Below are 72,089 nucleotides of genomic sequence, written 5' to 3'. Positions count from 1 at the left end.
GTGGTTTTATCTATTGCCTGTGTTTTCGAGTGTGTATCTGACTTCCTTATGTTGGAATTTTCCTTCTAGTGCTTTCTGTAGGGCTGGGTTTGTGGATAGGTATTGTTTAAATCTGGCTTTGTCTTCGAATGTCTTGTTCCTTCCGTCTATGATGATTGAAAGTTTTACTGGGTATATTAGTCTGGGCTGACATCCATGGTCTCTTAGTGTCTGCATTACATCTGTCCAGGTCCTTCTGGCTTTCAAAGTCTCCATTGAGAAATCGGGTGTTATTCTGATGGGTTTACCTTTATAGGTCACTTGGCCTTTTTCCTTGACTGCTCTTAATATTCTTTCTTTATTCTGTACATTTAGTTGTTTAATTATTATGTGTCGAGGGGACTTTTTTGGGGGGTCTAGTCTGTTTGGTGTTCTATAGGCTTCTTGTATCTTCATAGACATTTCTTTCTTTAAGTTGGGAAAGTTTTCTTCTATAATTTTGTTGAATATATTTTCTGTGCCTTTGAGTTGGTATTCTTCACCTTCTTCTATCCCTATAATTCATAGGTTTGGCCTTTCATGGTGTCCCAAATTTCTTGGACATTTTGGTTCATGACTTTGTTGGCTTTAATGTTTCCTTCGACTGATGAAACTATTTCTTCTACTGTATCTTCAATGCCAGAAATCCTCTCTTCCATCTCTTGCATTTTGTTGGTTATACTTGCATCTGAAGTTCCCGATCTTTTACTCAGGTTTTCTACTTCCAGCATTCCCTCTGTTTGTGTCTTCTTCATTTTTTCAATTTCCCTTTTCAGTTCTTGGACTGTTTTCTTTGTTTGTTTCATTGCTTTTTCATGATTCTCTTTCAGTGCTTTATTGTTTTCTTCCAGTACTTGATTGTTTCCTTGCAGGGCTTTATTGTTTTCTTCTAATTTGTTTTTCCTTTCCTCTAGTTGTTACAGCGTTCTTCCAATTTTCTTGTCTTTTCCTCTATACAAGCCTCTACCTTCTTCATGATGTTACTCATAAGGCTACTTTCTTCTGCTTCTTCCAATTTTTGATGTTCAGGTCTAGATGTTGGAGGTGGGCTATGTTCTGGTGATGCTGTATTGCTCTTCATTTTGTTGTATGTACTTCTGCCTTGACATCTGCCCATCTCCTTGTGGTTCCTTCTTGGTCTTATCAGTGTACTTGTTTCAGAAAGAGCTGACAGATTCAGGAAGTCTCTCTCTCTTGTCCAAAAGGGAATTCTCTTGTCCAACTCTGGTCCAGAAGGGAAGTTGGGGGCAGGATGGGAGCTGGTGGCAGGTCTCTAAATCTCAGGAAGTGGCTGGGGTCTCGGGCAGATGGGCGTGGGGGCAGGGCCCGGAGATTGCAGTGGCTGCCGGGGGGCTTGGAAAAGGGGATCCCTCCCGGTGGGGCTAGAAGGGGACCCGCCCGGTGGCCAGAACCTGTGGCCAAGTTGGGCAGGTCTTCCCGGAGTGGCTGATGCCCAGGGATGGAGTCCGAGTTGGATCCGGATACTCACCTCTGGTCCAGAAGGGAAGTCGGGGGCAGGAAGGGAGCTGGGGGCCGGTCTCTAAGTCTCAGGAAGTGGCTGGGGTCTCGGGCAGATGGGCGTGGGGGCAGGGCGCAGAGATTGCAGGGGCTGCGGGGGGGGGCTTGGAAAAGGGGATCCCTCCCGGTGGGGCTAGAAGGGGACCCGCCTGGTGGCCAGAACCTGTGGCCAAGTTGGGCAGGTCTTCCCGGAGTGGCTGTTGCCCAGGGATGGGATCCGGTTTGGACCTGGATACTCACCTCTGGTCCAGAAGGGAAGTCAGGGGCAGGATGGGAGCTGGGGGCCGGTCTCTAAGTCTCAGGAAGTGGCTGGGGTCTCGGGCAGATCGCCGTGGGGACAGTGCGTGGAGATTGCAGGGGCTGCCGGGGGGCTTGGAAAAGGGGATCCCTCCCGGTGGAGCTAGAAGGGGACCCGCCCGGTGGCTAGAACCTGTGGCCAAGTTGGGCAGGTCTTCCCGGAGTGGCTGGTGCCCAGGGATGGGGTCCGGGTTGGACCCGGATACTCACCTCTGGTCCAGAAGGGAAGTCGGGGGCTACCCCATGGTTTTTATCATTTGTTTCTGAGATATGTAATTTTAATGATATATAGTATATTATATATATATATATATATAATATATATAATATATATATATATGTTACTGATAATTAAAGATACCCAATAAGTCACTAAATTGCACTTTGATTTAATGCTGTTCAAACTGATAGTTGCTCATCTCTTCTCTTCTCTTCTCTTCTCTTCTCTTCTCTTCTCTTCTCTCTCTCTCTCTCTCTCTCTCTCTCTCTCTCTCTCTCTCTCTCTCCTATTCTCTTCACTCCCTCCCTTTCTCTCTCTCCCTCTCAGGCATGAGGCTGATTATTATAAAGCAAGTGAATCAACAGTCATTTACTGAGTTCACACTATTAATCACTCATGTAAATTCCATAGTATATGCAAAATAGAAATTTACTTTCCAATGTAATTAGATAAGAAAAAGTTCACCAATGAAACAATAAAAATGTTGACTACTGATGTACTCATGAGTCACTGAGAAAAGATGATTCATAAAAAAACCTCAGAATTTAAAAACACACAATTATATAGAATTGATATGCCACTTACAGAATATTTGAATGAAGAAGCAAATTTTTACATCTCTTTTAATTTCCCTCCATAACGTATTTTTAATGTGAATTTTTCAGATGTGATTAATTTTTGAGTAATGTCACTGTAAAGGCTGGCTTAATTTCCAGGTCAGTTAACTGTAATAAGAATAAAGACTAGAATAATGAGGACTTGGAATTCACTAGCCAGTATGAAGCTCTGTAAGTTAGATTTGCCTAAAATGTTCTACAACCCTTTTTAGAATGAAGACATTGGTTGATTAGGAAATCTCAATGCAAATTCTAGTAGGGAATAGGACATGGGGAACTACATCAAAAGCATATAAATAGAGAACCATGTGTTGACAGGTTGTCTAAGGTGAAAGTTCATTGAGAGACTTTGGGGTAACCACAGCAAAAATGTTAAATCAATGGATGTGAAGTCATTGTGTTTCACAGAAACAATAAACAAATTTTGACAGAGAAATGCCCATTCTGGCTTGACATGGGTTGAATGAGCAAAAAATAGTCTTACCTAGTTGAAGGTTGTTAGACTAGAAACGATTAATTCATTAATTTTGAAGAAAATCCTTTTACAAAAACATCACAAATTTTGCAAACAATCCCAGAACCATTTTTTTTGCAATTTATCATAAATACCTCAAGAGTCCACACTTCATTTTATTTTTAATTATAACATCATCAGCATGTTTTATTCTCTATTGACAGTAACAGATTGGTTTCAAAAGCAAGAGATTAATAGCAAGGAAAGAAAATACATGCATCTCCCTTGCCACTGAAATCAATAAACTGACCAATTTAAAAACTGAGTTGTTTTATTATGCAGTAATGAAGTTTGTTTAGATGTTTTGACAACCACATTAAAGCTCGGGGGTTTACCACTCATTCTAAGAAAAAAAAAAGACATTTACATAGATCTTTAATCTAACTACTCTTCAGATTGGAATATTCACTTTTTAGTCATTGCATATTTAGTCTTTGATATTTTAAGTCTGTTCATTTGTCTCAGTGTTGCTGAATAAATTAGCCCCTTTGTTTTAGTGTGCAATAGCAGAAAAACATAATGTTGTTCCATTTTAGTGTTATTTGCTTTTGGGGGAGAATTATTGTGTGATTCAACCTCTGAATTCAAGTTTATAAAATCAGCTCAAACAAACTTCAATTAATAGCAGCACAAAACATACTGATGCCAAGACCTAAATATCTAGGAAATGATGTTTTTATAATTTAAGACAAAAATCAAAAGTCCAAGTTTTTTTTATATTGCAAGAATTTGATATATTTGATATGGTTTGATATAATAATTGTATCATGTGTTTAGACTATATGAGTACACAGATTTTAAAATTATCTTTTAAAATATTTAATCAGATGAGCCAGACAATTAAGTAGGAATATTCTCCTTGTAGCTGCTGCACAGATCTTGGATTTCCTTTTAGCTCTGCTTCTAGAGAGACTTAAACTTTTCCAAACCCCAAAAGAAACATTGGTTTCCAGCGTCATTGTCTTGTTTAAATCTTCTACAGTACAGTGATGTTTCTGTCATGGTTTCAACTTTTCTCAGCTTTCCAGTCTGCTGAAATACTTGGTAACTTGACATGTTTTTGTGTCTTCCATTTAGGGAAGTCCAGGGTCTGTAATCAAACTTGCTTTCTGGTTTACCAACAGTCAGGAACTCTACTATGATTTCCTCTCATCCCTGACCACCCTGATTTCTAATGATGATGCCTAGCTATTTCCTGTGAAGTGATACTCTCCATACCAGAAAGATAGGGAGATGAAGGAGGAATATAAGACAAAAGTTCATGAAGCTTTATCTCTCTCTTTTATATACATGTATTTGTGTCTGTGTGTGTGTGTATATATATATATATATATATATACACACACACACACATCAATATATAGAGATATATACATGTGTGCATACATACATAAATACATATGTTTATATGTACACACACATAGGTTTGACCAACATTTTATTTTGTTTAGTCCAATGGTTCTCAATCTATAGATTGCAACCTGTTTCGAAAACCTCTGTCTTCAAAAATATTTATGTTATGATTCAAAAGAGTAGTAAAATTCTATTGATGAAGTAGCAACAGAAATAATTTTATTATTGGAGGTCACCACAACATGAAGGACTATATTAAACAGTTGCAGCATTAGGAAGGTTGAGAAACACTGTTATAGTCTATCCATATATATATAGTCTTGCTATTCCCTAAGAAATGATAAACTCCATCCTGGAGAGATGGAAAGAGGAAGGAAGATCATAAGACAGGAAGTTCATGGAACTTTTCTCTCTCTCTTTCTCTCTTTCTCTCTACACACACACACACACACACACACACACACACAAACACATATTATGTGTGTGTCCTGTTTTTAGCAAAAGTGGTGCTTTGAAAATCTTGAATTAATACCTTTGTGTCATTTCTGTGCTTTAATTTATCTGCATCTTCTGTCTTTTTTTTCCTTTGTGAAACTGCTATCTTATGTTATTAGGCTGTGTGTCTGACAGTACAATTCTATGTATAGAGTTTTATGGAATATTTTATTATTTTTAAATGCCATCTATAGGACATAAAAGAATGCAGTGACACTATTATACCTACCTGCCTATGATTCTTTAATGTTGTTCTCTACATTTTTGACACGTATAAAAATTGAACTGGCATCATTTCTTTTAGTTTGCTGAATAACTTTCAGCATTGCTTACAATAGAGCTCTTCTAGAACTAAATTAGCTTGAATTTTGTTTACACATGGTATCAATTTTCAACTTTATATTGTCCATGCACTTATTCATGGTGTGGTTGTATAATACATAGACTTTGTTTTCACATTAATATATATAACTCATCCTGCCAGTGTGCAGTGGACATTGTTTCTGTTAAATAGTTTGCAGAGCTTCCTGGTCGATGTAGCTACTTTCACAAGAAGTTTAACGATCTCTACGCAACTTTAGTATGAACAGTCTATCATTTCCCTAGTTGTTATCCATTTCTATATATGAATGTTTTGTGTGTTTTCTTCTGACACTGTTCGCACATATTGGTGATTTTCTTCAAATTTTAGTATTTTCAGTCACAATTCGTTTGACTATTTTTCTCCTTTCTGTTTTTCTTCTTCAATTAAAGTTTTTTTTTCATTTTGTATATTATTGCTTAGTTAATGCATCCAAATTTTACTTATGATTCTGTCTTTTCCTTTTCATTTTCTTCTAGTCTGGGTAGACTTCTCTATTCATTTGGGATCGCCATATTCTGGTATCATTTTCTGATCATTAACTTTCACTGAGTTATCTTCATCAGTTCATGTCTCATATCAATTGTTGTATTCACTAACTCTGGAAGTCATATATATATATATATATTGATTTTGAGACAAGGCCTTTCTAAGTAGTACAGATAGTAGGCATTGGCCATCAAGCTTTAATGGTTTGTATTGGTATTTTCTGCAATATCACATCTTTTATTTTTGTACCATTGAAGTTGTTCATTAATAAATTTAACTTGAACATATTCATAACAGCTACCATGCAGTTTTCCTCTCTGTTAAAGACACATCTGGAATCCCCCAAATGTGGTTTGTGGTTCATGATTGCTTTTGTTCCCATGAATAATTTTTGTTCCTCTGCATCTTGCAAGATTTATTTTCCATTGAAAAGCATATAGAACTTTAGAACTTTGGATTCTTACCATGTCTGGTATGAGTTTGTTGATTCATGTTCATTTGATTAATCTAAAGATCAGTCTCTCTTCTTCTTCTTCTTCTTCTTCTTCTTCTTCTTCTTCTTCTTCTTCTTCTTCTTCTCTCTCTCTCTCTCTCTCTCTCTCTCTCTCTCTCTCTCTTTCTGTCCATCCCACTTCTCTTTCCCATTGTCTACTAACTTCTCCTCATTCCCTTTCTTTCTTCTCCCTAATGGTGCTATAATAAACTATTACACTTTCAGCAATTTAAAATTAGTTACGGTATAAATTTACACTTCTAAGTTAGACAATATGTCTCTGGTACTAAAGTCAATGTAATAACAATCTGGATTCTTCATAGCACCTAAAGAAGTAAGCCTCCATTCTTCTCTCTCCCATTTCTGGAGAATTTCAATATTCCTTGGCTCATAGCCTTCACCATGTGCAAAGACAAGACTCTAAAACTCTGTGAGTCTGTAAATTTCCCTAGCTGTGAATTACACTGGCTCAATCAGGCTGTCCTGTGAATTGTGTCCTTTTAGCATTCTTAACTTAATCCCAATTTAGGAGTTCCTATTGCTGCAAAGAACAGGAGCCACTCAGTTTCTTGGTATTGAGGTGCAGATACTCATGGTCTCTGCTGAGCCTGCTATACAATTTAGATATTTGAACTCACTAAGATGTCTAAAATAAAAAGAATAGAGCATATTTTATCAAAATGTCTAAATCAGGGATTATTAATTTGTATTTTGATAATTAATTAAATGTTCTAGGTTTATTAGAAATGGAAAAGTTGGAAGTTAATGTTATGTTGTCTATTGAATTTTATGCAATGGAATTTTATCATATACTCCAAATATAAATTCTAAAATATATGAACAAATATATCTATATATATAGTATATTTAATGTATTTGTAAATATAAATTTTCTTATTACTTCACACTGGGGAAACTATTATCATATTTTATAAACTGTGCAGAGTTGTGATGTCTGTCAACTTGATAATGTGGTTGTCTTTAATATCAGGTAACATTTTCATTTTCTTTTTACTTTGCTAATAATGAATATACCTAAAACTTTAAGCCCAAACACTAAAGGATCATAAACTTAAATGTTATTCCATCATAGAAAACACATGATACATGATGTGAAAAATAAATATTCAGCAGAAACTCTAAAAGCAATAAAAAATCTTTACTGAATTCTGTTGCATTTTGCGTATTCTTTTTGCAAATGAACATTGTGAATTTGCCATTTGAATCACATAGGCAATCATAGTTTTAAAAAATTAAGTAATTGTATTTGAAAAATTTTAGTTTATGTGCCCTAAAATTGTGAAAAGAATCCTGATTTAAATCTGAGTCCTTTAGTATCAACAACTATTTTTTCTTTATGGATTTTTGATGTCAGTCACTGACGTATGGAAATATCCATGTTTTAATAAAACTAAATAAGTAACTAAAATGTATAATTAATGCTTAGTTATTTGGAAAACCACCAATTATTGATACTATTGAAGAGAGATGTGGTACATAGATTTAACTAAATTTACTATATTTTTGTCCTTAGGGTACACATTTAAGTATTGTTTACAAATTCTAAGTGGCATATCTAATTATTCAATTTCTCTAACAGTGTTTTGATTAATATTTTAATTTTCAAACACTCATAAAACCCAATCAATTTGCATATATTTTCTTGTAACTTTTATACTCTCAGTCCCCAAACTTACTTTGCTATTTTGATTCTGAGAATGTTGATCTGTAGATGTCTGACTTATTCCTCTGGATAGAGACAAATAGCAATTTAAATGGCACAAGAGTAGAATTTTTCAACAAAGCTCACAGCTTTATAAGTATTTGGAGAATTTGACAGCAACCTGTGTAAGAGATGGTGGTGTTTGCAAAATTCATGCAGCTGTGAATGACTAAAATTGAAATAATTGCTTATGAGCTGCTGGAGAAACATTTGGTAGTTTCACACACTTCAAATACAGGTATGAATTGTCTGGTCACAGGCAATATTATCTAGTTTAACAGAGAGGTCCTTTTTCCAGTTGTTTGTATTTTCATCTGGCTAACATGGACCACTAATTTTAAAATGAAATTTACATTGCATGTTTAATTTGTTAATTCAACCAGCAAATTTTCGGTTATATGCAACCTCTAAATATCTTTCTATTATGACGGATTGGGAAGATACTGTTTTTCTTTGCATCTTCAATGTTCGGTAAAGCACCTGAATCCCGCTCTAAAACTGGCAGCATGCATTATCACTTATCTCTTCAAATCTTCTGTGCAGCATGCCTGCACATGCAGAACGTATTTTCTAGGGGGCCCTTTGATGCATGAGGCATGCAGGAAAGTACTTATTTAGACATTAGAAATTTTTATGTTTTCTCTAAAGAAAGCAACTTACAGCATTTCAATTTTAAATGTTTGGTGCCTATATAATATGCCTTCCTTATTAAAATAAAAGACCTATTAGAAATAAGGTTTACCTTTAAAAAGAAAACAAAATACCACTTATATTACCAGAATTTGAGTCACGCTCTTATTCCTTAGATATAAATTTGCTTATTTTGCAGGGCTGATGCAATGTCTGATATGCTGATTCTTAATGATCACAGTTCAAAGATTCTGGATACTTTTGGTATTATCATATTTTCTACCTACTGGCTAAAATTAATTATTTAGAAATCAACCTGAAATAAATGTGTCTGGAAACCTTTGAATGACTTCAAAATTCAGTTTATAAAAAAAAAAGCAAAGAAATTAAAAATAGTGAAAGTGACAGACTATGCATTCAGTCTGATATGGAAGAGCTCTTATTTCATGAAATCTTATTTTAAATTCATGAATAATTTTAGAGGAATAAGGACACAGCAAGCAACATGAACAGTAGTAAGATCTGCAGCCAATTTCATGTGATCTATATGGCAGTAAATATTTTAACAGCTATTACCTAAATATCTGAATAATCATTTTCACCTAAGCTGAGTACTGTAAGTGCTGATTCTACTCTATCTTAAGCCTCTATGATAATTAGACTGGAAAAGAGACTACATCATTGAAGAAGCAAGAAGAGGGTCTATGTATCTATCAACATTTTTTTTTGCATTGTCTAGATGGTTTTATTTATTCTCATTTCAGAAGAAAGGAGTCCAAGTCAAAATGTGAGTTTGCACTGGGTGGGAAATGAAGAGAAGTGAGTTGCTGCTGACTATGTTATCCGCTATTGGAAGTATCTCATTAATGAGGAAAGAGAAGTCACTCACAGTGCTTCTCAACTATCTTAGTGCTGTGGCACTTTAGTAAATTCCCTCAAGTTGTGGTGACCCCAAACATAAAATTATTTTAATTGCTACTTTATAACTGTAATTTTGCTACTCTTATGAACCATAATGTAAATATTTTTGAAGATAGAGTTTTGCCAAAAAAGTCAATATCCACCAGTTGAGAACTCCTGCTAGAGTTTTCTGTTTGGGTTGTTTAAATTCTTAAATGGCCTTATAATAAAAAACCTGGAGTCTGATACTGGGGTAAAAGCTGAAAGATCAGAGAAGCCGAGTAATTCACATCCACCATGTATTACCGCACCAACTTCAGGAATCCTTTGAAATCCTTTGAGTCTTCACCTGAAACTGTCTCAGCTGAACTGTTTTAGTTTCTGTTTCCTCATGCCTTATATACCTTTCTCCACTCTGCCCTCACTTCTGGGATTAAGGGCCTGTATGCTTCCCAGTACTGGGATTAATGTTGTGTGCCACAACTGCCTGGCTAATCTATCCTCTGATCCTCAGGCCAGCATGCCTGTGCTGCAGAGGCCCGGAGTCTCTATCCCACGTGGGCTGGAGTCCCTAATCCACTGGCTAAATTTCTGTTGCAGCCTCTTTGCAACAAACTCCCCAGGCTCAAGCTCCAAACACCCCAGAATTAGCTGCTTTCTCATGTTCCTTGGTGCAGAAAGTGGGCATTTTGGTTTTTTACTCTCTTGGTGGATTCTGGCTTTCCTTGGGCTCCCTCCTCAGGTTTGTCATTGTCAGCAGATTTGGTGAGTCAATTAAGATTTATGAAAGGAAGGAATTATTTAAAAGAAAGTTTTTTTTCCCAAATTAAAAAATGGGAAACATTTTTACAATGGAGGGAATTTGGCCTCTGATAATACGATGACATTCTGAAAATGAAACAATTAGATGAGAGGATAACTAATGTTGATGGGATAGATACAATGTCAATTATAAATATTATTTGTTTGATCATTTTTGTTTTATCATTAAAAAAGTTGGTTAATATGAGTGCCAAGACAAAGTTTTAGAAAAACTTGTTTAAACAGACCATAGAAATATTCAGACAAAGACAGAAGAATTTAAAAGTGAACCAATCTTAGCCTAAGGCTTTCAAACAGCCAAACTTAATCTATCCAGTAACCTTACAGGAACTGCTAAATGCTCAAGGCTGTGTAAGAGCTGACTGGACTTCTGTGCAAATGTTTGAGGAGATTCAAAGAATCTATAGCCTCGTATGGTAGGCATTCCCTGTTTGTGAAGCTGTTGTTAAGTTCATAGTCAACTTGTAGTAGAATTATCCCTCAAGACTGGAGAGATTTGGTTACAAATATCTTAGAAACAGGTCCTAATTACAATGGAGGACCTAGTAGAAGGAAGAGGCTGAGACAATTGAACAATGAAGTAAGGCTAGAGGCATTGAAATTTGCCAAGATCAATTTCTTGGAGAGGGAGATTATGCTAATGTAGAAAGGCAATCTCTATATGATGACCACACCCTAGCTCTATGTCAAATGGCAGCCTTGAATGCTTGGGACAGAATTGAAGATGTAGGAATGAAAATTGAGTCATTTACAAAAGTTATACAGGGCCCCAATGAAACCTTAACTGATTTCTTACAAAGGCTTTCTTCAACAGTAAATGGAATGATATCAAATTTAAAAGCTAGACAGATAATAATTGAATCTCTGGCTTTTGGAAATGTTAATGCACAAAGGGTAATTAGGCTGTTAAAGACAAGATCAGGACCTTTGGAGGAATAGATCATAGATACAATGAATATTAAATCTCATGACCATGATGATACTTGAATAGGAGAGACGATTTCCAGAGATTTGAAGACAAACTAGTAATGTCAGATGTTTCAAATGTGGTTTAAAAAATTAAAAAAAAAAAAGGTCACCTAAAAAGAGACTGTAAACAGGTCATTCCTAGAAACAATGTTTTTTTTTTTTTTTTTTCTTTCCAGGAATAATCCTAACAGAATGCCCCTCCCTTCTGGATTATGCAGAAGGTATGGCAAAGGCAAACATTGGACTAAGGGATGTAGATCAACAAGGGACAGACAAGGTAATCCTTTGCCATTGGGAAACTCCTCGAGGGACTTCTTGACGGTCCCCATGACAAATTCAGTTCAGTCCTTTTCTGTCACAATGGAAGAACCCCTTTCCCAGAACAATTAAAAAACTTAATGCCTATTGTAAAATACCATGCTGCTCTAGATGATAGACCAACTATAGAAGAGAAAACAAAAAAATTCAGGAGAAATCATAAATCCAAATTAATAAAGATTAGATCTAGAAACTCCCCAAAGTTAAGATTGGGGAAGGGTTTTGTTTTTGTCATTTCAGGATAATAAAAACAACCATCTTGAGGAATTTAAAGACCTTTGGACAAATAAGCATCCAAAGAAGAAGAGAGAACTTCTCAGAAAAAATTACCAAGAACAGAAAAATCTGACCTAACGCAAACTCTGAAGTCTCCAAAAAGATGACAGGGTCCCACAACAATGATTCTATCAGGATGATGATAATACCATTAAGCTGACAAACACCACCCAAAGACAGGCTTTGGACTACAAACTGCTCAGGACAATTTCAAGATGGCTAGCTGAGATGATCCAGCCCACTGATTGCTTGAGCAAGGACTTTAGACAAGCCCTGCACTTTCCCATGATGGAGAGTCTAGACAAAGGACACAACTAACTCTCTCAGGACTTGACAATTAACCAAATTTTTTCTTTTCAGGATTTCCTAAAGATGCCTTCACTCCCGGATAGCAGGAAGTAATTTTAAGAACAAGATGCCCATATTCCTAAGAGGTAGGGTCTGTGGCTTCTAGTTGTTCAATGGTTTATGGGTAATTGTCATTATTTAGGATGACTGGTTACAAGTAGTTATTGGAAAGAGTCAGGAAAAAAGCTAAACAAAGGAGATTAGATTCAGGGTTCTTGTTTGAAAAGATAAGAAAAAGAACAAAAGAAGATATAGATATGATAAGATAAAAAAGTAGATTATTGAATTTACATTTTAAAAGCCACTACTAGTTCTAAATATTTACCTTGGATTGGATTTTTGTATATTGTACACAAATTTTGTATATTGATACAGACTTGAGATTGATTTTTGTTAGAAATACTATATATATATATATCTATATATATATCTATCTATATATATATATATCTTGTTCAAGGTTTTGTACTTATACAGCTCATTTAACAATGTAATGCAAAGTGCTAGTCCTTGAAACTTACTATTACCAAGTAATTAAGATATAAGGAAATTCAAGTTAGTATTTAGTCACCTATTGCAATCAAACTTATAGTCATATTAGGTATGTTTTCAAAGTCAAATAGAAATATATTTTAATAAACAGATCATCTTCAAACACTTCAGAGATCTACAGAATATGGTGTTTAAGATGTTTTAATACCATAGATTTTTTTTTATGACAATGAGGAATGTCTGCTCCTGGCAGCCCCAATATACTTCAGAGAAGATGATGGACATTGAAGAAACTCCATATGGAGTTTATTTTCTTTGTGGCAAAAGTTACCCACTTGGCAAGAAAGTGCCGTGCCTTGACTGCTTACATTATGCTGTCCAAAATGGACAAGCAGAACACAAAAGAAAAGACTTCTGAACCTTTCCAAGGCAAGGTAAGAAGGTCCTTTAGAAAATCCTGCTTCACAGATGAGCCTGTCAGATATGCTAGGCCTGTAGGCTAAAGATGGATGCCACAACACTGCAGAGAAATCTTGGTGACTGTCCAGGCAGCCAGCTGTTTCTGTCATTACTTGTATTTTTTGGAAGTTGCTTATTTGCACTTCCTGCTTACTCAGTTAATATTATTTCCTTCTTGAGTCTGTGAGGGAGTTCAAGATTAGTTATAGTTTTCCTTGTTACTCACTGGAGAGGTGTAAAGTGTATAAGATTGAAAGACATCAAAAGATATTTTTGGTTGGTAATACAAGTTATGATAGAATGTAAATTAGGTACAACCCTTTGCACTCACAAAAATGGATAGGTAATGGAGTATTTTCTCTGAATTTGTCAAATGTATAGACTGGATGTTGTTAATGTAACTCTTGATTATATATATTATATATATATACTTATTGTACTTACTGTATATAGTTTTTCTTATATCAGTTGTAGCCTTCTTTTATTATTTTAGACAAAAAAGGGGAAATGTGATGACATATTGTGTACCCCAATAAAGTTTGCCTGGGGATCAGAGAACAGAGCCAACCACTAAATTAGACATAGAGGCCATACAGTGGTGGCACACACCTTTAATCATATCAGTCAGGAGGCAGAGATCTATCTGGAAAAGCCACACTGGAAACAGAGCCAGGCATTGGTGGCACATATCTTTTATCCCAGGACTAGGAAGCACACATGCCTTTGGTCCCAGGAAGTGATGGCAGGTCAGAGAAAGGTCTATAAGGCATGAGAAAACAGGAACTAAAGTAGTTCAACTGAGATTTTTTCAGATGAAGACTCAGAAGGTTTCAGTGAGGGGGTTTGTGGAGTTGGTGAGGTGATAGGTGGTAATTGTGGTTTGCTCTGCTTCTTTTAGCTTTACACCAACTTCTGGCTCCAGATATTTTTATTGTAAGACCTTTTAAGAATTCAAACAGCATGTTTGTTTGTTTGGTTTCAACTTCCAGGAGAACTAACACATGAAATTAAGATTCTAAACATATTCTTAGTTATTTAAACAGATCATTTATGGTAATTAGCTTTGGAATTTTTAAGCATCCAACGTGGATGGTTCTTGAGGTAAATAAACTCTCAAGATTTGATTTAGTTTTCTTCTGGACATAAGGACTATATGATACAAACATTATTATGAGTGTATTGAGATGGAAGTAGTGATAGAGTGTCAATCTATGATCAGGGCCAGGCAATTACCTAAGAGTGGATCTTTCACATATTAATCTTTGTTTTTGGAGCTACCTTCATAATAGAGAATTGGGAATTATGAAATGACAAATAAATAAAAAACAAACTGTTTTTGATCATGGTGTTCTATTATAGCAATAGTAACCTAGCCAAAAAATGTAGAAAATGAGAAATACATGATACAAAGCCAATATTAACCAGAACCAATATCGCCATATTTCAGTAAACTTCTGTTTAGTTAGAATAGACATTCCGTCTCATTCTGTCTAAAGTTGCAAGCCTAAGAAGGGATTTTCTAATCTTTCTGAATTTTTAATATACACACCATACCTGTGGGATTTCTGGAACCACAAACTTAGTAAGAATTCCCATAGATAAATACCTAATCTCTCTCTCTCTTTCTGTCTCTCTGCCTGTCTCCTTTTTATCTCCCTCTTGGTGTGTCTGTGCATCTGGGTCTCTGTTTCACATATATTTATTTATGTGTATATAGCCTGATTTTATATATATATATATATATATATATCATTTATATACAATACTCATTTTATAGTTTTATATACATACATATATGTCACCTTTCAAAAATATACATCATATGTTAAATTGATTTTTTAAAGCACTATAGAAGAATGCCATAAACTAGGTGCTTATAGTAAATAGATTCTTGCTTTCTGTGGTCCTCGACTCTGGAATTCAGAGTTTGAGGCATGATAGAGGCAGGCTTAGTGAGTGTTACCTTCTGATTTGCAAACAGCTATGTCTTACTTTGTCTTCACATGGCCTAAGTAGAAGAGAGATATTCATTTCTTTGAAAATGGCTGCACTCTCCTTCATGAGGTTTCCTAATCATTTTTTCTAGTTATAATTTTTTTCCCATTTTCCAATTTTTGGACACCTTCACACTTCTGAATAAGACATCAATATATGCATTTTAGGTCATCACAGGTATTAAATCAATGGCATCTCCCACTTCTCCAAATTTGTATCCTTCTTACATCTCATCATATCAAAACTGAGTCTAAGATCACAAGAAATTCACATCAAAATCAACTTTCAACAGAGCCTGGCAGTGGGCCTTCCTGAAACAGCTCACTCTCCACGTATAAGCCTATGAAAACAAACAAGCTATTTGCCTCAAAAAATACAATGGCAAGGAATCCTAGGATAAATATTCCCGTTACCCAAAGCACAAATAAGAACAGAAAAGATGTGTCCTGTTACTAAATATATCTGAGACAAATGTAGTCAAATTTTGAAACTTTAGGTCACAAACTTACCTCAGTACCCTGCACTATAGACTGTGTGACCTGATGATCCTGCTTGGTTGACCAACAGGACACTGATTTTATCACCATGAAAGGGCTTGGTCACTTGCCCAAGGCTCACCACTGAGGCTCTAAGAAATCCTTCTAAGAGTGAGGGCAGAAAGGAAAAGACACAGGATGGGGGGGGGGTGGCACAAAACTCACAATAAAATGAGAATGGCTCACTGGGAAAGGAGTGTTATCTCTAAAATGGAAAGGGAACAATAAAAAAAATAGGTGTGTAACCTCCATAAGAAATCATCCCTCTGAGACTGCCCCCAAAACTCATTTTGATATTTTTAGTTTTTGATGTTTTGAAATAATGAAATAATATATATATTGGTTTTTCGAGACAGGGTTTCTCTGTGTAGCTTTGTGCCTTTCCTGGAACTCACTTGGTAGCCCAGGCTGGCCTTGAACTCACAGAGATCCGCCTGGCTCTGCCTCCCGAGTGCTGGGATTAAAGGCGTGCGCCACCACCGCCCGGCTATAATTTTAACATGTGACATTACTAATGGTATATTATAGTTCTCATGGAATCTCACAAAAATGAGACAACTATATATTAAATAAGGAAATATCACTGTATACTAGGAAATTAGAGTATTTTACCTATAAAACATGCTCGTATTTTATGTAGAAAAATTACATAATGACATCACTTTGAAAAGCCCAGGAGAGGTTTAAATTGAAAAGACTACTCAGGAAGAAAAGTTAATATTTTGTGTTGCTACAGGGTCAATTAATTAAAAAAAATTCTAAACAAATGCAAATAAAGACAAAAAATGCATAAAACTAATAGTGATACAGCAAAACATAGTATAGTTGGTGGCAATGTGAATACAATTTTAAGTATGATAAATATATAATAACTGTAAAAGCAATTATATTTGAAGAAAATTATTAACAAAATGCAAGCTATATACACATATAACATGAATATATATGATGGAGAATAAGTTGAAAAGAGGAAAAATGATTCAAGAGGTCCCAATTGATTAATTGTTTCTCTCAGTGCCTGTGCTACTGGTGTTATATTTAGGAAGTGATCTCCAGTGCCAATGTGTTCAAAACTACTTCCTACTTTCTATTCTATCAGGTTCAGAGTAACTGGATTTATGTTGAGGTCTTTGATCCACTTGAACTTAAGTTTTGTGCATGGTGACAGATATGGATCTATTTGCAGCCTTCTACATGTTGACATCCAGTTCTGCCAGTACCATTTGTTGAAGATTCTTTCATTTTTCCATTGTACACTTTTGGCTTCTTTGTCAAAAATTATATGTTCATAGGTGTGTTGATTATATTTAGGGTCTTTAATTCGATTCCATTGGTCCACATGTCAGTTTTTATGCCAATACCAAGCTGTCTTTATTACTGTAGCTCTATAGTAGAGCTTGAGGTCAGGGATCATGATGCTTCCAGAGGTTGCTTTATTTTACAGGATTCTTTTAGCTATCCTGGGTTTTGTGTTTTTCCATATGAAGTTAAGTATTGTTCTTTCCTGGTCTGTGAAGAATTGTGTTGGTATTTTGATGGGGATTGCTTTGACTCTGTGGATTGCTTTTGGTAAGATTGTCATTTGGACTATGTTAATCCTGCCTATCCATGAGCATGGGAGATCTTTCCATTTTCTGACATCTTCAATTTCTTTCTTCAGGGACTTAAAGTTTTTGTAGAGCAAAGGACACAATCAGCAAGACAAAGTGACAGCCTACAGAATGGGAAAAGATCTTCACCAACCCTACATCTAACAGAAGGCTGATATCCAGAATATATAAAGAACTCAAGAAATTAGATATCAAAATGCCAAACAGTCCAATTAAAAAATGGTCAATAGAACTAAACAGAAAATTCTCAACAGAGGAAACTCAAATGGCTGAAAGACATTTAAGGAATTGCTCAACATCCCTAATCATCAGGGAAATGCAAATCAAAAAGACTCTGAGATACCACCTTACACCTGTCAGAATGGCTAAGATCAAAAATACTAAAGACAGCTTATGCTGGAGAGGATGCGGACCAAGGGGAACTCTCCTCCACTGTTGGTGGGAATGCAAGCTTGTACAACCACTTTGGAAATCAATATGGTGCTTTCTTAGAAAACTGGGAATCAGTCTCCCCCAAGATCCAGCTATACCACTCTTGGGCATATACCCAAGGAATGCTCAATCATACCACAAGGGCACATGCTCAGCTATGTTCATAGCAGCATTGTTTGTAATAGCCAGTACCAGGAAACAACCTAGATGCCCTTCAACTGAAGAATGAATAAATAAAATGTGGTACATATACACAATGGAGTATTACTCAGCAGAGAAAAACAATGACATCATGAGGTTAGCAGGCAAATGGATGGATCTAGAAAAAACCATCCTGAGTGAGGTAACTCAGACTCAGAAAGACATACATGGTATGTACTCACACATAGGAGGATACTAGATGTAAAACAAAGATGACTAGACTGCTACTCACAACACTAGGGATGCTACGTAGAAAACAGGACTTCAAGAAAGACACAGAGATTGCCCAATGACAGAGAAATGGATGAGATCTACATGAGCAAACTGGACATGAGTTGGGGTGGTAATGAAGGGCAAGGGTCAAGGGAAAGGGAGCTTAGGGGAGTGGGAAATTCCAGCTGGATCAAGAATAGAGAGGGAGAACAAAGAAAGAGAGATCATGATAAATGAAGACCCCATGGGAATAGGAAGAATCAAAGTGCTAGAGAGGTCCCCAGAAATCCACAAAGATATCTCAACAATAGACTACGGGCAATGGTCAAGAGAAAGCCTGAACTGACCTTCTCTGGTGACTGGATGGCCAAACACCCTAACTGTCATGGTAGAACTCTCATCCAATGACTTATGGAAGTGGATGCAGAGATCCATGACCAGGCCCCAGGTGGAGCTCCAGGAGTCCAATCGCCTAGAAAGAGGAAGGATTATATGAGCAAGAGTTGTTGAAACCATGATTGGAAAAAGCACAGGGACAAATAGCCAAACTAGTGGAAACACATGAACTATGAACCAATAGCTGAGGAGCCCCAAACTTGATCAGGCCCTCATTGATTAGCATGAACTGTTTGGGAGGCCCCCCAAGCAGTGGGACCAGGACCTGTCCTTAGTGTGTGAGCTGGCTGTTTGGAGCCTGGGGGCCTATTTAGGGACACTTTGCTCAGCCTGAGTGAAGGGAGGAGGGGACTAGACCTGCCTGGACTGAATCTACCAGGCTTAGCTGAATCCCCAGGGGAGTCCTTGCCCTGGAGGAGATGGGAATGGGGGGTGGGTTGGGAGGAGGGCGTGGGGGGAGGCTTGGGAGGAGGGAGGACAGGGGAATCCGTTTTTGATATGCAAAATTAAATTAAATTACTGGTAAAATTATTCAGACCACACCACGTAGTTAAAAGGGAGATTTATTTAATGGCGTTAACTTACAAATGAAGGGATAGGTAGGTTGCAGGTTCTGTGAAAGATGCAGTGCAGTCCAGTGGTGTTCTCTGGAGAACTCTCTTGGTCTACCTCTAGCGTCCATGGTCCAAGAAGGAAGAGAGTGCGGGCATCCCAATCTCGGGTCTTCAGGGCCCTTCTTCAGCCCGACTTGTAGGCGTGATAGTTACCGAAGCCTCAGTGGGGTTGGGAACTTCCCAACCAAGGCTGGAATGGCTACCCACTACATTAAATTATAAAATAAAAATCAAGAGCAAAAATGACACTAAAATGTTACCCGAGTAGGGGGAAAACAAGACATGCATACAAAGAAATTTCACAAAACATACATGTGGAATTCACTGGTAATTCATGAGCAACAACTAAAACAATCCAGACCTTGTTTTTGAACAGATATTAGTTTCATCAGCATGCTCAGCAGGGAAGTGTTGGTCCTCAGTGTTGGATTGGAGAAGTCATTTTCCTTGGTGATATCGTCTCTAGATCTCACAGCTCTAACTAATTTCTGTTGCTCACAGAAAAGTACATTAAAATAACAGGGTTCTTGTTGGGAGGAACAGGGCTTAGATGGGAGGTAGAAAAACATCAAATAGGATAATTGGGTGTTCTTACCACTCTAGATGGCAGTGAGACCTCGGAGAATGGAGCCTATAAATAGGGCAGACTAAAGTCTCATGCCCTAGCTGACTTTATTCATAACATTAGACATTGTATCCTCTGAGAGTTAAGGGGAGTCACATGAATAAAGTGGACAATCACAAAAGAAAGTCTCACTATTTTCCAGAACCCCCATTTGGCAACTCACAAAATTCACATTCAGCCCTAGAGGATCCACCATGGGCACCTGCACAGACATGCCATACACACTTAAGGAAAACCAAAATAAATGCAAAATTTTCACGTTTTCTATCTCTGAAGAAACCCCCTGTGGTGATATTTTAATTGTGCTGAAATGTGATTTTATTTGTATGTTAATAAATAAAGCTTGCCTGGAGATCAGGGGTCATAGCGAGAGCCAGGGACAGCAGTCAGGCAGTGGTAGCCCACGCCCTTAATCTAATCACATAGCAGGCAGATTCTCTGTGTGGTCAAGGACATAGCCAAGCATGGTGACCCTTGAGTGTTTAATCCCAGTACCAACCATAGAGACCAGGAGGTCTGTATAGACAGGCAGTGATGAGAAAGTCATGTAGCTGGGCTTAGAGCCAATGAGAAAGCAGAACAGGAAAGCAATAAAACTCAAGACACACAGGAAGAAGGTCTCTGTCTCAGGGGAAGGATGACAGTGAGTGGTAAGCTAAAGGAAGTCGTGGCTCTTGCTCTGATCTCTTAAGCTCTAACTCTGTATTTCACTCTGTGTTTCTTATTTAATAAGACCATTTAGAAATGGTTTACCCCTCTTTTTCTGTTTTCTCTTGAAAAGGGCTAGGTACTGGAGGAGGGACAGCTACTTTGCTTCTGAGGTGTCTACCTGTAGATTGACCATGCTATGGTGGATGAGTATACACTCATGTATATAGAAGCAGTGGTAATTAGACTCAATAGTTTATATAAATAAAGAAGACATGAAGTGTGGAGAAGACACAGTGAAGGAAAATCTGAAAAAAATGGGAGGTATAAGAAGCTCTATTGTATACACATATGGGATTTTTAGATAATAAATTGTAAAATATATAAAGAAAAAACAATGGCTGCCTAAATTTAATCTAAAGTTATTTTTATTCTTTATACAAAATTAATTTGTGTGAAATAAATGAGATAAGCAATTTTAATACTCATACTGGAGATGGATAGAATAGCAAGAGGAAGAGAATCTGAAACTACCTTGCACTATACCTACATTTAAGTCTTTATTATACTCATATTATTCTGATAGCTATCAAGGAGGTTCATATGCCCAGCCACTGGAGAACATCATAAATATGCAATACGGCACAAATTTTCACATAATGAGCACAAATATCGTTTCAAAGAGAAAATCGCAATCGAGGCCGTTCTAATCCAGTCTCCATTGTTGCATAAAGAATGCTAAGCAGTAGAATGTGAGGAATAGCTGGAAGAAAACCAGAGAGAAATTATTTTGAGATATTTTTCAAAAACATTTTAATCCCTTGCTCTTCAGATATAAGTAATTATAAGTTTTAATTCCTAATTAGCTGAGAGTGTATTCTCACTAATAAAGCTCTGGAATGAATTTGCAGAGAAATGCAACTTCTGTCTTTGCAATTAAATATGCAATGGTTTTATATTTTAGAATGATTCTATAACCTCTGAAGTTACAAAAGCATTCAAAATATTGATGGGTAGTTTTAAGCACAGAGTTTTAATCATTAAATTCTCATTTACGTAGAAATACATATGAATATGTATTTCAGTTTACTGTTTTCATAAATGCAGCAATAATATTCCCTATTTTACGATGTCTAGTTGCATAGGTATGACAACGTGGTAGGAACAGCCTGAACAGTGTATGAAAATGAGAAAAGACATTAACTGACTGTAGGAGATACTTAATAGAATTTTGTTTGTAAACCCGGACACATACTAATAATGAGCCTTTTAAACCTGAACAGAGAATGGGAGGAGTTTGGGTTTTCTCTCATAAGCAAATCACACTCCTACTTACCTGCTTTTCTGTCAATTGAAAGGTGAATTCTATTACAGTAGGAGAGCAATTCCCCAGGGTGTTTTAAACAGTTCTGAGGCCTGTCTGTCATGGAAAGCAATCAGAAAGCCTGGGGTTCTGCCTTGATTGCATTCATATTCTTGTCAAGCATGTTTCAAGGAACTAGGAATCACCAGCACTTATCTCATTCACTTGATAAGCAGAATGGTATACAGACATATTTTATTTCATTCTGCAGATTTAATAACGTGTGCAAGAATTCCAGAGCCCAAGCCTCTATTTTTAATCAACAAAATAATAGCAATTTTGAGAGAATACAAAATTAAACTCAGTTTCGCATGGGATAAAAATTCAAAACTGTTGCTTTTATGCTTGTATCAGACAAATATTAAAGAGTATAGCTAGCATTTGGCATAAATATTGCCTTTCAGTATTATTGCTTTGCAATAAAAACTTCATACTGTAATTATCAAATAATAAGATAAATTCAAATACAAACAAATATAAACTAGCAATGCAAATTCTTGTGATAACATAGTGGAATATTTAAAATCCAAGGTATGACTAGCTATGACTTTGTAGAAGTATTTATAAAATCAGCCAATAATAGTTATTTATTCCTACTGAGACATACTGGTTGAAAGTACTCTTTGGACAACAGTGAGGGGTTAATGTTTAAGATTTTTCTCCAGGTGTGAATAACTTGGAATGATATTTTTATACAACTAGACAAGTTAAATTAGTTTCTATTCTTCTCTTTTATTCAAATTGGATTCTATTCTCATACAACATATCTTTATTACAGTTCCCCCTCCCTCTACTCCTCCCAGTTCAACCCCACCTTTCCTCTAAATCAGATCCACTCCCCTTCTGGCTCTTATTAGAAAGAAAAAGAAAAAAAAAAGACAAGAGTTCTAGGAGATAACAACAAAACATAACAAAACAAAACATAATAAGTTAAAACAAAATCATCACATTGAAATTGGACAAGGAAAACCAACAGAAAAAAAAGAACCCAAGAAAAGGCACAAGAATCAGAGATCTGCCCGTTCTCACACTCAAGAGACCCATAAATGTACTAAATTGGGATCCATAATATAACCACGGATAACCTGGTGCACACATGTGTAGGCCCTCTGCACGTTGCTTCTGTCTCTATGAGTTCATATGAGCCTTGCTCAGTTGATATAGAGGCTCTGTTCTCCTGGTATCCTCCATAGCATTTGGCTCCTACACTCTTTCATGCCTCTGACAGGATGTTCCAAGTTCAGAAGGTTGGGGTGTGATGAAGACATACCATGTAGAGCTTTGTGTTCCAAGGTCTCTTTCTTTCTCTACATATAATCTGGTGGTGTGTCTCTGTATTTGTTTCCATTTGCTGCAGGAGGAAGTTTCTTTGGTGATAGAGGAACAAGGAATTGGTATTAATATAGCAGAATATCATTAGGAGTCATTTTACAACTTTAAAAAAAATTCACCTTAGGTCTTGGGGCTATCTAGGCTCTGGTTTTTGGTCACCCAAGCAGTGTCAGATACTGTTTCTATCTCCTGGAGTAGGCCTTAAAACAGAACTAGAATGTAAGGTGCAGAAAATAAATCCCACTTAAATTGAGAGCATGTGCACAATTCTGCTTAAAGGATATAAATATAGACCATTAATTAAGTGAGGCATCATGATTAGCAAAGTACCTCAAAGATTACATAGAAAATTGGTATTTGGAAAGAGACACATGTTTAACAAATATATTGCAGCCTCTCAAAAAGATATAGTAGAAAATGAAAAGAACATTTCCCAATGATAATTGATTTGTACATCTAAATTAGTTATAGATAACATCTGTAATATTTTCATCTGATAATAAAATATATCCCTCTCATAATAAAAGTAAACATATTCAAAGCATAAGATGAAAAATATATTCTTCATTCACTTGCAAATAAAAAAATGAAATGCACACCTTCTCTGCATTAGTTGGATTATTGCTGCTATGACAATACCTGAGCAGTGCAACTAGAAAGAGGAAATAGTTCTTTTGACTCCTGGGTGTCAGAGGATTCTATCATTGAAGGGAAGAATATTGGAGCAGAGAAACTCTAATTATAGATACCAGGAGCAAGGGGGTCATAAGGTGCATAATTTCTGGCTTTAATGATTTTCTACATTTATCCTATCCATATATAGTTTATTATATAGTACAGCACACATTCATGTCAGTTCTTTGTGTTTTAGTTAATGGAAATACTTCTACAGACATATCCAGAGATGTCTAGAACCCTGATGTAATCAAGATGGTAATCAAGATGGACCATCACATATCTTTTGTCATTTGAAATATTGTTAGAAAGACATTTTGACATTCTTGGAGACTGAGCAAATCTACCATTGGAAAACATTAATCAAGCATTTGTAGTGTGAAAATAAATTCACAAAGTAATTAATGACTAATTGAAAATTTGACTTTCATTTATTTTTAGAAGAGGAAATAATTTTCTTAAATTAATAATTTGTTCGATGGCCAGTAATTCACCATAATGAATCTTGAATCAGACACTCAGTGTCTATTATGTTCCAATTATCATTTCTGATTTTGTTAATTTTTATTTCTTTCTCTACCTTTAGTTAAGTTGGACAAGGGTTTGCTGATCTTATTGACTTTCTTAAACAACCAATTCTTTATTTTATTGACTCTTTGTATTGCTTTCTATGTTTCTAATTTAATTTATGTGTACAGTATAGAATAAAGCTGAAAATGATATTAGTGAGATCCTGCTTTCTCTACATACCTTTTAGAAAATAGAGTTCTTCCACTAACATATCTGAGCAATAAAGGAAAGAGGCCCAGAGAGCTCCAGATCACTGCTCATCCATCCTGATCACAACTTCATTTTCAGTGTGTAATAATACTTATAGAGACTTGATCTCTGCTATCATTCCTTTGGTTTTCTTTCTCCTGTTTTCTTTCCTCTGCCTTGTACTTCCTTTACCAAATGAAACTTACAAGGACATCTTAAGTCAAGTATTTTATGTGTTTGGTGGTATCCAGCCACCTCCAGAATCTGTGCTTTCTCATTCTTGACTCCTTGGCTATGCTCTTCCATTTGCTAGAAGCTCTGCTTCTATGTTCACACATCTCTTCTAAAATATTTATTTTTCCTCAGGTACCTACAGTTTCATATGTTCATGGCACTGATGATGTAAAATTTATTGTTGAGAACATCTTTCTTTTATAATACATATAAAGTCTAATTTCTTTTTTTTCAAAGTCCAGATATATTTCAAATATTATATAACATTATCAAATAAACCAAAAGTGCATTGAGTTGTCTTAATCATCTCTGCACTTATTAAACAGTTTCATATATACACAAGATCCACGTACATAGAAAACTGTGTGTTAAGGTGGCAAAACAACTCTTAGTAATCATGAATGTGTCCCTAAGGAAGTCATTCTACTAAGTAATGACAGAGATACATGAGAGTTCTTAAACTCTCACAATGACAAGTATCAAAGAAACATTCCTCCAGGCTGCAATATGACAAGTAGCATTTTTCTGAATGACTCATAAAATAGCTCATACTGGCCAGGCTAATAGCCACTTTCAAAGATGACCCCAGCAAGGTAGTCGGGGCCTGAAAGACAGTGAGTGTCTTTGATGGTGTAAAAGAATAAGGAGCCAGGGAAGTGAATCACAGGGGCAACTTTATCCAAAAGTGATGATACAGTATCTAGAATGTTCTAGAAAACCAAAGATATTTAGAGTCAGCAAGAACGTTACAGATGGCATAAAGAAGACTGAAGTTACAGGCGTTGTTCAGATAAATATAATGTGTGTTCATGTGTGCATGTGAGTGTTTGTGCGTACAAACATGTGTATGTGCAATTATGCATGCATGTGTATATGCACATGTGTGTATATATGTGTATGTATATATTTGTACATATTTGTGTTTTTATGCCTATGCACATATGTGTGTGCACAAGTCTTGTTGGTTGAAATAAACATATGCCTGTGTTTATGTGTGTGCATGTGTGTGTCTTTGTATGTGCATATGTATACATGGATGGATGGATGTGCTTGTGTGTGTGTGTGTGTGTGTGTGTGTGTGTGTGTAAGAACAGGCTTGTTTTGTCAGCACTATCCATACACTGGAAAATTTAGGGAGATCAGTTACAAGAGTATCACCATCATCTGTGTGGGAGCATACAGAAGAATTAATGAAAACGATGCCATTGGAAACAGAGAAAGGCCACATCTGGATAGTCTTACTGATATAAGGGAGTCATACTGCTGAGATTCCACAAATGCAAACATATCCTACATAAATGCAGCCACTTTGCTCCCTGGTGGCTCCATATTTACTGCCTGTGCCTGTGTTCTGTATCCAATCCACTCCTTCCCGGAACATCCTTGTCTCTTCTGAGCTCTCAATCCTACCCTCTTAAATTAGTATGTATTAACACACATCTGTCACACCTATGCTTTTCTCCACACATCGCCTTATTTCATTTCTTCATTAATGTCTAGATTCTTTCCCGAAAGCAACTCCATTCTTCTTCCAGTCTGTTGTCTCTATCCTCTTTATTGCCCACTACAAACACCTTTAAACTCAAGGAAGTCTGTTTACAAATGGCATCAGGATTAGGTTCATTCCTCTCACTATATTTTAAAATTGAACACTTTATTACTTATTAAACATGAGGAATGATATTACAAAAAACATTATAACATCTGATGTGGTTCTCATTGATGTTATCAACTAGGAGAGGAAACATAAGTTGAAAAGCATGATGTATTTGTAGATGAGAGAAGAGAGCTAGGTGGTTATCTATGTGGACAAGCCAATGAGATGTAGTGCTGCAAAGGGGCCAGGTAACAGTGTATGCTGAAGTGTAACATTGCTGGTGGCAGATTTTAGCATCCCTAAAGTCAGTGAAGGCTTAAGAGGCTCTGGGTAAAATTAATTGGGAAAATGCCAAACTTTAGATACTCACTTTATTTCTCACTAATAATGAGTAGTGATCGCTGCTTAAAAGATACACTTCAATGGAACACAGAGGTTGTTACCAGTGCAAGCTTATTGCTGAAAACAAAGATCTGCAATGTGACCCAGTTATTCCACCTCCTTCATAACACTCACTACATTTAAGGATGCTCTTGAGCATCTTATCACCCTCCCTCCACCTCCTGAGTGCTGGGCTTATAGTTTTGCACACCACAGCCAGTGTATGAATGCTTGGGAACAAACCCCACACTTCATGCATAGTAATTAAGCTGTATACCAAATAAAGAATGTTCCATTGCCAAATTTTTCATCTTTTAAAGGAAACAGTAGTGCCTAAGTTAACAGCTAATGTGAAACTCAGATGAGAAAATTAATGGAATATACCAAAGACAGACATAAAAACCAAAAGTATAAATTGAGATCAGAGGAGCATTGTTTTATGAATCGTCATCCTGTGATTATTGTTGGATGTTGGAATAATAATTACATAACTCAGAGATTTTATAGATTTAAATTATTAGAAAATCAGGCTTAATATTTTTTGTCCTAGCCTAAGGAAATCTACAACTAAAGCATACTTAAAAGCATACTAAACAATGAAATAAAAAATTACTAGGAAATAACCAAGGAAGAGACTAACTCATGAAAAACGTGTATATAATGTTTAAAAGGTCTAAGTGCTAAAAAAAAAAGGAGCCTGAAAACAAATCCACAACCTCTCTAGCATGAGCCACTGTTCATTTTATTGCCCATTTTTATGGGTATAAGATGGAATCTCAAAGTAGCTTTGATTTGCATTTTCCTCATGACTAAGCATATTGTGTAGTTTTTAAAATGTTTATCAGCCATTTGAGTTTCTTCTTTTGAGAATTCTTTGTTTAGATCTTTATCCCACTTCTATTTATTTATTTATTTATTTATTTATTTATTTATTTATTTATTTAACTTCTTGATGTCCAGTTTTTGTGGGGTTTTTAAAATAGTTTTAAACATTAGTCCTCTGTTACCATCTTCAATCTCAATTGTACCACAAAGCTATAGTTTTTTTTTTTTTAATTAACAGCATTGTGCTGACATAAAAACTTACATGGAATTGAGTTGAAGACCCAGGAAGAAATCACAGACTTATGAATGCCTGAGTTTTGATTAAAAAGACAGAAATATACAATGGAAAAAAATAAAAGACAACATCTTCAACAAATGGTGGTGTCCAAACTGGTTGGTGACGTAAAGAAGAGTGCAAATTGTTCCCTACTCTAACCCTGCACAAAACTCAGCTAAAATTGGACATCAACATAAGATCAGATTCACTGAATCTGATAGAAGAGACAGTGGGGAATAGCCTTCTGAACAGAATACTGTTAGCACAGACACTAAGAACAACAATTAATAAATGAAACCCCATGAAACCGAAAAGCTTATGTAAGGCAAAGGACACCATCATGCAGACAAAATGGCATGCTACAGAATGAGGAAAAGACTTTTACCATTTGAACTTCTAATTACAGCCTTTCGTTTCTACGCAATCTAATTCTTTCACAATTACATTCATTTGTTTCCCTGACTATAAGACACATCTAGACACCTAAGCTCATTCTAATACTACACAGTGATGTAGATAATGTAAATTAGCTTCTTTTCTGCTTGGGGTGACAAAATAATTGAAAAGAAACAAGTTAATGAGGAAGGGTTTGCTTTGGCTCACAATTTTGGATGATATATCCCTTCATGGCTGGCAAGCAATGTCTGCAGGAATAAAAAGCCTTCTTGTCACATTGCATTCCAGTAAGGATGTACGTAGTGAGCAATTTGGACATAGTTATATCATTTCAATATTGGCCCTCAATGACAAATTTCTTCTAGCTGAGTTCCACCTTCTCAAACAAGCACAAGTGTTCAAATACAGGTGTCCACAGTGGAGGTTCACACCTAAATCAAAATGTGTGGATTTAGAAACACTCAAAATTTCAACCTATTTTTTCCATTAAAGGTCCTGATTCCAATGCAAATTTCTATTGGAATGGTTACTTCACTTCTCAGTGTTAAAAAAATGAAAAACAGTTTTTGTACATAAATTTAATCTTTCCAGTATTTGTTTGTTAATGTGCTCTGTTCACATATTTGTTGTTACTTATTTCATTTATTTGTATTATTGTGTGTTTTAATGCATTTTCTCTAGATCACTAATAATAGAGAACAATGGATGACCTTTTATTAAATTACTAAATTTATTTTTATGATGAATATTCCAGAACACCATTGAAATACAGTAGTCATATGTAATATCACTACAAAAAGAAACACAGAAAAACATTTTAAAATACTAATCAGTTTGCACATTGCAAATAATGATCAACATAACATCCTGGATGAAATGAAATATAAAATATAGAGATCACAATTACATATGTTTGAAATGAGATAAAAAGTATATTATAATCAAATAAATATATTTCTGCTGAATGTTATATAATTGCCAAATACATATTCATTTGGGGCCAAATAACAAATCTTTAAGGAGCTAACATTTTTAGTATTTGGAAACCAGAAATATAAACACGCACTAATTTTTTTTTTATTATTATGTCTTAAATCAATAAGTATCAACTTGAAAGAACTTTAAACCAATACTAATCATGAGGTTTCCACAGCTTAGAACCAAACCATCCTTTAAAATTGTATATTTAAAAGAGTTAAAGGAGAGTTTTTAATCCTTCTTTTTCCTTTTTCTTTTTTATTCTTTTCTTGTACAATATATCCTGACCCCAGTTTCCCCTCACTCCACTCCTCCCAGATCCTCCACTTTCCCTTTCCCCCAGATCCACTCCTCTTCTGTTTCCCTTCAGAAAAGAGCAGACCTCCCAGGGATATCAACCAAACACACATGACACGTTACAATAAAACTAGGCAAAGACCCTCAAATCAGAGCTGGAGGAGGTAACCCAGGAGGAGGAAAGCGTTCCAATGGCATGCAAAAGAGTGAGAGACAACCATAGTCACACTGTTAGGAGTCCAGCAAAAACACCAAGCTAACACCCGTAACATTTGCAGAATTAACTTTTGTTTTATTATCTTTTACTCCTTATACTCTGTGTGCATTTGCACATAATCTTTGGTGTCTATTTTTACTTAAAAATACTAGATGAATAAAAAAATCCAATTTAGTAAATTAAGTGAATGAGTCTGGAAGGGAGACAACAGAAATAGAGGATATATTACTATATCTATAGGAACAAGACAATATTTTAATGGAGCATTCCTTCTGATCCATTGTTAATAAATAATTGGAGACAGTAGTAAAAACTTAAAAACTACCTTGAGGTAAGTTTGTTTATTGTGGACATCAAAAGTTTTATTGTCTTTAGAGTTAATTGTAAACTCTGATAATCACTAAAGAAGCAGGATGCTTACTAAGAATTAAAGTGTTAACTGAGATATTTCCTCAGTGTGAACAATACATAGCAAATTTAATTAGTCTATGTCCCTAGACAATCAGACCTTATAAAACAATATTCACAATGTGGATTGTTGTTGGCTCAAAAGATGGTAATGGCATACAGCAGAGAAAAGAATAAATATTTTCATGGGATAGCACGTGTTCTTAAAGCATTTCTCACAAATAATGACATAGTCCTAAATCATAGGCATTCTTTAAATTTTCCATGTGTTTTATTCCAAGAAATAATGGATTATATGTCTTTAATATTCTTTCTATGTTTTTTACTTACTCATATATGTATAAATTGAAATATCAAAACTATACATTTGTGCAGTACCATTTGACATTTTAATATATATGAATAGTGTAAAATGTTCAGATAGGCATATATTTTTACTTAGATATTTATCATTCACTTGTTCCCAATACTCATCACTCACTTTGGTTTTCGATAATCAATTAGCTGATGGCTAACCCAGTTGGGACATGTAGAACTCCATAGTTATCCCTGCCATTCAATGGCAAGTCTGCAACCATTCCCAGCATCAACTATTACTGAAGTAGTAGCTGTAAAGACCTGTTTGAGAAATAGGGAGCTCCAGACATATTTCTTGCCTCAGTCTTCTCAACAGTGACTATTCTGTCTGGGCCAGTATGCTATAAGAGTATTCCCAATTGTTCTGTACAATTAAGCTGTGCCTTATTCTTAAGGTCACTATTTATGATTAAGTATGTACACAAAAATTTACCTTATCTAGAACTCTAGTACCAGAAGCATTTCCAGGGTGATGCTATGGTTTTAGAAACTTTAGAAAAGATAAAAGTAATTAGAATCCTCTGGCAAACAGAGATAGCTCAGTGTTTATGACCATGTAGTGCTCTTGTATTGGATATTAGCTCAGTTCTCAGCACCCACATGAGACAGCTCACAACCACTTGTTACTCAAGCTCCATGGGTAGCTGATGTTTCTAGATCCTTCAGCACTTGATTCCAATGCACCTTCCAACACATGCACATAACTAAATAAAATAAATACTTAAAAATTAGAACACATTCTTTCTTTGAGAAGTTTAGAATTCGTAGAGATAGATTATTACTTAATACACATGGCATATGTCCAGTAACACAAAGGCATGAAACATATAACAACAAATTTTAAATAAGTATGTCATCTCATAGGCCAGATACTTAATAAAATATAAATTACAGAAGATGATATAAAAGACAATAGTCACAACCAAATGTATTGAAAATGCTATGAACAACAGAAAGAGATTGTGCTAGGAAAAAAAAAAACTTATCTCTATCTCCAGAGAACAATGAAATCACTTTGTAAAACTCCCTAGCTGTCAGGCAAAGTGATTCTGTGATGTCTTGGCCCTTTCTTTTAGCAATGTCTAGAAAGACTCACAAAGGTATCATATGTAAGAAGAAGAAATTATATTTGGTATCTAGGGATAAAAGTCTCTTTTGTGGTTGCCAAGCAACACAATGAGTATGGTTTGGTGTGATATAAACAAAGAAGCATAGAATGTTTTCAGATTTGGTGCTCAGATAAAATAATATAAAAATATGGCTAGAAAGTTGGCTCATGGTGAACATGTTGGCAATATATACCTGCCTACCTGTAGTTGGGTTTCTACAATCTCGCATAAAAGACAGGATGTAATAGTTGCCATTTGCTGCTGTCCCAGCTTTCCTACTGAAAGATGTAAGGCAGTAATAGGAGATTTGCCCAGAAGCATGTGTGCCAGGTATCAAGGAATTTGGGGAAAATCTTCTGAAATAAAAATAATCCTACTTCACATGAGACAGTAAGTGGGAATACACACATAGAGTGGTACTCTGTGTTCCCCAGACTGCCATGTATGTCACATACATACAGACCTTGTAGGCTTACATCTGTTTGTAAGAGTCTGATTTGACTTTATATGCCTCACTTCAGAGAACAACAGTGACTATCTGAATTTCATATATTTTTTCTTAGTGTCTAAAATCTATTCTTTTAAAACTTTTTTATTACTCCAATGTGACACACTTATTTTTCACCCAGTGCTTGACTTTCTTATTACACAAAGTAACTTATCTAAATCTCTGAGATTTTATATCATTTTCTTCTTTTCAAAAAGGGATAACATGCTTGAAATTATATTTAGGTCCATGAAACTAATATTGATTTTATTATGATGGCACAACAATGAAGCCCTGTAATCTCAGCACTTGGGAGGCTGAGGCAGGAACTTCATGAGACAAAGCCAGTCTGGACTAAATAACAAGATCTGGTCTTAAAACTCAAAAAGGGACAAAGCTCTGTTTATGACTTGAGCTTCTTAACACTTTATATCTCTTTTCCTAAACTCAGCTTATTATAGCAAAATAATAATGATAGTAATAACCTCTCAGAATTCTCACTGCACATCTGAATTTTACACTGTGATTAATTCCTTATTTGTCTAGAAATCTCTCTTCCCTTAAAATACATATTACCATATTTTCCAGCTTTCTGAGTTTCACTAATGCTGTGATTCCAATGATAGGGCTCTGAGGAAACCTGCCAAAAGCTTCCATGCATCAATACAGTCATTCACCAATGAACGGTTACCATTGAATATACTGTTGAGAATTTTGATATGTGACAAAAATGTTACACAAAACCCTAAGAAACCTTAAACTGTTGTTCTAGGAAAACTAAGATTGTAGAAAACATCTATTCCAAATGAAGAATATGATGCATACGGTAGTTCATCCCTGTAAGAATTCAAGTGAAGTAATGTTATAAATTAAAGTAAAATTTCAGCTTTTAAATCATTTACTGTTTTCATTTTATAGAAGCACAGACAAAGACACCCACAACATTAGATGCAACATATTCCAAAGTAAAAATTTAGCATTACAAATAAGGAAATCAAATATTAATAGGTACATTTGAGCAACAGAGCACTAGGATTTCTTTGCCAGTTCCTCACATCATAAGTTATTTCGTTCAGTCTTTCCTTTTCTTGAACAAATTTAAATTGGCTTCTTTTCTTTTCTGGGTTAACTTCTTGAAAAAAATGTGCATGACTAACTAAAGTGTCATTTAAAATAATTAAGAAAATTTTGTGTGGGCCTATTACAATAAATAAATAACTTTAAAGAGTAAAAAAAAAGAAAGAACAAAAAGACAACTTGATAATGAGATAATAATACACACTGTGTGAAGGCTAGTTAATTGAAGGTTTGTCATGACCAGTGAATGCTACTTGTAAATCCTCTTGAGAAAATAATAGCCTGCTAAAAGAAGAAAAATAATCAAGGGGAAGAGAATGCAGAGAAGTACAAATTAGCATATTTTTGATCTATGCATTGTCAAAACATAATGGTCATTCTTAGCTCATAACAGAAGGGAGCCTATGTAAGTGGACTGGTTAATTTAATAAAACATATTGTTCCAAATTTGTATATTCACCCTAGTTAAGCTTTCCATGTGTATATCAGGTGAATTTCCCTCTAGACAGTTGCTAAGAGCTTCAGTTGTGAAATTCCATCCATTGAGAGAGGCTTCATATAGGTGGGACAGTAGAATTCCAAAGTGGAGATTTTCCAGTAATGCATGCCATAGTGAAAGACCGCTGGGACAACTAGTCAGTCCATTTTTATGAACTTATGCTGATCTCTATGCATATACTATATTTACTGGAAGATGTGTTATGCATATCAAACATGTGGAAAGGCAAAAACAGGCATTACTTGTCATAGGAATTATTTCTCTTATATTCTTGGAATATGTGAGTACCGTCCTTTCCATTTCTTCTACAAAGGTTTGTGATTTCCCTATTAGAACACACACACACACACACACACACACACACACACACACACACACACACACAATTTATATATTATGAACCAGTAGTGGAACAGATTGCAGAGATTTTTAAATGGTATTTTCAATTCTATAACTACATTTTTCCTTGTTCTAGAATATAGTTACAAATAGTCATACTTCAGATGGTGAAGTGATTTGTTCTAACTAAAGCAGATATACAACAGTGAATATCAGATAACTCCAAAGTCCAGAAAGCTGATGTAATGAAATGTGTTTAAACTTCATTTGCAAAGTTGTAGGACAATGGCTCTGTGATCTTGGGGAATCAGAGTTTGCTTAGAAACAAACACAAAGCTAAGAAGTCATGTCCACTCTTTCACTTTGGGATCATTTCTTAGTTTCAAGTTCCAAGAACATCCTTTAAATGTCTTTTTGCCCTATCAAAAGATGATAATAAACAGGTTGTGAGAAACATTTTCAGTTTGATGTCAGGAGGAATTCTTCTCCAGCTGTCAAATTTCTACTTATTCAAAGATCTTGAATATAAGAGCTGACTCAAATCTGACATGGTGATTCATTCTTGTACAGCAAGGATTTTTCTATTTATGTGTTTAACAACCTATGGCTCTCAGTATCCTTTTTAGACATTTATATTTTGTGTTGTTTCATAAACACATGAATATATATATACATGCACACATACATGCATGCCCACAGACACAGTTAACAACACTAGCACTCTAGAGGAATGATAAATATCCCAATATTCATATATTTTAATTAACAGTTAAAATAATAAAATATGTAATCTTGCTTATAATTATCCTCTTTACAATTTTTAAGTAATTTACATTGGCAATTTACTGGTTTTATTTGAGTAAAATTGTTCACAACTCTAACTGGTAAGACAAAGGGACACGAAGAGCGGTTTCTTATCATACAGGTTATCCAAAATACTCCAACTATTACTCCTTCAAACAATAAACAATCCCCATGTACTTTCCCCTGCATTATTATCAAGGCCTTAGGAATATCTGCCTGTTTAGTTTGGCTTAGAGGAAAATCCAGCTTGAACATGTATGGTTGCATGTTTAAACATAAAATGGGAAACAATACCTAGAAATGTCTTTTAACTATGGACAGTTACTGGATGCATGCTGATGAGATGAAAGAACTCATGAAGGCTCAGAGATTTGACTTGAGGCAACTCCCCATTGTTCATTGAACACAGTTACTACAACCCACAGACATCCAATTCCTTAGTCTTCTAATAATTACTGTAAAGACGGTGTCCTCTTAGTGAAGGACAGACCCTCTCCTGGGCTCATGATCATGAATGTGCCACTTTCTAATCCCAATTACCAAGCCTTCTGTATTTGCAAGTGTTTCTGACACATGAGATTTCCCTATAATTAAGAAAACACCCAAGTAAACTTCATTAAGAAAAGAAAAAGCTTTCAATTTTTAAACAAAACTTTCAGTCAAAGATATATAATCTGTCCCTGTTATAGAGGGAAGCCTTTGAGAGCGTGTTTTCTTTAGTGTTTCCAGCTCCATTCACTCACTCCCAAGCTAACATGAATCTAACTTTATTTGACTTTTGTCAACATTGTCTCAAATAGTGATCTTGTTAGAACTGCATTTTGCCCTCTGAGTCATTCATCTCTTGAAAATATAACTTTTCTTGACATCCTTGAAGTCAGATTTAAATTTGTGTCCCTCTATGCTCTCTTAAGAGGCCTTAACTAACTTATGTTCTTCAGCTCACCCTTAAAGTATTTTTTTTCTCAAAGTAAAGACTAAAGTCTGCTTTTTATTCTATTTCTGTTTCATACTTACTTATTTCCAGATCTTCAACTTAAAGTCTGATATAAACGCTAGACTGTGACTTGCATATCTTCAGCTTATAACCTACATTTAAGTCCTTACCTCATGCACACCCTTTCCTGAAGGATGTGACTTTGTTGATTCACATAGTTATAGTACAAACATCCTGCCCAACATCAAACTAGTCTCATTCCTTACTTCTAATAAATATTTCTCTTCTGTTAGTCTCATCTATGAAGGTCATTGACATTAACCTGCATTCACAAGGAATTAATAGTACAAGAAAATAGAGATATACTTAATTTTGACCTTCCTATCTAAAGCTTGAGTGTTCAGATACTGAAAAAGAAATTATGAAAATCTGATATGCTGAAAAAATTATAGGTTAGTTTAAAGCTGGCCAGTGGATTTCTTTGGAAGTGAATTAATTTAATAAGCCCTTTATTAATTACTATTTTACTTTCAGATGTCTAACCATTTTACTTTCATATGTCTAACCATTCTTAGAACTGAATATTGAAGGTAAAAGGAGATTATGGGATATATACTTCTCAATATAATAGTACAACTGTTCCTTTATTATTGCTAAACATATCTCTGAAAAAATGAGGAAGGTAGGGTTGCAGAGGCTTAAGGAAACCTCATGGAGTAAGCAAATCTGTAAAAATTGAGAAAACAAATGAACATATTTTTTAAAATCTATTGTTTTACAAACTTACTTAAAATACAAATTACACACAGAGAGAGAGAGAGAGAGAGAGAGAGAGAGAGAGAGAGAGAGAGAGAGAGAGAGAAAGTGAGATTTAATGTATTTGTTCACCAGAATCAATAGACTAACACATTTTGAAGTGCCAGGCAAGCAATGAACCCATTCTGTGTTGTTGAGCAGAAATAAACAAAAGACCCTCAAAATTTTTTTTTTTTTTTTTTTTTTTTTTTTTTTTTTTTTTTTGCTGGCAAGAAAAAACTAATGGTGAAATAGTGGCACTTCTATTTTGGGGGTAACTAACAGCTACTGTACTAATTAGAATGGAATTTCAATTCAAGGAAATACACATTCCTGCTATCATAAAAATAACAAAGCTTTGTAGCTAAAGAGATTATAGGCTATAGAAGAGAATCTATTACTACCATGTTACTAAAATAATATAGACTCCATTGTTTTATTTATATTTTTAGTGAATTACAAAATTATTATACCAAATGTCTGAATAAGGTATATAGTATCATGACCTGGTATAGTTTTATCTATAACATTAGTGATAGTTTCCCAATCTGGACACTGTTCAAAGATGGCAGAATCCTTAAAACATGGCTTTTCAAGAAGGTTTTGTATCACTAGTTGTACAACCTTAGCAAAGATTACAGAATGTTGGCATCTTTTCTATTATTTTGTTCCCATCCATGGAACAAGCCCTTTCACATAGGCTAAAAATATCATGTGCTTCCTTGCTACAAATATTAAAGAAATGGAGCAAATTAAGCATGCATTGGAACCTATAAACTATAAGCCAAACCAACCATCTCTGTTTATGAATTCACTATCTCAGAGGTTTGCTACAGTAACAGACACTTGACTAAAATTATCTAAACATTCATGATTAAAAATAACATTATTTCATTTTTAAGTGTGAAATGAGTGAGATATATATATATATATATATATATATATGATATGGTTATGGTTATGGTTATGGTTACCGTATTGGTGGATATAAAGCTATCACATCAAAGGTGGGGAAGACAGACCAACAAAAGTAAAGGATGTAACATAGACCCGCTAGATTGAAAATTCATAGTCACATATAACAACATTAAACTCTCTCACTTGTCTAGATGGCCTAGTCCAGTCTCATAAAGTCTTCACAGCTGTTGGTCTAAAGTTCATGAGTTCCCAGGAGCTTGGTTTGTTTGTCTCTGTAGGTTTCCCCATCATGATCTTGATGCCCCTTACTCATAGCATCCCTCTTCTCTCTCTTCGACTGGACTCCTACAGCTTGGCCTGGTGCTTGGCTGTGGGTCTCTGAATCTGCTTCCATCAGTTACTAGATGAAGGCTCTGTGATAATAGTTAGGGTATTCACCAATCTTATTACTAGGGTAAGCCAGTTGTGTAGCTTGGTCTGCTTAAGGAGCCCCCTGGCAGGAGGATCAGAATCCATTCCTGGTGCATGATCTGGCTTTTTGGAGCCCACTACCTATAGTGGGACACCTTACAAAGCCTTGATAGAGAGGGAGGGGCTTGGACCTGCCTCAACTGAATGTACCAGGCTATGTTGACTCCCCAAGGGAGGCCTTACTTTGTTGGAGGATGGAATTGGGGGTGGGTTTTGGGGAAGTCTGAGAGGAAGGAGGAGGGAAGAGAGGGATATCTGTGGTTGGTATGTAAAATGGGGGGGGGGGAATATAAAATAACAACACTGAACTGGAATTCATAATATAACTATAGAGAATTTAGACCCATGTAACACCCTGTGCATGGTGCTTCTAACTTTGTGACTTCATGTGAGTTTTGGTAACATTGAGTTAGAGAGACTTGTTTTTATAATATCCTCCATTTCCTCCAGCTCTGTTTTGTTTTGTTTTGTTTTGTTTTTTTTGAGACAAGGTTTCTGTGTGTAGCTTTGCGTCTTTCCTGGAACTCAGTCTGTAGGCCAGTCAGGCCTTGAACTCACAGAGTACCGCCTGCCTCTGCCTTCTGAGTGCTGGGATAAAAGGCTTGCACCACCACTGCCCAGGTTTTCCTCCAGCTCTTACATTCTTTCTATCTCCTCTTCTTCTGGGTTCTCTGAACACTGAGTGGAGGGATTTGATGGGGACATTCCATTTAGGTCTGAAGGTCCCAAGGTCTCTCACTCACTGTGTAATATCTGGTTCTTATTTCCTATAATTGTTCCCATCTGATTCAGGACAATGTTTCTTGATGACAGTGGACAAAGGCACTGATAATGAATATAGCAGAATATCATTAGGAATAATAGTGTCACTGCATTCTCTCTCTCTCTCTCTCTCTCTCTCTCTCTCTCTCTCTCTCTCTCTCTCTCTCTCTCTCTCTCTCTCTCTCTTTTAGACCAGTATAATTTGGTTTTATCCTATTCCTGGGATATTTATCATCATGATTTTGGTCACCTAAGAAAGGTCAGTAATGGGTTCCATCTTGTGGAGAGGGCCTTAACACATCAATTACTCATTGTTCCCCAAACTTTGTACCACCATTGCACCAGCATATTTTTCAGGCGTTACATTATTGAAGGTAAAGGGTTTGTGTCTTTCTTGGTGTTTACAATTCTCTTTTGAGAGAGTAGAGAGTAACTTCCTATAACAAAGACTCTAGAACACAGAGGTGAAGCCTCTATGTAGGCAAAAGCTTGACATCTCCATCTTCATTGAGTTGTGTAGGTATAATTTCTAACAATGGGTCCTTGCTGTCAGTTTGTGAAAAGCCTCCTAGAATATTAGCAGTAGCCTGAGTTGTTTAAGAATTCCCAAGGGGCCTGTTGGGCCAACACCTCAATTAGATGTAGCCTATATTTACAACTGGAAGGTATGTTTGATCTCAGGGATGGCAAATGGGTCTCTATTCCCCCATTATTTAGGGATTTCATTTAGATTGTCTTCATCTACATATATATTTTAGGAATTTTAAACTGTATTAGCTTTTCAATTACCCATCAAATGCCCCTTAATTTTAGCTACCTTTCCCCATATTCCCTCCCACTACAGCCTCTCCATTCCTATTTGTGCCTGTTTCTCTCATTTCAGACTCTCTTCAACAGTCTATAAATATCTCTTCTATTTATCATTCCTAATGTTTGCTTTAATCGCTTATTCTATACCTATCTGCTGTAGTTCTAAGGATTGTATCTTGGTTATCAATGATTTAACAACTAATATCCCCATATAGATGAATACATACTCATTTGTCTTTCTGGGTCCTGGATACCTCATTCTAGTTTCATCCATTTGCCTATAAATTTCATGATGTCATTTTTTAATGACTGAGTGATACTTCATTGTGTAAATGTACCACATTTTATTTGTCCATTCTTCTGTGGAAGGACATGCATGTTGTTTTCAATATCTGTCTTTTATGAATATAGAAGCAATGAACATGGTTGTAAGGAGTCTTTGTAGCAGGATTAAGCATCATTTGGGTATATGCTCAAGAGTGATATGGCTGGATCTTGAGGTGGGTAGAATACCCTCTTCTTGAGAAATCACCACACTGATTTCCATAGAGGTTGTACAAGTTTATATACCCACCAGCAATGTAAGACTGTTCCTTTTACTTCACATCCTTGTCAGGATTAGCTGTTTTTTTATTTTATTGAACTTAGCTATACTGACATGTGTAAGATGAAATTTCAAAGTAGTTTTGATGAGCATTCCATTATGGCTAAGGATGTTGAACATTTCTTTAAGTGATTCTCAGTCATTTGAGTTTCCTCAATTGTGAACTCTCTGTTTAGATCTGTACTCTATTTTTTAATTGGGTTCTTTTCATGACATCTAATTTCTTGAGTTATTATTTATATTTTGAATACTAGACCTTTATATGATGTATAGTTGAGAAAAAAACTTTTCCCATTCTGTTGACTGACAATTTATCCAAATAACTGCATCTATTGCTATGCAGAAGCTTATCAATTGCATGAAGTATCATCTATTGTTATCTTAGTGTCTGTGATAACAGTGTTCAGTTCAGAAAGTTGTTTTGTGTGAATAACCTCATCACTATTTCCCACTTTCTCTTCTATCAGGTTCAGTATATCTATGTTACATTGCAGTCTTTGTTCCATTTGGAGATGAGATTTGTGAGGGTTGAAATTATGGATCTCTGTCCCTGGTGCATGGGCAGGCTTTTAGGAGCCCAGTGCTGGTGGTGTGATACCTTGTGCAGCCTTGGTGCAGTGGGAAGGGGCTTGGACCTGCCTAGGCTCAGTGTGCCAGGCTTTGCTGACTCCTCATGGGAGACCTTGATTTGGGGGATGTGGGGATGTAGGGTGGCTTGGGAGGGAGGGCTGGGAGGTGGGAGGAGGGAGGAGATGGGATCTATGGGTGGTATGTAGAGTGAGTAGAAAATTTCTTAGTAAAGAAAAATGAACATTAACTTCCCTTCGCTAACATCATATTCGTGAAAGAAGGGGGGACTGTACATATAAACATCCGTATTTGTAAAAGAGTATCTAATCACTGCCCTGCCACCATCCTCTGATCACAACCATGGCGCAAGGTGGCCCACCTGGGACTTGCCCTGGGGCTGCTGCTGCTGGCGCTGGTGCGGCCCGACTGGGAGCTGGGTGAGCTGCCGCCTGAGGACAACCAGAGCTTCCAGTATGATCATAAGGCCTTCCTGGGCAAGGAGGACTCCAAAACCTTCGATCAGCTAAGCCCGGACAAGAGCAAGGAGAGGCTGTTGATTGAATCGAGAGTGATGGAGATGACTTCCTCACCACAGAGGAGCTGAAAGTTTGGATCAAACAGGTACAGAAAAGATACATCTATGTTAATGCCGCTAAAGTCTGGAAGGATTATGATAGGGACAAAGATGAAAAAATCTCCTGGGAAGAATACAAGCAGGCTACCTATGGCTACTACCTAGGAAACCCTGCTGAGTTCCAGGATAGTTCTGACCATCACACCTTTAAAAAGATGCTGCCACGTGATGAGAACTTGATGGTGACCTGACAGCAACTCAGGAGGAGTTTACTGTCTTTTCTCACCCAGAGGAGTTTGAACACATGAAGGAAATTGTAGTTTTGGAAACGCTGAAGGACATCGACAAGAACGGGGATGGTTTTGTGGACCAGGACGAGTACATTGCGGACATATTTTCCCACGAGGACAACGGCCCTGAGTCAGGCTGGGTTGTGTCCGAACGGAAGTGTTCAATAATTTCCGAGATCTGAACAAGGACGGGAAGCTGGACAAGGAGGAGATTCGCCACTGGATCCTCCCTCAGGACTATGACCATGCACAGGCTGAGGCCTGGCACCTGGTTTACGAGTCAGACAAAAATAAGGATGAGCTGCTAACCAAGAAGGAGATTCTAGACAACTGGAACATGTTTGTGGGAAGCCAGGCTACCAGTTACAGGGAAGATCTCACAAGAAAATCACGATGAACTATGAAAGACGCTCGTCCTGATGCAGCTGATTGTCAGGGCCATTTTTCAGGTGTTCTGGGTGATGCTACAGTTGTCAGGTGTACAGCAGTTGTGTCCCTAAACAATGAGATTGCACCTCAGATTGGGGTAAAAATTAGTTTTCTTTCCATATTTACTGGAAAATAGTCATCGCTGTTTATATTCCAGTAGGATTTCCCCTGAGGCACATTATAATCTTGGCAATTACAATTCTCTGAGTGGATACATTGCTACGACTTTCTAGTCCGACTCCCCCACTTAAGTTTAAAGGGATTGGGAAGAAAATGTGAAAGGGTTCTCTTCTTGGGGCAAGGGGTCACTGCAGAGAGTGACTTCTATGTATTTGAACTATTAGATTTGGTTTTTGTTTTTAGTTGCCACTGTTAAACAGTGGTGAAGGAAAATTCTGGGGAAGTAAATGTTCTATTGTCCTAGGTCAGCTAACCTTGGAGTGGGCATGGTATTTCAAATTCTTTATATTTTGAGCTGTTGCTATAAATGGTATATAAACTTTTTTTTCTGGTTTTTCAAGACAGGTTTTCTCTGTGTAGCACCTTTATAAACTTTTTTTATGTTTTTCTATTAATTTGCACAATAATCCCACATCTTTTTTTTAATACTAAGAATCAATCAAAAAAGATAATGTGAACAAGAAAAAAATTTTAGAGAGAGGGAAAAGATAAATGCCAAGTATTTGAAAAACTGTATGACCATGGTCAACACTTTAAATATACTTGAGAAATTTTTTCTATGTTAATGAGTTGGTCTGGTTTTTGAATTAGTGAATAGAATTAGAGTTCTTTCCTGAGTGTGAGTTCAAGAGAATCCAGATGCAGTGGCATTTATTATTTGTTGAGTCCTGAACCTTTGAGTCTGATTCCAGCACAGCTTATGCCAAAGAAACAGGACAAGGTGATAATCTAAGCCATTGACCAAACTAGCTGCATAACAATTTCCAGATGAAATTCCACTTTGTAAACAGGAGGCAGATGGAATAAATGATACCCTTAAGGATTAAAAAAAATTATCTAATCAATTGATTACATTGAATGACTACAAAGCTCAAATGAGTTATTGCTTATCTGGTTTTGTTCACAGGTAATGTTGACTTTGTACAAACAATTTAGAAGCATGCTTTCTTTTCTATTTTATGGAGTAATTTAGGAAGTATTGATATTTTGTTCTTCTTTCAAGATGTCTTGTAGACATCTGTGGTATACCCTCCTTATCTAGGGATCTCTTGGGCTGGAAGACTTTTTTAATCTTCTTTTTATTTTTAGTGTTTACTTAAAATTTTTATTTTAAGCAAAATATAATTACATCACATGCCCTTCCCATTCCCCCTTCCAACCCCTCCAATGTGACCCCCTTCTCTCCTTCTCAAATTAATGGAATTAGTCTATTATTGTTACCTGTTTATATAAATGAAACCTAGTGAATACCCCTGTTTCTTATGTATATGTTATTTGAGAGTTAGCCATTTTGTATTGGATAACAAGTTAGGAGGATCATCTCTGGGAAAGACTACTTCTCTATTTTCTGTCAAAGTATAGCTCATTGTCTATGGATGGGAACCCTTAAGACTTCTGCATACCATGTTAGCATGTCTACTGATGTTCTTACTATTCTGATTTTGTTTAGGCAGCCATGTTATAATGTGTTTCTATTCTCAATTTCTATTTAATTGATTTCTGACCTATATTGGTTATTTCTGCCCACCTACTCTTTTGGCATTTGGTTTGTTCAAATTTTTACAATATCTTGGAATTTATCATCTGTAGCTAGAAGTTTTCCTGTGTCCCACAGCTGCTCAGTCCCAAGTAAAGACACAAGGCTTATATTAATTACAAACTGGTCTCTGGCTCAAGCTTCTTGCTAACTAGCTCTTACATCTTAAATTAGTCCATTTCTATTCATCTATGTATTGCCACCTGTCTCTTGGATTTACATGTGTTGCATTATATTTTGCTTCCCTGGGTGTCTCTCAGCGTCTCCTCTGATTCTGCCTTCTTCTCCTTGTCTCTCTGCTTGGATTTCCCACCTGGCTCTATTCTGCCTTGCCATGGGCCATAGCAGTTCTTTATTAACCAATGGTAGCAACACATATTAACAGCATACAGAAAGACCATTCCACAACAATCATCGGTTCATCTTTTAGTATGTCACAAATAAGTTGACACTTTAACTTAGCTGTATAAACTTCCTCTTACGTTTGCCTTTACTGTATTTCATAAACTTTGACCTGTCTGTGCTCATTTTTATGCAACCCTAGAATTAAAAAAAGGAAAAAAAAACATTTTCTTGATATCTACCATTCAATAGTGTTTTCTTTAATCTCCATGAGTTTTGAACTTTCTGTAGCATCAACTGCTATTGAAATCTAGCTTTATTCTTTTTGTAATTAGATTGGTTACAGCACAGAACTATAATTATCAATATATTTGTTTGAGACTTTCTCTTTGTCCCAATTGGTAGACAATTTTGGAGAAAACGCCATGGGTTACTAAGAAGGACATGTATTCCTTAAGGTTTTGGTAGAAAGTTCTGTAGATGTCTGCTGGGTCTTGTTTTATTTATTGTGTAACTTAGATATAATGTTTCTATATATAAGTTTTCCCCAGATGATCTGTCTGATGGTGAATGTGGCATTGAAGTCACCCACTATCCATGAATTGGAACTAATGTATGCCGTCACTTCTAGGAGTTTTCTTTTGTAAATTAAGATATGTGTTTATTTGTTGCATGTCTGTTTATCATTATTTTGTCCTGTTTTTATCTTGTGATTTGTTTCTTAGATCATAATATAAGGGCAGTAATTCTCCATAGCTTTTCTTCCCTTCAAATCCTCCTAAATACCTCTCTCCATTCTTCTTCAATCTATGACCTCTTTTATCATTATGTTGTTTCATCATGTCCTCCCAATAGATTGAAAGGACTATTATCACTTTTGACTATATATGAGTTATTTTTTCAGGTAATAAAATAGCTACATCTGCTTCTTTATTGTTTTCATTTGCTTGCAATAGTTTTCCACCTTTTTAGCCTAAAGTACTAATATCACTGGTGCTGATTTTTTTATTTAATTTTTTTTATTCATTTTACATACCACTGCAGATCCCTCTCTCATCCCTCCTCTTTCTCCTCTGTTGCCTCTCTCCCTGACCCACCCTCTATCCCCTCCTCCAAAAGGATAATGACTACCATGGGGAGTCATCAAAGCCTGGAACATTTATTTGAGACAGGACCTAGTCCCTCCCCCTTGCATCAAGGGTGAGCAAAGTGTCCCAGCATAGGTAATGGATTCCAAAAAAAGCCAGGTCATGCACCAGGGATAGATCCTGTTCCCATTGCCAGGGGCCCCTCAAACAGCCCAAGCTGCACAACTGTCTCCTGTATGCAGATTTTTTATAGGTATCAAAAACAAGGTGGATCCTGTTTTTAAATCTAATCTGCTAGTCATTGCATTTTTATTGGAGATTTGAGACCATTAATAGTTAACTTTATTATTGAAAAATAGTAATTTATTCTTGGCCTTTTGTTGGTTTTGTTGCCATTTGTGATCTTTCAAAGCTCAGAATATATTTCCCCAGAATCTTCAGGCTTTAACTGTTTTCCTCCTATAATAAATTGGTTTATAGCGATCTTGCTTTTATAGGTGAATTGAATCTTCTGTTTTTCATATCACCATATCTTTCGTTTTGCTATATTTTATCATTATAACCACGATATGTTATAAGATGTTTCTTTATTTATCCTGGGTATCTAGTGTTCTCTAAGTTTCTTGTACCTGGGAGGGAATATCTTTCTCTAGATTTGGGAATTATTTTTCTTTGATAAAAATTAGTGCTCTTTTTCTGCATTTATGTGGTATTCTTAATCTATGCAAATATTTTGAAGTTGTCTTTTCCTTGTGTCCCAGATCACTTATGTTCCATTCTTATGTTTTTGTTTTTACCATTAACTTTTGGTGAATTATCCAGTTGCCCCACATTGTTTTAAATTCCTGATACTCTGACCCATATGTTCTTCAGTGGCTGCTTTCTACTGAAATTTTCATTTGGCTTATGAAGGTTTTTGTTGCTACCATTATTTCTATTTGTGTTATTTTCAGCAACTCATCTCTTTATTGAATTCTTTTCAATATTTTGGATTGATTTATTTATGTTTCTTATATCTTTGATTTTGTTCTCTTGGAAAGCATCTATGTTTCCTTTGAGTTGGTAGAAAATAATTTTAATCATTTTTTTCTATATTTTTCATCTATTCCAGATTATTCTGACTAGGTGCTATGACTATGGTATTAGTAGTTGAAGGAAAAGTATGTGATTTTGGTTTTCATGCTGTTTTGCCTTTTTATGCAGTCGGACTTGCACATCTGGACTTAGTTTCTTGTTGAGTTGTTCTATTCATCCATTTATAATTATGATAATTATTATTTAAAATTAAAGTATTTATTCTTCTTTCTGTGGATATGGTTACAATGTTCACCAGAAGACATAGTCATTATAGGTTTTAGGTGACATTTTCCTCGGTGAGAATGAAGTTTATGGCCAGAGGCCATGTACCTAAACTTCCTCTGATGGTCTAAGACTTTCCTGAGCCAGCTCTGGAGTTGTGGGATGGCCTGTGCCTCTTGTCTTACCTGAATTATCTTTACTTGTTCTCTGTTTAAGCTTCTGATGCTGTTTTCTGTAAGTGATAGTACTCCCTATGTTTCCAGAGTCTTTAGCGTGGGTCAGGGATGGTTCCTTCCCGGAGTCTTCAGTTTCTAATGCCCTCAAAATATATTTCCTAAATTAAATAATATATATGCTAACATTGTAAAATATTTAAAAAGTAATGTAAATTAATTTCATTTAGTTTTTAGCCATGTGGTTTATTGAAATAATTAGCAGGAACTTTTTCAAATGTTATTTTAATTGAATTAAAATTACATCATTTTCCCTTTTTCATTTCCTCTCTTAAGCCCTCCAAGTTACCTTACCTCCAACCTCTGTCATGCCACCCCAATCTCCTACTGGTAGCTTCTTCTTGAATAAGTATATTATAGTAATGTATATGTTTATAAAAATATATAAAAATAACCTGCTTAGTCTATTTATATTGTTTGTGTGTATTTGGTATAAGGGCTGACCAATCTGCACTCAACAAACAGTAAGGGACTTCTCTGGAAGAGACTAATTCTCATTCTTGCAACAGTTATTAGTTGCCTGTGGTTCCCTGTCTAGGGCTGAGACCCAGAGAAATTTCCTCCCTTTTACTTTAGTTTCTCCTTTGTCATTGCCATTGTTTCAGTATTGTTTATGCTGCCCTTTCTCGGAAAGACTTATTCCACCGCGTATTTACAAGTATTATGGACTTGAAGTCATTCTACCAGCTCTATTCTAATATTCTCTGAGCCCGAAGTACTTGAGCTGTGATATATCCATTGTTGCTGGGCCACCAATCCTCTGTTGATCTCTGCATTGCACTTAGGTGTGGTTTTCTGTGATGATCTCCATTTGCTAGAGAGAAGCATCTTTGATGAGGGATGCTAGCTACACTTACCTGTAGATATAAAGACAGGATGTTGAATGTAGTTAGGAATTTTGCTGGAAAAATGGCAGTAGTGTACTGTTTTCTAGGCTCTATGACTTCATTAGTTTTGTTAAGATGACTAAGTTCCAGTACTAGATATGATTTTCCTTCTATTGTGTGTCTTGTCTACTTGTACAGCCATTGGTTTCCACCAACATGTGTGCCACTTACTGTACTTTTACTGATACCTTGCTATGTTGGCCGTATTCGTGGTTTATCGGTATGGCAACTGGGAGGATTATTTAATTACTGACCTCCCTTGACAACTGGTACAGGATTTTATGGTACCATGGGAGCTAGACCACATAGGAAGGAGAAGTTCAGGTTATATCCAGCTTGAATCATCTGAGTCTTATGTTCTACGTATGTGGTGTCTTCAGCAGTAGGAGCCCACTCTCACACCTGAGAGACAATCATGGGCAACATTGATAGTCTCTCTCTAGTTTATTTAGATTTGTCATGCTAATATTCTACTGGTAACCTCTTCTTTTTGTTTATTATTGTTGAATAAATATATGTACAGTAATGTATATGTTCATAAAAATACGTAAGAAAATAACCTGCATGGACTGTTTGGATCAACCATTTGAAAGGAGATTTCTCATGCTTGCTATTGGAGTTTGTGTTAGTCTTTTGTTCTTATGGGAAGATCATCAGCTAAATTGAAATATCTTTCTTGACACATTATGTATCATTTTATATATCATGTATGTATGTATTATGTATTTATGTGTTATGTATCATTTTAGGTAAATATAAAATAATATGATTTCTTGAGGCTTTATCAAACAACCATGGTGCTGTTACTCCCTAATTCTTTCTCCTTCTGGAATAGATTTCTCCCTCCTCTTCCATTGGAGTATTTTCCCCATTTTTCATACATAAAAGTTTTTCAAAAACAGAAAAATACATACTATTATAGCCAATTTATTAATTTTCTAACATAAAGACATGGAATCAACCATCGATTTATTTTTTAAGATACATCATATATATATATATATATATATCCTATATATATAAATATATATATATGTGTATGTGTGTGTGTGTATAAATTTTATAGTTCAACATTAAAATGATAAAATTCAAGAAAAAATGCAAATTTCTGATGGGGGAATGTCTTTTTGTATGCTGTGAAAATATGTTGCTCTGATTGGTTGATAAATAAAGCTGTTTGGTCAATGGTGAGGCAGAATAGGGTTATGCGGGCCATTCTAACTACAGAGGAGGAAGGAGAAAGGCAGAGCAGGGGAGATTCTGCCAGCCACTGCCATGAGAAGTAAGATGTAAAGATACCAATAAGCCATGAGCCACGTGGCAAAGTATAGATTTATAGAAATGGGTTAATTTAAGATGTAAAAACTTGTGGGAAGCCTGAGCCCATAGGCCATATAGTTTGTAATTAATATAAGCCTCTGTGTGTTCATTTGTGTCTGAGTGGCTGTGGGACTGTGAGCATATGGGAGCCAGGTGGGCACAGGAAAATTTTCAGTTACAAATTTCCTATATTTTTAATCTGTGATACCTTTAAGAATACATGGCAGAAAATAATTACTTTAAGCCTTCTTACGTTCATGCTTCATTAAGCAATAGCTCTTACATTTAAGACATTATAGGGCACTAGTACTTACAGTATGTCAGATCCTACACACACTGACCTCCTAATTGGAGATTAGGATAGTTAGATTAAGATAGTTAGCTCTGCCATCTCCATTACATGTGCTGGAATTCAAAGTACAGCAGGGTCTTGTGGTAGGTTGCCAGTTTTCTGAGAAACTTCCATACTGACTTCCAACGTGACTGTACACATTTGCATTCCCACTAGCAATGGAGGAGTGTTTCCTTTGCTCCACATCCTCTCAGGCATGAACTGTCACATGTGTTTTTGATCTTAGCCATTATGACAAGTGTAAGATGGAATCTCAGAGTTGTTTTGATGTGCATTTCCCTGACAGCTAAGGATGTTGAACATCTTAAGTGTTTCTCAGCCATTTTGAGATTCTTTTGTTAGGAATTCTTTGTTTTGATCTGTTCCCCATTTTTAACTGGATTACTTGGCTTATTGATTTTTAGTTTCTTAGATTCTTTATACATTTTGGAAATCAGCCCTCTGGTTGGGTGTGGGGTTGGTGAAGATCTTTTCCCATTCTGTAGGCTGCCATTTTGTCCTTTTGACTGTGTCTCTTGCTGTACAGACACTTTTAAATTTCATGTGGTTTTATTTATTAATTGTCAATCTTAGTTACTGTGCTATCGGTATTTTGTTCAGGAAGTTGTCTCCTGTGACAATGTGTTCAGGATTATTCCCTATTTTCTCTTCTATCAGGATCAGTGTATCTGGATTTATGATGAGGTCTTGATCCACTTGGACTTGAGTTTTGTGCAGGGTGACAGATCTGGTCCTATTTGCATTCTTCTGTATGCTGGCATCCGGTTAGACCAGCAACATTCATTGAACGTATTTTCATTTTTCCATTGTATAATTTTGGCTTCTTTATAAAAAATCAGGTGTACATAGGAGTGTCGATTTACATCTGGGTTTTTGATTTGATTCCGTTGACTCACCTGACTGTTTTAATGCCAATACCACGTGGTTTAAAAATATTATAGTTTTGTAGTAGAGCTTGAAATCAGGGATGGTGAGCCCTCTGAAAGTTCTTTTATTATACAGAATTGTTTCAGCTATCCTTGATTTTTTTGTTTGTTTTTTTCCCCTAAATAGTTGAGCATCATTCTTTTGAGGTCTGTAAAGAATTGTGTTGAGATTTTAATGGGAATTGTAGCTATACCTCTTTTGAGCATATACCCAAAGGATGCTCAATCATACCAGAGCAACACTAGCAAAACTATTTTCATAGACGTTTCATTTGTAATAGCCAGAACCTGGAAAAAAAAAACCTAGATGTTTCTCAATCAAGGAATGGATAAAGAAAATGTGGTACATTTACACAATGGGGTATTACTCAGCTGCTAAAAACAAGGAAACCAAGATATTTGCAGCCAAATGTATGGAACTAGAAAAAAAAATCAACTAAGCAGAGCTCATATGGGCTCATAGAGACTCAATTGACAATCAGGGAACCTGTAAGGGTCTGAGCAAGGTCTTTCACATATGTGCTATGATTGTGCAGTTTGATGTACCTGCTTTTGGGACCCTTTTCCTCCTACTGGGTTTCCTCATTTAGCCTTAATGTGAGGGGATATGCCTAGTTTAATTATAACTAGAAATGCCATGTTTGGCTGATATTCCTGAGAGGCCTACCCTTTTCTGAAGAAGGGAAAGGAAGGAAGAGTGAATCTGGAGGAGAGGGGATGTGAGCAGGGAGAGGGAGAGGAAACCATAGTCGGGATGCCATATATGAGAGAAGAATACATTTTAAAAAGAAAATTTTACAGTTAGTACCATATTTTCTAATGAGAAAAATGTTCTTAGTCAACTTCTCTTCATATTTCTTAAAAAAAATTCAGTCATAATCTAACTTTTAATATTATTAGCGACTCTCTTTTTGCTGGTTTGGGTCTAATCAAATTTAACAGGTCAGTCAATAATCCCAAGTATTACTGTTGTGAGTAGGTACAGACACTAACACACCTCCCTGTCTGTTAGTAGGGAAGTGAATGAGCAGGAATGCACAAGGGCACAGTACAGCAACAGCTCCTGTTCATTCCTTAACACTTTCACTTAAACAATTGCAACGTTTTGCATTCTTGGGGTAGTGGTTTTTTTGGTGGAGGTGTCTGTGGTGTAAATTTTGGCATGGTGCTGATAGTGTGACGTTAATAGTAAGATTTACTTGTATTCTCATCTCTTGTTCTTGACAAAGGACAGGAAAGAAAGTAAATATCCATGAAGAGGCCAGTTCTGTCCCGATAGCATAAATATTCTTTTAAATGTATGTGCATTGAGTGTCTCACTAAACACAAGAGAACAATAAATTGTTATTTTCATCGAAACCTAGACTGGTGCCTTCTAAACACAGTTATTTTAAAATTAAAAAAGAGTATTTTTAAATACAAAAATCTTGTTCTATTATGCACATATCTTGTAAGGGTGTCGATAGTGTCCATATGAAGGATTTTATTTTCAACTCAGTGAAACAGAACAGAATTTACATAAATATGGGACTTTTCTCAATTAGGAAATTAATAAAGAGGTTAGAAATTCAGAAGACTCAGTAAATTACATTTGAAGTTGTTAAAGATTACTTTAGTAATATGAAAAAATGTTGGTGCCTATAACTTGTTCAGAAATATTTTAACCATTTATAAGGCTATTCCTGGTTTGTACTGCATGACTGATGCTTTCTCACATCTGATCGTGACTGGGGCTAGAAATGTTGCCTATTGAAAATCACATATGACCGTGCCTACTTCTTTCTTCTCCTATGTCTGTTAGCATACCATATGTTCCCAAAAAGTATTTATTTCTGTAGGCATAATGCAGGGTTATCAACCTAAAGTTTATAGGCACCCAGAATCCTTGAGTAAATTTCTAACAGTCTGGTAATATTGCTGCTTTTTGCAAACAGTTGCCTCATCCATGACTGGTATAATGGAAGATACTGGCAGATCAGATTACCTCCTCACCAATGAAGCAGATCTAGAGAAATGTTTAACGAAGACACTCAAAAGGGACAAGTCTACTCTTCAACTTCCAAGGAAAGAGAGATTGAATGATTGTAAATAATTATTTTGCATATCATTTTTTAAAGTTGCTGTTGCTCTTCCTGGTTGAGAAACTATCGACATTTTTTAAAGCTCTAATACTTCATGGTAAAATAAAATTTCAAGATCTCATAGTAAAGGGAGATTCATACATTCATGTGCAGTTATCTCCCCTCCACTGTCTGACAGCTCTGAACACCAAAATCATATATCCAGATATCCCAAAATTTAAAAGGGAAAACAGAACGGAGGAATGATACATGGTTTACCTGCCTTTATCAGTTTCCCTTGAAATAAACAGCAGTAGAGATGCAAGGTATTACTGAAGATGCAATGAGCAAGCTTTATAAAGATTACCATTTTCTGCATGCTAATGGCTGTGATCTCAGGCTAACCTGAAACTCTGTGGTTTCCTGAAGAGCTATGCTGCCATCTATTGACCATGCAGATGTGATCCTGGGGTGAGGTTCATGAGAAAGAAACATTTCATTGGAAAAATAAATCCTTGAAAATTGGGTGTTTCTGAGAAAGACCTACTTTGTATTGTAAATATATGACATCCAAAACAATTATAATGTTAACTACTTTTAATGGCAAGGGTTTATTACTAGCAAGGTTTATGATTCTGTAGATATTTAAAAGCACTACATGACAGCAGTTTTCAAGATTTATGAGTATACTCTCTGTGCTCAGGCACTAGAATGGTGTTATATTGTGTTTACTTACTCTATTGAAGAGAATAAGCAGGCATTATTAATAATGTAAAATATGATTTTAAATTTTAACAAGATTCATCACAGTCTATTTAGAAAACCATCATGTGTGAACACATAATACTGAACAAAATAGTTGTCTACAGATTTCTACTTTTTTCCTCATGCATGTTATATTGGGCTGAAAATTATGTAATTGTTTTTGATTCTACTTTGATTACTGGGACAAAATAATTTTAATGAATGGTTTATTTTGGCCTGAAGTTCAGGATACAGACCATCATTGCAGGCATGATATACTAGCAGGAGGAGCTTGAGACATCTGGTCATATTGCCTCCAGAGTCAGGAAGCAGAAAACAATGAATGACTATTGTACAGTTCTCCTTAATGTTTAACAGAGTCTAAGAGCTTACCAGAGAATGGGTACCATCAACAGTGGGTAGTTGTTCCCATCTCAACATCAGTCAAGAAAGTCCTTCACAGGCACAGCCAGAGCACCTTCTCGCTGATTCCAGAGTCTCTCAAGTTGACAACACTAACCATAATTCATTGTTTTCAGCAGATTTTTTTCAAAGGGAGCAACAGTTATGGACAACTTAAATGTTTACTGCATGTTGAATTCAGATCTTGCATATGTTAATTTAGTCTTACAAATGAATAATTGTTTCTTTTTCAGCTATTGCATTTTTGTTTTTTGCTGTTAATCTGGATGCTAGATGTAGAAAAGCAATGTAACTCTAACAGATACATATTTTTTAACTGTAGGAGATAAAAGGTTTTGTGCTCTTCATGGTAAGAGAATAGGTGTAAATGAGTTGGAAAATTGCTTCCCAGGACTTTACAAACTTTTTTTTTCTAATTGCTAATTTTCTAATTTTTTTTCTAATTGTGTTCTTTTATCCTCCATCTCCCAAATGCTGATAATACAGGTTTTGCTTTCAAGCTTGGTTTATGGCATGTGAGGAACTAAACCCAGAGCTTTGTATATGTTATGTAATAATTTTATCAACCTAACTACATCTTCTGCCTAGGTTTTTAAATTTTTATTCAAGTAAAATCTGAAATAAGGTGAACATGACTTCAGTCTTAGTTAAAGTTTGTATTGCTGTGAAGAGATACCATGATCACAGCAACTCTTAGAAAGGAAAACATTTTAATTGGGTCTGACTGACAGTTTCAGAGTTTCAGTCCATAATCATCATGGTGGCGACCATGAAGGCATTCAAGCAGACATGGTGCTGGAATAGGAGCTGAGAGTTCTACATATGGATCAGTAGGCAGCAGCAAGAGAAGTGAGCCATACTAGGCCTGGCTTGAACTTCTGAGACCTCAAAGCCCACCCCCAATGACACACTTCAACAATGCTACACCTACTCTAACAAGGCCATACCTCCCAATAATGGCAGTCCCTATGAGCTTATGGGGCCATTTTCATTCAAGCTACTACAACCTGGACAAATAATATCAACATACAAAATATACCTCTGTGTTTGAGACTTAGACCACTGTGCCTGAACAACACTCTCTCTGAACTCAGCCACTCTGACTCAATTAGGTTTCATTTCTAGCCATTGCTATTATTATAACATGCAACATGAATAGAAAGACCTCTGGGAAAGTACACCTGAACTGGAAAGGCACATTTGTAGCAGCAGGTTCAATAGCCTGGTAAAGGTCTTACCCTGTTCTATTTTTATTGATTGAGAATGCCAAAAATGTATAAACTATATTATGGTCAAGTCTGCCCTCCATTCCCACCCCTTCAATTTCTCCTCTATCTCTACAAATTCCCTCCCAATTTCATAGGATTTTCTCTTCTTCCCTCCTCCTCCTCCTCCTCCCCCTTCTTATCATCCCATCCTCAGCCTCCATCCTTGTCTTTTTCCTCCTCTTCATCCTCTTCTTTTAAGTCAGAGGCAATTAACTGCTGCCAGTACATGCCAGCTACAAGGCCATCAGCTGGAGCATGGTTAGCCTCTAAGGTACTCATCCCTGAAGAAGCTCTGTTTCCCTGTAGTTATCTGTTATCAGTAGCTCCTAATTTCAGGGTGGGACTTTCTGGTTCTTCCTATCCATGCTGAGATATTATCTGGTTATAGATTGTGCAGGTCTTCTGCCTGAAGTCATGAGATCTGTCATTTCATGTTGTTGGAGTCCTGTGGTGTCCAGAAAAAAAAACTGTTGTTTTGCTGGAGTCAACTCCTTCTGGTTCTTATAATATATATTCTGGGATGGTCCCTGAGCCTTAGGAAGACAGCCTTTGGTATAGATATCCCATTTAGAGCTGAAAACGTAATAGTTTATTTTTCTCTGCATTTTGTCCATTTATACATCTCTGTGTTAATCTCCAGCTACTAAAAGAAGCTACTCTGAGAGTTGAAAATAGCTATGGCTAGAGAGCTGAAGTTTAAATTGTTCTAGAATTATGGTGTATTTCTGTTCTGCCTTTCAGTTCTAGCAACCAGAAATGAAATTGTCTCACTATGCCACACATGAAATGAGTACATTCTCAATTTACCAGAAATTTGACCAAGAGAACTGTAAAATGGAGGACATTGGACCATCTAAAGATAAGGGTGTTCCAGGACTTGAGGGGAACTTGGTGATGTCGCTTGTGCTTGGATTTCACATTGGTAAAGCAACTCAGTTTGTTTAGGCTCTCCACTGATAGAAATATTAAAAAAACAAAGATGAATAATACAAATGAAGATAAATTAAATAACAAGTGAGATACAAGATTTTATAATGTGGCATGGTGATGTTAAGGCTGTATAACATGACAGGAAAATTCCATCACTATCACTAACTTGTGCTACCATCTGAGGAATTGCTAGAACAGCTTCCTCTGCATCTAGACCTGCTTACTAACACACAAAACAACATAATTTTATTCTGCTTTTTCTATTCTCCCCTCTATTAATTCAAAATAGATTCTTTCCTCATACTACATATGCTGACTTTAGTTTCCTCTACTTCTACTCGCTCCATTTCTTCCCCTATCTCTCCTCTTCTCTGGATCAACCCTTTTTCTGTCCTCATTATGACAGGCATCTTAAAGAACAGACTTCTAAAAGATAATGAGAAAATAAAATATAATAAGATAACCCAAAACTATCATATCAAAGTTGGACAAGGCTGCCCAAAAGGAGGACCAGAGTCTGAAGAGCAGGCACAAGAATCATAGACACACTAGGTCTCACACTCAGCAGCTGACAGCAATTATATACATCAAGAGGACCTGGTGCAGATCCACATAATTTTACATTATGTGAAATTTAATGCCATTTAATCAAATATTAAATTGGCTATGCATAATAATTTATATTATTCCTATTCAATATAGAAAATCATGAAGTTCACTTACATTGAATAATCTTAGTCTGTTCACTAAAACACAAGTACAAGATTGTGAAGCTGCCATTGAGAACAAAGCCTAGATGCCTGTCATTCTATTTATACTTTAAAGTTCAAAGGCTCTTAAAGACTGCTCTCAGAATTACAGAGATATATTACTAGATTAGATGTGAATATGATAAAATGTCATAAATTATTAATGGCTCATTGGCATTCATTAGAATGACTCACATTTCTTATTTGCCTTTCTTTCTTGCTACTTAAAGGATTATCATCTTTTCCAATCATCTTTAACTATACTCTTAAAGTCAATATCTTGTCTCCTGTAAACATGGGTTCTAAGAAGAAACGCCTATGCTCACATCCTTACATCTAATTTATGCTGTGATACATTTCCTTATATGGTATTTTGTAAAAATAAGCACAGCAATAGGAATCCAGACATATCCTCCAGCTTCTGAATACACAAGTTACCAGAAATATGTGTTTATTGTATTTACATACTAGAATCACTAACATTTTAACACTCAAAGTAGGTTTCTCCACTTAACAATTTGAAAACCCATTTATGATTCAATTAGCTTATTTTGTTAATTTAAAAAGTTCATTTTATTTTGATTGGCAGATAAAATTCTATTTATTTAATAAGTTAAATGTGAGATTTAAAAGTCTGTAGTTGTTTGTTTTAGATTTGTATATGTTAGTAAAGGATAATTATTACAATGCTAATAGGTTTTTAAATTCATTTATGTTCATGCCTTAGTGAGGGCTTGGAAATAGAATAGGAACAATATAATTGATTTGGGATGAATTTTGATTATCTGTTTTCTAAATCAAAAATTATAGGCACTAATGTACTTCCCAACTCTTTTTTTATCCTAATAGAAGTAGTACATGGAATTTATTATTCTTTCTATCATAAGGAAGTAAATTAGATATTCAGTGAATACAATTCAAGTTCTATTGTATATTTTTGACCAATATTTGATATCTCTTGGAAAACAAAATTAGTAACATGTTTAAAAAAACCAAAGTTTATCAGATTCAGGCCTTAGGTTCCACGAATGTGATAAGGGTAAGTGATTTATAACCATTTTGTACAGGATTTCCTCTGGAGAGAAACACATGCTTGAACATCTCTACATTTTTTTTTCAAAAGGATAATCCTTATGAATATAGACTTGAGAGGTTTTTAACCTTAGTGATGTGTAGATGTAATTCTTAAGCATCATAAAAGCACTATAATCATCTGGTCTTATACTATTCATTAACCCAAAGTTTAAAAGCTCTTAGTTATAACTATAATTATCATACTTTTACAATTTTTCCTGTTCAACAAATCTGCCTTAAGATACTTTTAAAGACTATACAATTTTGCACCAAAGTTAAAATTTTGAATCTAGACCTGGGTTGAATCAATAATTTAAATGAATGTTATCATGTTCAAAGTTCTTTCAAGTCATCTCTCTCATTCTGAAAATTCCACTGATATTATAAACCAGTATATGTCCCTTTTTGTGTGTCCCCAGAGGATCCAGACTTGACTCTGATCACTTTTGTTACAGCTGCCTGAGGTTCTTATTTAATCCCAATCGCATTGAACTCCTAGCCTTTCTGTCAAAGTACTATGTTTGGAAACTTAGGTGCTGAGCAAACTCTAGGCTGAGTTTCCTTCCTGAGATGCAGCTGTAAAAATCAAGACTCCGTGGGACTCAAATCCTCTCTAGAATTGGGAGAAACCCTGAATGATGGCATAAATCAGCTACTGTAACCAGACTTGAAAATAAGGCTCTTTCACCTTTGTGCTCTGTGCCTTTAAGCTGCCTCTACAATAATCTGAGCTTCAGTTCATAGCAAAGTAAAATAGTGTGAAGAATGGGTTACTACAATGCATTTTTATATGTTATTTGTATGTATATGATTTTAGGTTTACCCACCAGGTATTATATATAAAATACATTATTAAAAATGTGTTGTTACATAATTCAATAATTTTGCACATGCCTACACTGCATTTTGATAAACTTCACACACAATATGTGTGTACTAGTTTTTCATTTTGATTTAACGTTTGTTTATGTATGTTTTTGATAATTTCATATTTGAGTATTGAATTTCTGCTAGGTACCCTGCTTTCCCTCCTTGCCCATTCCCATATCATTTCTTCTCAAGTTCATGGCTTCTTATTTTTTGCATACACACACAAAGGCACATAAACACACAAATGCACATACACACAGATGTACACACACACACACCCCCAAACACACACAATATATATACAGCTGGTTGACTCCATTTAGCTTTGTTCATATATTTGGGGTGATAAGGAGTTTCTTCTATGGAGTGAAGATAGATTCTTCCTCTCTCAGCAGCTTATAGCTCTTTCCCTAGGGATGAAGTCTTGTGAGATATTCCCATCCACATTAGCATGCCAATCATTGGTGTCATTTTTTAGGTTGCCTAGGTAATAACATTGTTGATATTGATGGTGCAACTTCTCTATTATATGTAGAAAACACTACTAGTGTTTTATTATGTTCTTGATAATAGCAAAGGTTAATTGTATCAGTTATTTTTAAATATTTTTTTAGTTTTAATTTTTGTTATTTATTCTTTTCATGTATCACATCCAGACTGCAGTTTCCCCTCCCTCCTCTGATCCAACCCCCTCCCACCACCTCTCTTTTAACCCATATATACTGCTCCTCTATTTCCCTTCAGAAAAGAGCAGGCTTCCCAAGGGATATCAACCAAAAATAGCATAACAAATTACAACAAGTCTAGTCATGAACCCTCATATCAAGTCTGGATGAGGCAGCAACATGAGGGAAAGGGTCCCAAGAGCAGGTAAAAGCATCAGAGACAACCCCCCCATGCTCTCACTGTTTGGAGTTTCACAAGAACACCAAGCTATAGAACCATAACATACATGAAGAAGACCTAGGTCAGCCCTGATGTGGAATAATCTTTTTGTATGCTATGAAGTTTTGTCACTGGAATTGGTTTAATAAAAAGCTGACTGACCAGTTGCCAGACAGGAAATATAGGTGGGACAACCAAACTAAGCATGCTGGGATGAAGAAGGACAAAGTTAGAGGAGATGTCAGAGAGACACAGAGGAAGCAGAACATGTAGAAAGTGAGGTAACAAGCCATGAACCATGTGGTAAAGAAATATGTGTTAATTTAAAAGGTAAGAGTTAGATAGTGACAAGACTGAACTATCAACCAAACATTTATAATTAATATTAAGTTTCTGGGTGATTATTTGGGAGTGGCTGCCAGCACATGAAAATTGCACCTAAACAGACACATGCAGGGACCATGAATGTTGCTTCAGTCTCTGTGAGCCCATATGAGCCCTGTTTAGTTGATTCTGTGGGCTGTGTCCTCGTGGTGCCCTTGACTGCTCTGGATACTATAGTCCTAACTCCCCCTCTTCTGTGGGGTTCCCTGAGAGACATTCCCTGCCTAATGTTTGGTTACTTCTGTATGTGCTCCCATCAGTTGCCAAATGAATCCTGTCTAATGATGATTGGATAGACTCTGATTTAAGAGCATGGCAGAATATCAGAATATCATTACAAATCATTTGATGGAATGCTTTGTTTGTGTTTGTTTGTTTGTTTTGTTTTGTTTTGGTCAGTCATTTCAGTTCTGTCCTTGGTTTCTGAGCTATCTAACTTCTGGTTTCTGGTCATCCAGTCAGTGACAGGCATGGACTCCGTCTTGTGGCATGAGCCTCAAGTTGGTTCAGTCATTGTTTGGCCACCACCAAAAATTCTGAGCCACCATTTCACCAGTACACCATGTAAGCAGACAAATTGTAGGTTGAAGGTTTTGTGGTTGGTTGATGCCCCAGTCTCGCCACTGGAAGCCTTGCTTGGTTACAGAAGATGGCTGCTTCAAACTGCATATGTGATGAGTCCTTCTTTGTCCCACTATCCAGCTCTCAAATAATGACAAGGAGACTTCTTATTAATCATGAAAGCTTGGCCTATAGCTTTAGGCTTGTTCCTATTCAGCTCTTATAACTTCAATTAATCCTTTATATTAATCTATGTTCTATCATGTGGCATTACCTCTCTTCCATCTTACACTTCCTGTTTTCTTTGTCTCCTTGCATTTCTCTCCTGCACATGGATTTCCTCATCCTGCTTCCTTTCTTGCTTGGAAGTCCTGTCTATAGTTTCTGCCTAGCTGTTCATCATTCAGCTCTTTCTTAAACGAATCAAAGCAATATATCTTCACATGGTGTACAAATATCCTACAATATCCATATCCCCCATTACTTGGTGTCTACAAATATTTTTTACTTTAGATTTATTGTGTTTCAATTTGATTCCTCTCATAGTTCACTGTCTTCCAGGTATAATCAGGAAAATGCACATAATCTGGACTGTCAATAACCAGAAACAAAACTTGTGTATTGATTCTTCAATTTTTAATTGTATTTATTATCCAGTACTATTTATGTTTCATTTGTCAACAATGATATATTATTTATATTTTTTAACTGGGATAATAATTCTTTCCAACCTTACTGTAGTATTATAGTGATATTCACATTATGTTGTCATGTTTTGTACTGATATGAAGATATATGCAATCAAATTTCCAATATTATAATAGAGTAAATGAAATCATAGCTGTATTTAAAGTAAAAGATTTTGGGAGTACTCATGATTTTGTAGCTTTCACTCTATTATTGCTTGATTCCATAGCTTTGAGTTGTGTAACAAGGTAGGTCTTCAATCTAGTCATTCATGGAGGTGAAAACCCCTTTACCTTATGGTTTTAGGCTAAAGGACAACAAATACACACCCCAAAGACATCAAATTAAAACTTACTTCTTAAAACATCAACTGTCTCTCCACTATGCCTCTATGGTAACCAAGCTCCTAGAAAATTGAACTTAGGAAAATTTGAGACAAAAACTAGAGCAATCCCTCTGTTTTGTAATGCAAGTGTGTCCTTCACACACACTCAGACACCTAACACTTAAACTGTTTCAGCATTGCTCAAAAGTGTAATATTGATATTTTACTGAGATGCCAGCATAATAATCTACCTACCTACCTACCTACCTACCTACCTATCTATCTATCTATCTATCTATCTATCTATCTATCTATCTATCTATCTATCTACCTACGATACTTCCCAAAGGTATAAAATAAGAACCAAGATGGATCAGACCAAAGCAAGCCCCAAAACTGCAAGTGAAATATTGATCTGTGCATCTTCATGGTCAGCATTTGGAGAATATTAGAGTAGGATGAGACCTAGCACTGGGCCAACTCCAACTCTCTGACTTGCCAACTTCAGTCCACACCATCAGTCCTTTTAACAGGTATTTTAAGTTCTAGTTTCAGACCTCATGATGGTTTGGATTCCTTCCCATAGCCTGAGGACCATGGAACATCTGAAGCAGGATGAATCCTGTGTAAGTGCTCTTGAATAAGGCTTTAAATGGACTCTGATTATGTCAATAGCCTAATGTGTTGAAATGAATTTCAGAAAAATGGTGTCCTAGGTGTTTCTGCCAGGGAAGTCCTGGTGCTGTTTGTGTCACAAGAATTCATTTTTTAAAATGTCATGAACATGAAAGAGAACAAGAAATGGTATATGGGGGAGGGCTGCAGGGAGGAAGGTGAAGGGAGAAATTATGTACTAATTAGAACCTCAAAAATAAGACAGATAGTAATAATAATATTTAGAACACATTTACATTTGTCCACCTTTGTCCTGTTACTGAGAAGTAGATTTGGGGCCCTGAGATGCTCCATAGCCATCAATTGTGTGGTCCTAATATGATAGCTAAGGCTGCTATTAATAAGCACACATATGAGTGATTTTTATGAGTGATTCTCTCATAAATTGCCTCAAGTTTCTTTTCTGGACAAGATTTTATGTTTTCAAATATTTCCACTCCTGATTCTCACAATGGGTTTGTATTAACTAGCATTCTTCTTCAAACTTCATCTAGCACTTATAGTCACTTTAGCATGAGAATGTATTTGCCATTAAAGATAAAGAGTTCAGGATGAATATTGTTCATCTGAAAAATAGTTCTATTTCTATTTACCAGAATCTATGTATACTGCTTCATATTGAAAACATCATGGTTGAGTTCAAATTGAGAGAATTTTGTTCTAGGTTATTCTCATGGAACCTCAGTCTATAGAGAAATGTTATCCTTGGGGAGAGAGGATTGGTAAAGAGAATGCAATGTGTCCATAGCATTAGGGATTAGAAATGTGAGTACATGATCAGGAAATGTGAACAGGCTGAAAAGGGAAAAGAGTGATTCCCTTGTACACCAGAGTGAGGGCCTGTGGCTGCCAGTATTCCAAACCTCAGACCTCAATAACTACAGTTTCTGATGTTTTAATTCAAAATTCAGGTCATTACTTCAGGAACTCATTGGAAAACCTTTCAGAGAGATTGGATAATTGACAAATTTCTCCTTAGTAAGTAAAAAATGAGAGAAATGAACATATAAGTAAATTCATCCTTTCAATATCTTTCTGTGATGCATTTTTAAATACAATTTATTTATTTTTATTAATTCTTTAAGTATTTAGTGCAATGGATCTTGGTAATATTCACCTCTCTCCAAAACTCCTCCCAGGTCTGCCCCCATTTGCTACCTATCTTTGTGTACTTTTTTCAGTCATCAGGTGCTGTGGGATGTTCTGTATGTCCATTGGGAGCCTGTTCTTGGGTTCCTCGTGGCTTTACCCAGCAGGTCCTCAAAGAGGATGATTAGGACCAGGGGTCTGAGTGCAGGTGTCTGAGATGGTCTGCACCTGGCTGTGCTGGGGGATGGTCTGTATGGCAAATGTGTTGCTTTGATTGGTCAATAAATAAAACCTGATTGGCCGTGGCTAGGCAGGAAGTATAGGCAGGACTAACAGAGAGGAGAAATAAAAGATCAGGAAGGCAGAAGGAGTCACTGACAGCTGCCAGCCAGGACAAGCAGCATGTGAAAATGCCAGTAAGCCACGAGCTACGTGGCAAGGTATAGATTTGTGGAAATGGATTAATTTAAGCTATAAGAACAGTTAGCAAGAAGCCTGCCATGGCCATACAGTTTGTAAGCAATATAAGTCTCTGTGTTTACTTGGTTGGGTCTGAGCGGCTGTGAGACTGGCAGGTGACAAAGATTTGTCCTGACTGTGGGCAAGGCAGGAAAACTCTAGTTACAATCAGGAACAATTTTTATTGCCCATATGGTCTTTGATTTGACAATTTTCACTGCAGCATGACCAATCTACGTGAAGCCTAACTCTTAAAGGAAAGTGAGTCTCCTTCTAGTGGCTCCTATGAGTAGAAGACTGTTTCGATCTCTTCCCTTCGTTCTGGGATTTTATCGGTTTGGACTTGCACAGTTCTTGTACAGACTGCCATAAGTGACACAAGTTCCTATATCCAGCTGCCCCACTGGAGCCAAAGACTGTTTTCTCCTAGTCATCCACCTCCTCTGGTTCTTACACTCTTTCCCTCCCCTCTTCCATATCAATCCCTGATCCTTGGAAAGAGATGATACAGATATCTCATGTAGGTCTGTGCTCTCCATAGTCTCTTATTCTCTCCATTGTAGTCAGTTATGGGTATCTGTGTAAATCACAATCTAAGGCAAACAGAAACTCCTCTGGTGAGGGTATTCATTCTTTTTAAATGAGTTATTTAAAACAAAGTATCTTGTGATAATAGTCTTTATTAACTGCCAGAATACCCCATTTTTAATGCTGATAAAAGAAACACAGACTGAGCATCATGGCATGTTTGACTGTAATAAGGCCAGCATATATATTAGGTGATGTATGAATGCATTTTGAGGGAGAACAGGATGGCATAACATTGATTTTAACAATGAACTTTCACCATTCAAAGGATCATGGTGACACCCCTGCCCCAACTTCTGAGCTAAGTACTTCTTCACAGTCAACAAATTTTCCATGTCATTTTATGGGAAAGAGTGGTTATCCCAAAGCCAGTGATCATGAAATGTTCAGAAAATAAGTATTAAACATATCTACAAGTGAAATTTCAATGACCAAAGGAATATTAATTTTTATCACTTTCTAAACATTTTTTAACTGCCATGTAAAAGCAAACAATATAAACACCTTATATCATTGGCATATAGCCTCAACCATTAAGGGATATGTGCAAAGCTAGGTAAAGAGACAGATTTCATTGTTTCCACATGCTGAAAATATAAACAGATATCTTTTGAAGGGAGTGAATGTATTAATCAGGGTTCTCTAGAGCCACAGAAATTAAGAATATATATATATATATATATATATATATATATATATATATGATAGATACATAGATAGATAGATACATAGATATGGAATTGATTAGGATGACTTAAAAGGCACAGTCCAACTAATCCAACAATGACTATATGTGAATGGAAAGTCCAAGCAAGAATTTAATAGGTGCTCAGTCCCATGATGCTGGATGTCTCAGCCAGTCTTCCATATATGCTGAAATCACAAAGAAGTAGGTTCCAATGCCAATGAAGGAATGTGTTGGGCAAGGCAAGGGCAATCAGGAAAAGAAGGAATCCTTCCTTCTTCCATTGTCCTTACATAAATTTACAGCAAAAGGTGGAGCTCTGATTAAAGCTGTGTGTTCCCTCCTCAAGATCTGGATGATAGGCTTGTTGTCTTCCTGCCTCAAGATCTGGCTCACAGGTGTGACTTCTGTTTCTGGATTGTAATTCATTCCAGATAATGTCAAGTGGACAACAATTTCCAAGTGGAAATTTTCAAAAGACAACTTTCACAGAGTATGCATCAGTAAAACACTGGCATAATCTATATATTAAGTGTCCTGCAAGAAAGTGGTAAGTAAAGAAAAATCAAACAAGATAAAAGCAACATATATTTTACAATTATTTTTAAAATATTTCATTAAACTACAGTTTATATCATCTTATACCACATGACAGTTCAGGTCATTCCTTCAGTAACTCATGAGGAAACCTGTTATAAATATTAGATAATTTACAAATACCTCCTTACCGAGACAGGAAAGAGATGATTTTATAAGCATATCCATCCTTTTACTATCATTATGTAATAGATAATTTAATTACAACATTTGTTTTTATTAATTATTTAAAGAATTGGTGTAATAGGTATTGATCATATTAATCCCCAGGACCTATTCAATGAAGGACATGGTGTTGGTTGTTGCTATCCAAAATCAGCACTTAAATTTGTGCTCTGGGTCTAGTTTTCTTGATCTCATAGGAAGTCCCCTTTTGCAGTTCTTTCATGACCCACTCTTACTGCTTTTTCATCCTTTGCCCTAGGTCTAACAGTGCCTCAATCCTAATAGTATATTCTAATAAATCAAAGAAATTTTATAGTATTCATAAACAACTTCTTCTGTCATTTGTTTGCTTTACTGCAGACCAAAACTCCCTAGAAACCTCTACAAAGAATTTTCAATAATGTTAGCTATACAGATTGTCAATTCATATAGTGTACTCACCTCTGACAATGAATATCTCTCTTTAAACTGTAACCACCTTCCACAGACTCCTTGGACATTATCTTTCTTATATTTCAGAAAATATTTAATACAGTTTTTTATTCTAGAATCTTAAAGCAATCGATCCTCTCTTGTATTTCATGTCAATATACACCTAGTTTCCTCTCATTCCATGTTCTCATTCTTGCTTTCATAATCTCATTTGATTTCTGTCATACTCTGAAACTCGTGCTATTTCCCTGAGTTTCAAAAATGTGAAAAAGCTTATATAAAATATGTTCATTTTTTCAGGCATAGTGTATTAATGATTTTAGCTTATTTATATAGTATCCACACATTTTACACCCCAAATTAAGGGTATGTCAAAATCAACATACAAAATCATTTGACTGTACCTTAGAAGTAACCTACTTCTCCATTTATGCCATTCATTCAAGGCATTCTCTCTAAATACAGACCTAGTAATCCTTGAATGTTCTCTTTCACTAATTCCCCAAATCCCAATTCAAATATCCAGGGCTCTTGAGGACTAATAAACATACTCACACAGGACTGCTAGGATATCAAGGGCATGCAGGCCAATCATGGGAGTCTGAGGAATCGCCTACAACAAACTCCCATGGTCTTTCTATTCGCACTGGGACATGACTTCTTATCTGGATTGAACTGCTAAGATTTGTTTGACAGGTTATTACTTCCAGATAGTTTCAAGTGGGATTTCCCAACAGGGTCTTTTCTATCTCTAGTCATCCTGGTAAGCTAGGATGTATAATCAGGCAGATGAAAGCCACTAAGCAAACAAATAAACAATGGCCTGTTAGTGCTTTATACTTTCAGGGAATTTGAGACCAGAAAATCTTAACATCAATCATTTGTTACTTATTCGAGCTGTCTTCATTATTGCACAACTTTAGCCCTAGGCATCCAGGTGTTATGGAAGAGCAAGTATGATGCTGGGTCATCTCAACTGTGAAATAGCAGTGTACTTCCCAGCCTGTTGAGCATAGCTTCTAGGATGTCTCTTCATAAAGCAAACCCTTACATACCCTGCCAATATCCTTATGCAAAATGATAAAGTTTCAAGTATAGATAGCTTTACTAAGGCGTTTCTTTTATTAAAAACTCTTTCCCCCAGCCCAATGATATATTACACACATATTAATAACAGCAATGTTTAAAAAATACAACTGTCCTTCCCTTCATTAAAAGTTTAATATTTCCCTGCCTTACGTAATACAGTTATTTTCCTATGTTTTTTATAAATATTAAAAAGCTGAACACCAGAACAGTTTGATGAGAGGGGTGCTCTTATTGTCCATACTTCACTATTGAGAAAACTGATCCACAGAGAGGTTTCTGAAGCACACCCCCAAACCATCCAGGTTGTTAACTGAGAAGCAGAATTGAATCACCGAAGCCTGTCTCTGAAGGCTGTGATGCCAAGCACTGGGCTGTGTTTTCTCTGGGCTATTTGACTATGACCATAGAAAATAAAATCCTCTGCACACTTCATCTGTGCTGGGATTAGAGAGGATATGGATGTGAATCATTGAAAGAAATATAAGATCATGCTGCCTCTTTCTCTTACTGTTTAAAACTGTCCAGTGAAATTTTATGTCTTAATCAAGTCAGGTCTCACAGGCACAATCATGTCTTAGTTTCACCATTTATTAGAGAAATTGAAGTATGTTTTATGTTAAATTCCCTTTAGAGGCAAATGATGGCTTTGGTTTTGTATTTTTAAAAGCTTATGCTAGTTGACTGCCGCCCTAGCTCATCAGTCTGAATAGACCATGGCTAAGCAGATGCCCTGTCAGAGTGGAAATGCAGGATAATTCTTTTTTTTTTATTTTAATGGACTTCTACATCTTTATTTTCATCACATCCAATTATGATATTGCATTTTGCCATTGAATCATTCACTATCCTTTTCTTTGGTTCTTTAGGTAAAGTGACTACCAAGACATTGATATTGTAAAGTCAGTCATGGAAGAAAGTGTAGAAAAGTTCAATGGTATTCTGAAATCCAAGGAGATATTCTTGAAACTTAGCAAGGCAACATTTTTTTTAAGACATTTTTTTTTTGCTCTTCAAAGTGTTCATATTGTGAGTTAACCACATTATTACTAGGCGAGATAGGGGAATCTCATTTGATATACTTCATTGTATTTTATATTAAAATTCAGGGATTCTGATGTTTCTAATGCATAGAAATGTAACAGAATTTACATCTTATACTTTAGTAATCAGGCATGTTATTATCTGTTATGCTTTGCTCATTCCAATGTCAGAAACAATACTTCTATCTATGTCTCAAGCTGAAGTCATACATGACTTAGAGTATAAATGAAATTTTGCACAATCTTACGGGAGGAGAGGTTTAAAATAAATAGAATACAACCAGGATGAGAATTAATTGAATATCATTTAATAGCACCAGGAGCATTCATCTGTAAAATTTAGACACCTATTTGGCGATGGGAGAGTCTTTGCAAAAATATGTACAATATTCCTGATAGTTAGAATAAGCTTTTATCTAATGAAAAATACTAGGTTTTGAATAATGCTCACTCATGGAGTAAAGGTGAACTTTAAGTAAAGTTTTGACTGAATTTGAATAAAGGAAACAATGGAATGACTACGTAGTACTAGAAATTTATATCTGAGTGTCATGTTGGTCAGTTGCATTTATCAATACACTGCCATCTCTGATTGTAACAGGAAAATCCTCAAATAAATTTGTTGTATGGAAAGCAAGCATTGATATAGTCTGTCTTCATTTTTTGACAAATGATTTCAGCACAATGATATTATTTTATGAGATTTTAAAAAAAGTTTAAAATGCTATCAAAAATTATAAAACTTTTAAAATTTGTAACAGTGATGCCAAAACTTTTGATTAATATAAAACAACATTGGTCTAACTACCCAAATACACATCAATTTGAAAAAAAAATAGAGCATCCCAAATAATGAAACTAGTCTATGAACACTTTATATTTCAAATATGTAGTATGTGGAATTTAATGAATACTTACAGAATATCTTATAATTATTTCTACCTACTACTATACCTACTACCATATACAAGTTGAAATAAACACAGTTCTTACACATTGTTTAAAACATACTATAGGTGTTTACCTGTGATCTGCTGCTAGGCACTGTAAGGAGAGAGCAGCAAATTAGGAGGAATCCATGCCATGAAACCATGCCTCGGTGTAAATTCCCAGAAGAGGGTTCCAGGTTCACTTCATGGCACCTCCGAGTGCTGTTGCCAAACTCAGCCATTAGTCCTCCATGACTCCTGAGAAGGTTTAAGCAAGCACTGAGGTGTCAAAAGCCACAGCAGACAGCCGAAGATTTAAACAAACCAATCTATTCAAATCCCTAGAAAAGCCAATCTCCAACTTGACCCCTCCTCTTATTTTGCCCAGCCTTCCCCTCCCACGTCATCCCAGCTTTCCTGCTTACTTTGAACAATAGGCTCTGGGCCCTGGACCATCAACATACATTCAGGAAAAAAGCACAAGCTGTGGATTCCACTCAGACAAACTTCCTGGCAGAGGGAAGGGTTGAGGGGCACAGAAGAGAGATGCTAGGGGTGAGTTTTCCTCTATGAATTCTTATTGCCCTGGGTTTCCTAGATTTTTTTGTTCTATTTAGTTCAACTCCTGGGATTATAGGCAATGCTGGGAATCAACTCATGGGCTTCTTCTTATATAGTCCACGCACCAGGCAAACTCTTTATCAACCAAGCTACATCCCTTTTCTGTGTTCATAGCCCTGTTGCAGCCGTAGTCTATGTTGATGTCTGTGACTCCTGATACTACCAAAGGCCCAGAGGATGGAGCTGCACGTAGTTGGCTCCGCCCCTCACTGCTGTGAGACTAGGGATTAATAGTCCGGCTCCTCACCTGCTGAAGCACTTAGGAGAGAGGGTCCTACACCTCACCTTGGCAGCAGAGTAGAGCTGACCCTGTTCACAGGGGCAAGGGTGAGATAGTCCTCATGGTGTGAGAACAGGAGAGCAGATCACGCCCCTCTTGTCTGCCATGTAGTAGCATGGGTGAGGGAAGAAGCTGTATTGCCCTCAGCCCTAGCCACCTACAGCAGGTGCAGGACCTGATCCAACAGCTCACCAGCTGCAGCACGTGGGAGAACTGACCCTGAGCCTTGTCTGGGCACCACTGTAGAGCTGACCTTGATGACGGATGCACAGACGAGCCAGCCTTGAAGGCATGAGAGGGACATAGCTGGTCTGCCTCCATTATCTGTGGTGTGGTGGGCGGAGAGCGAGGGAAAGACACCCTCCTCCTTCACCTTTACTACCTCAAGTGTGAGAGCTGACCTTCTTGACCAGCTGCAACACTCAGGAAAGCGGGCCCTGCACCTTGTCTGGGCAGTACAGTAGAGCTGATCTTGTTGACAGTGGCCAGGATGAACTGGCCCCAACAATACGAATGTGGGATATCCTGTCCTGCCCCTCATCTGTCATATGCGGGTGTGAGTGGGGAAGAGATGCCCTCTCTCCCGAGTCCCTTTATGCCTGTGGAGGGTGGGCGAGCTGGCCCTGAGGTCATAAGAGCAGGAGAGCTGCCCCTGGCCCTCACCAGCTGCAGCACTTTGTAAGACAGCCCCAAAGTTGTAAGCATGGAAGAGATGTCTCTGTCATGTGTGGCACGAGTTGGGGAGAGATGCCTCCCCTTATCCCTCACACTTTACCTGCTGCAACAGACAAAGGAGCTCCCCATCACCAGTTGCAGCATCCAGGAAAGCAGGCCATGCTCCTCCCCTGGGCAGCACAGTAGAGCTGACCCTGTGGGTGGAGGTTATCATGAGCTGACCTTGAGGGTCTAAGAATGGGATAGCCAGCCACACTCTCCTCATATGCCATTTGGTGATGAGTGCAAGGGAAAGATGATCTCTCCCCATTGACCCTGACACCTGTGGTGGGCCAGAAAGCTGACCCTCCCTCCTCTAAGATGAAGCACTACTGAGAGTGGGTCCTGTACCTCACCTGGGCAGTAGAGTAGAGCTGCCCCTATTGAGAGGGCTGCTGGTGAACCTGCCCTGGGAACATGAGCCTGGGAGATCTGGCTCTGCTCCTCATTTACCCTATGGTGGTGTGGGCAGGGAAGAGATGCCCTTCCCTCCCTGCCCTTTGCCACCTGTGGCAGGTGGCAGAGCTGGCCCTGAGGTCATAAGAGTGGGAGAGCTGACCCTGCCCCTCATCAGCTCCAGCACTCAGGAGAGAGGCTCCTGCACCTTGCCGGGGCAACACAGTAGAGCTGGCACTGATGGTGTAGCTGTGGGAGAGCAGACCCTGGGAACATGAAAACGGAAGAACTGGCCCAAAGACATAAGAAAATAATAGGATATTCAAGGGGAGCCCCAGTGAGGGCCCAGAATCAGTAGGATAGCAGAAACCAGAAAACATGAACCAGATCAACAACTCTTTGCAATGAACACTTGCCAGTAAAGATATATGGATAAAAGGGTTTACTGTGTGACTCATTATGTCACACTACAGCTTCCATGAGGAGATTTTTTTTCCTGTTTTTCTCTTAAATTTTATTTTATTTGGGGAGGGGAAATTTGCAAGGGCAGAGGAAATGAATATGAAGAGACAGAGAAATGAATGGGATCAAGATGCATGATGTGAAAGACACATAGAATAAATAAAAAGTAAGTTAAAAAGACAAAATACAATAAAATAATTATTCAAAAAAGGGAGGTTTTTTCTTTTGTTTTTTTTGTTTTTTAATTTTGGTCTTACAAATCTTAAGTGAGGGATTGGAGATTCTCAGTGGTTAAGTGTATGCATTGTTCTTATGAAGGCGCAGAGTTCAATTTCTATTCTTTTTTTTTTTTTTTTTTTTTTTTTTTGGTTTTTCGAGACAGGGTTTCTCTGTGTAGCTTTGCGCCTTTCCTGGAGCTCACTTGGTAGCCCAGGCTGGCCTCGAACTCACAGAGATCCGCCTGGCTCTGCCTCCCGAGTGCTGGGATTAAAGGCGTGCGCCACCACGCCCGGCTCAATTTCTATTCTTTATGTACACCTGTAACTCAAGCTTCAGTGACTCTGATGTCCTCTTATGTTCTCCACTGTCAGC

At 36.5% G+C, this 72,089-nt stretch overlaps 1 pseudogene; it reads left to right on the top strand.

The window, feature by feature from the left end:
- Positions 1-13,236: 13,236 nt before the first annotated feature.
- On the top strand, positions 13,237-42,144 carry LOC102927048 (reticulocalbin-1 pseudogene; annotated as a pseudogene).
- Positions 42,145-72,089: the final 29,945 nt, after the last annotated feature.

This window comes from Peromyscus maniculatus, chromosome 6 (genome assembly GCF_049852395.1).
Source record: "Peromyscus maniculatus bairdii isolate BWxNUB_F1_BW_parent chromosome 6, HU_Pman_BW_mat_3.1, whole genome shotgun sequence".
NCBI classification, from domain to species: Eukaryota; Metazoa; Chordata; class Mammalia; order Rodentia; family Cricetidae; genus Peromyscus; species Peromyscus maniculatus.
This window is presented reverse-complemented; position numbering and strand designations above follow the sequence as displayed.